Here is a 72089-nt window from a genome sequence, read left to right as displayed (position 1 = left end):
TAAACATCTCCCTGTCCTCAATTATGATGAGGAGTGGAGAGATGTGGTGTCTGCGGGTATCAGGTGTATATCCAAGAAAGCACCTACGGGGGGGAAAAAAACTCAGCCCCAGCCTGTTTACTGATACCATTCCCCGGGCATGTTCCTGGCCAAAAACGACTGGCAATTATAAATGTGGAAGTAAGAAATGGATTTGCTGCCGATACATGTGTCACTAAGGAGGTCACATCTACAGGGAATAACAACAGATATACTCTAAAACAATATATCAACTGTAATACGGAGTTTGTTGTGTATGTTATTACATGCAGAATCTGTAAAGTTCAATATGTTGGATGCACTGTAAATGAGCTGAAAATACGTATCAGAAAACATCTTAGTGATATTCCTCATTTTCAGACTCGCAATGTATCGGCTGCGACTTTCCACTTTGCCACTGTTCACAGAGGTGACGCATCTGCGTTTTGTGCACAGGGGATTGAAGTGGTTTCATTGCCCATAAGAGGAGGGGACCGCAGACAGAAATCCCTTAGCATTTCTATCATTATTTATCCACATTGGTTTCTTTTTGTTCCTTAACCTTTTATTCCCATACGGTATGTACCTCTCACAATGAGGTTTTAGGATGCTTTTAAAGATATCCCATTTTGTGGCTGTATTTTTATTTGTGAGGACTTTGTCCCAGTTAGTTAGGTCTATGGCCTCTCTTAGTTGGCTAAATTTAGCTTTTTTGAAGTTTGGTATTTTTGTTCCTCCCTGTAGAAACGCTCTTTTGAATGATAATTGAAAGGTTATTACTTTATGGTCACTATTTCCCAGGTGTCCCCCAATCTGCACGTCTGTTGTTCTGTCAGGCCTATTGGTTAATACTAAGTCCAGTATGGCCGTCCCTTTAGTCGGGTCCTGAACCAGTTGGGAGAGGTAATTGTCTTTGGTTATTGCCAAGAACCTGTTTCCTTTACGAGATATACAAGTTTCAGTTTCCCAGTCTATATCTGGGTAGTTGAAGTCCCCATAATAACCACCTCATTATGATTTGCTGCCTCGTCTATCTCGTTTAGTAGTAGATTTTCTGTGGACTCCGGTATATTAGGTGGTTTATAGTAAACTCCTATTAGTAATTTATTGTTGTTTTTAGCTCCATGTATCTCTACCCACAGTGACTCCACATGTTCATGTCCCTCACTTATCCCCGGAGTGTGGGCTTTAGACAGAATTTTACATAAAGGCATACCCCCCCCTCTCGGTTTTGACAATACTTTCTAAACAGACTGTAACCTTGTACATTAACTGCCCAGTCATAGCTATCATCCAGCCATGTTTCCGTTATTCCCACTATGTCATAGTCCTCCTCACACATCACTAATTCCAGTTCACCAGTTTTAATAGTCAGTTAGTATACATACATTTGAGAGGTTTATCTTCCCCTCCTATAATGTAATTTCCCTCCCCCCCAGTCCCTAGTTGAAACACTCCAACCTTCTAGCCATCTTTATCCCCAACACAGCTGCCCCTTCCCCACTGAGGTGCAGCCTGTCCCTACGATAGAGCCTGTAGCCGATAGAGAAGTCGGGCCCAGTTCTCCAGGAACCCAAACCCCTCCTTTCTACACCAGTTCTTGAGCCACTTGTTAATCTCCCTAATCTCCCACTGCCTTTCTTGTGTGGCCCGTGGTACAGGCAGTATTTTGGAAAATACTATCTTTGAGGTCCTTGCTCTAAGCTTTTGACCTAAATCCCTGAAATAATTTTTAAGGACTCTCCACCTATCTCTAACTTTGTCATTGGTATTCATATGGACCATGACCGCTGGATCTTCTCCAGCCCCTCCCAGTAATCTGTCAACCCAATCTGGAATGTTTCGAACTCTAGCGCCAGGAAGACAGTACACTGTTCGGCGATCACGGTCTTTGTGACAGATTGCCCTATCTGTTCCCCTAATAATGGAGTCTCCCACTACCAGCACCTGTCTGGCCTGCCCTGCTCTCCTGGTTCCCTGCTTATTGGAGCTGATATTCCCCTGACTGGCAGAGGAAGTGTCCGGCTGCAGCAGTGCCATCCCTGGACTGACATCCCCCTCATCTGCCAAACTTGCAAACTTGTTGGGGTGTGTCAGACCAGGGCTAGCCTCCCTGGCCCTCTTCCCTCTACCCACTTTCTAACTGTTACCCAGCTAGCTACCTCACTTTTCTCAGCCTCCTCTCTGTCACCCTCCCCCTCATCTACCCCAAAGAATGCTTGCTCGGTAAGAAGCAAACTCTTTTGCAAATTGTCAAAGCCTCTCAGTGTTGCAACTTGCCCGTTTAGAGACTTGATTTGCAATTCCAAACGGGTAATTTGCTCACATCTTGAACAAAGATATACACCCTCGAACGGCTGTTCCAGGACTGCATACATAATGCAAGATGTGCACTGGACTTCGTTGTCAATTGTGCAACACATACTAAATGGGGATTACACCACAAAAGGAAATGATACAATATAATGTAGTAATAAGAAACTGGCTAATTGCAGACCCCCACTGAAGTCCCTGAATCTAAAGTCACTTAATCTTAAGTCACACACTTACACAAACACACACTTAATCAACCACACGTCGCGGTCAAACTCGCGCTATATATCTGCTTAAATAAATATAAATAAAGCTCACTACACCAGCCGGGTTTGTTTTCCCTCTGGATGCTCCTGCTCCTCCTCTCCTGTCACCTATGTAGAAAAACCACCCATTTCATTACACATTGCTTGTACATTAATGTCCTCCTCCCCCTCCTCCTCTCCCTCTAGTTTAGCCCCCACAGGGCTCATGTGGCCATGAGATCTAGGCGCCACGTCTCCAGTGCCCTGACCAGCCATTGTTAACACCATCTGTTCCAGGACATGAAGCAGTGGAATGACATGATTCATCCCGTTACTCCTGACGACTGAAAAATAACGTGACGTCCCTCAAAGGACCTGAGCAAACGGCAGGTGTTACGCATGATCTGCCACTGGCTGACATTGAAGTTACACAGGGGAGTACTCCTATCCGCTTGGATCATCAAGAAATCATTGATGGCCTTTCTCTGTTCGTATAGTCAGTCCAACATATGGAGGGTGGAATTACAAAGAGTGGAAACGTTGCATATCAGCCTATGTTGGGGGATACCGTTTCTGCCGCTGCAGCTCAAGTTTGGGTGTGCTTTTTGGTGTACGAGTGACTGAAGTGCATGCAAAGTTTCCTGGCAATTTTCACGATGTCTTGCAGATGGGTGGAAGACTTCAGGAACCGCTTGACAACCAGATTGAACACGTGTGCCATGCAGGGCGCATGGCTCAGACCTCCTTGACACAGAGCTGACACTATGTTATTCCCGTTGTCGATCACCATGGTTCCGATTTTCAGTTGGAGAGAAAGCCAGTATTCTATTTCTTGCTGATGGACATGGAGCAGTTCCTTCCCTGTGTGACTTCATTCGCCAAGCTAAACGAGGTCAATAACAGTGTGACACCGCCGTGCCCTGCACATATGGTATGCTCTAGAGGCACTGTGACTTGTCCCTGCAGTGGAGGCTGAGGACACGGTGGAGGATGAGGAGGCAGAGGCAGACATTGTTGTAGGACCAACGTCGTGATAACAAGCAGGGTGGAAGCGGCGTGACCTGGCCAAGTTGCTGGTGTGGCTGTGCAGGAACCACATTCATACGGTGGGCCGTAAAAGACATGTATTGTCCCTGACCGTAGTTACAGCTCCACACGATGGCGCTGCCATGCACTTTGGAAGACACCAACAGGCTCAAAGACTGGCCCGATCTTCTGTTCTACATATGCGTGCAGGGCTGATACTGCCTTTTTCGCAAAGAAATGACAGCTTGGGACTCTCCGCCACCGCTCGGCACAAGCAATCAGTTCTTTGAAAGGTGCAGAGTCCACCACTTGAAAAGGGAGGGACTGCAGCACCAGCAACTTGGCCAGGAGCACATTCAGCTTCTGCACCGTTGGATGAGTGCACGCATACTGCTGTCTCTTGGCAATCGCTTCGGTGATCGATTGCTGATGGAATGGACTCACTAGGAGTAGGAGGAGCAGGGGAATCTGGACCAGTAGAAGAAGGGAATTACAGACAGCTCCATTTGGCTGAGGTGGTGGAGCCTTGACTGACTGTAACCTGGTGTGTGCCACTGGGTGATGCAGCGGTTTCTGTGGCAGGCTAGAACACCACATCGGAGCTGAGGTTCTCCCAGGCCACTTGATGGTGATGCTGCATATGTTGACGCAGGGCTGTGGTTCCAACATTGGCACCCTGGCCACGCTTCACCTTCTGCCAACATATTCTAAATATGGCCATGTTAACCTCCTCTGGTGGCTTAACAAAAAACTGACACACCGCCAAGTAGGTTATTTTCACCCCAACAGTCATCACTGACTGACTGCTACCGCCACTGCCTCTGTGGACCCCTGCACCACTACTTCCTGGGCAGGTAGGCTGCTGCGAAGCAGGTGGTCTACCCAGGGCAGGTTTGGCTCCCGACTTCCCACTGCTGCCACCCTGCTAACTTTAGCCATGCTACCACATTGCTGGCTCAGCCGCTGCCTCACGGGCAGACTGCCATGCTCTTCTCCTGATAATCATGAAGACCCTTCTGCACCCGGCTCCCAAGTGCGATCAGCTTCATCATAGTCAAGTAGTGTATGCACGTCACTGATGTCCACCTCAACAGTCTCTGGATCATGACCGCTCGCAACACCACATCGCACGCCACTCTTCTCATCACTACTTGCCCACCTAGCGGAGGAAGCGGCGGTTGTCTCCGCCAGATCTTGGCCAGGCAGTAGCTGCTGACTGTCCTCTAGCAGCTCGTCCTCGCTGTATAGTGGAGCTGAGCCCACAGCATACAATACTTTTGTGGCTAAGGGAACAGCAAAGGACAGAGGCAGGTTGAGGAGAGGTGAGGGCACAGGACCTGCTCCGGATCATGCCAACTAAGGGTTATGTCTGACGAACCCACCGACTGTGGTTGGGGGTGTCTGATGTCACTTGGGATGAAGTGCATGACCGAGTTAAAAAATCAAGAACCCGCTGGGTTGCTGGTCAAGGCACGACCGCTAAATGACACAGGGAGCTCAGGCTTCTCACTGCGACTCCTGCTGCCACGCCCCCCTTACTGTGCTGCGACATCTGCCTGCGCCAGAAAAATTTAGGCCTCTGCCACTCCTCTTTGCATCGTCTGGCACATCTCTGTCTGACATACTTTTAGCTGAACTAAATAAATTAAAAGCAAATTGAAACAACCCTAAAAGCGACGAATACATTTTTCTTTTTGAACTGAAATAGGCCACTAAACGCATTCACCACCAATAAGTGCAACAGTGAAGTGCGTAAATATTTTTCTTTTTGTACTGAAATAGGCCACTAAACGCTTTCAACAGATATAATTCCAACAGTGAAATGCATATATTTTTCTTTTTTGTACTGAAATAGGTCACTATGCGCTTTCACCACAAATAACTGCAACAGTGAAATACGTATATATTTTTCTTTTTGTACTGAAATAGGCCACTAAACTCCTTCAACATATATAACTGCAGAAGTGAACTGCGAATATATTTTTCTTTTTGTACTCAAATAGGCCACTAAATGCTTTCAGCACAAATAACTGCAACAGTGAACTGAGAATATATTTTTATTTTTGTACTGAAATTGGCCACTAAACGCTTTCAACAGATATAACTGCAGAAGTGAACTCAGGAATATATTTAAATTTTTCGACTGAAATAGGCCACTAAACCTTTCACCGCAAATAACTGCAACAGTTAGGTGTGTATATATTTTTCTTTCTGTACTGAAATAGGCCACTAAACTCTTTTGCCACAAATAACTGCAACAGTGAAATTCATATATATTTTTATTTTTGTACTAAAATAGGGCCACTAAACGCTTTCGCCACAAATAACTGCAACAGTAAAGTGTGCATATATATTTGTTTGTACTGAAATAGGCCACTAAATGATTTCACCACAAATAACCTGCAACAGTGAAGTACGTATATATTTTTCTTTATTTCACCACAAATAACTGCAACAGTGAAGTGCGTATATATTTTTATTTTTGTACTGAATAGGCCACTAAATGCTTTCAAAACAAACAACTGCAACAGTGAAATGCATATATATTTTTCTTTTTGTACTGAAATCGCCACTAAACAATTTCACCATAAAACTGCAACAGTGAAGTGTGTATATATTTTTCTATTTTGTACTGAAACAGGCCACTAAACGCTTTCAACACATATAACTGCAGAAGTGTACTGAGAATGTATTTTTCTTTTTGTACTCAAATAGGCCACTAAACGCTCTTCCACCACAAATAATGCAACAGTGAAGTGCGTATTTATTTATTTTTCTGTACTGAAATAGACCACTAAACGCTTTCACCACAAATAACTGCAACAAGTTTAAATGCGTATATATTTTATTTTTTGTACTGGAATTAGGCTCTGAACGCTTTCCACCACAATAATTGCAACAGTGAAGTGTGTGTATATATTTTTCTTCTTTGTACTGTAATAGGCCACTAAAATGCTTTTCAAAACATATAACTGCAGAAGTGAACTGAGAATTAGTGTTGATCGAGCACCAAAGTGCTCGGGTGCTCTGGCCGAACACATCGGGATGCTACCGAGCACACGAGTATAATGGAAGTCAATGGGAGAACCCGAGCATTAAACCAGGCACCCCCTGCTCTGAAGAGGGGAGGGTTCCTGCTTCATAGGAAAAGGTCAGAAATTGAAGGAAACAACACCAAAATGGTTCAGGAACAGCATGGGGAGGATGTCTCGATGCATCTAGGACTCTTAAGTCGCTGCTTGGAACCATGTTGACCGAGTAGTACGCCACTTTTACAGACTGACAATAGTACGCACAAAACCAGAAGAAAAAAAAATTTGAGGAAAAATTGTTAAGAAACATTCTTTCCTGTAAATTTACTTGTATATAAAGTGCAAGTGCTGCCAAAAATTAAAAGGAAGAGTTACTCCGATACAACCTGTACATCACACAATGGAGAGCCTCATTCACATTGTGGTACTATAGTTCAGGTAGTGGGACTCCTACACTCATAAATCCTATGCACTGAGTGAAAGGGCTGCCAAAAATTACAAGGAACCGGCACTCTGATCATCTAAAGCATTTGGGGCGAGGGCCTGCTGCCGCATTGGTGACCCTAGATAACCTCTAGGTGATTGCACATCCTGTGACAGTGACGATCCATTCGGATGTCCTTGCCCTATCAACTTTCCATGTTCTTTTCTGTGCCAACCATGGTGATTACGGGTAACAGGGAATCAGGGTTCGATGCAGGAGAGGGAGCCTGAGAAAACCGCCTATCAGACCCAAGTAAGGTCAGTGGCTGAAAATCTGATTGGCTGTTGTTGCCTTGCCCCTTTTTTTTCCTAATTGTGAACCACCCAAAAGCGGGTGGGTCAAGTTATTTAAAGCACAAGCGTCCAAGAAAGGCAGCAGGCGCGCAGCAATTACCCACTCCTCCCAACTCTGGGAAGTAGTGACGATAAATAACAAGAGGCCCTGTTATTGGAATAAGAACACTTTCCGTTAAAGAGGATCTATTGGAGGGCAAGTCTGGGTGCCAGCTGCCGACTTGCTCCCGGCCTCCACAACATTCACCCAGTGTGCCATCATGGTGAGGATTGTGTTGACCCAGACTCTTAGCTACTGAGACTGGACTTCTAGGTGAGGGCCTCTGCCGCTTTGTTAACTCTAGATAACTTCAGTTAGACACCCAGTAGTTGTCAGGCACTGAGGGAATCACTGAGGACGTTGACATGGTCTGCTACGTACTCCTTCACCCTCTTCCAAACTTTTCCCTCCTTGTGATACTAGGCTGCGCATCAGGGGGACAGTGCTGGCGAGGTGTCATGAAACTGTCCCAGGCCTTGGATAGTGTTGCACTGCCTCTGTTGGAACTGCTGTGTGTTCCCCTTGTCTTTCCTCCTCGATTGCCCAAGGAAGTACAAACTCTGCCACCAGCGTTGTCAGATGGAAATTTTTGGAGCAATTTTTCAACAAGGACCTTCTGGTATTGCACCATTTTGTTCATCCTCTCCACCTGAGGAATGAGAGATGAGAAGTTCTCTTTGTAGCGGGGGTCGAGAAGGGTGCGTATATGCGTATAACGTGCGGGTCGTGGGAAAAGCAGCCTAACATGAAGTCAGCCATGTGTGCGAGAGTACCAACAGGCAAGACTTTGCTGTCGTCATCAGGAGGATGACTGTCCATCTTCTCATCCTCTTCCTCCTCTTCTGCCCACCTACGCTGAACAGCTGGAATACTACCCTCTGTAGCGGAGGCAACCGTCTCCTGCTCCTTCTCCTCGTCTTCATCGTCCAATTCGCGCTGAGAAGACGGAAGGAGGGTGGTCTGGCTATCACCCTGTGTAATGTCTTCTTTCCCCATTTCCACCTCTTCCACATGCAAAGCGTCGTCCTTAATTGTGAGCAGCGAGCATTTGAGTAGACACAGAAGTGGGATGGTTACGCTGATAATAGCGTTATCACCGCTCACTATCTGTGTTAATTCCTCAAAGTTTCTTAAAACCTCCCAGAGTTCAGACATCCATGCCCACTCCTCGCTTCTAATTAGCAGAAGCTGACTGGAAATGCGACGACCATGTAGCAGCTGGTATTCCACTACTGCCCTCTGCTGCTCACAAAGCCTGGCCAACATGTGGAACGTGGAGTTCCAGTGCGTGCTCACATCACACAACAATTTCGAATATTCTAAAAAACTAATATATATCACAAAATTCTATAGTGCTATATATTCGTTTTTGACCCATGCCTGTATTGATCGCGTAATATTACGCGATCAATACAGGCATGGGTCAAAAACGAATATATAGCACTATAGAATTAAGTGCTATATATTAGTTTTTTAGAATATTCGTAATATTTTTCCATCTGAAGTCATGATTCTTCCCTGCTTAAGTTACACTTTGCCCTATCGATGAGGCAAGAGACTTGGAGGGTGGGCAAAGGCAGAGACTGGAGAGGAGTAAAGTGAAAAGAAAGCAGAGCAGCCTGGGCACTTACACACTGAACGCCGCCCCTGCTGATGCAAGTCTAAAGACAAAGACAAAGGTACCATTACAATCCTGTATAGGTGTGCTACAAAGCCATGTAAGCAATGTATATGGCCATATGGAGGTGACAGACTCCCTTTAAGATGAGAAAAAAATTACAACTATTAGACAAAAAAGATTATAGCACTATGTTAGCTAAATTGCTCTATATTAGTTTTTTTTTCCGAATATTCACTATATATTCTTGTTTTAGAATATTACGAATATTTTAAAAAACAAATATATAGCACTATATCGAATATATTCGTTGTTTAGAATTTTCATTTTCAATATTCATAATTTTTTTTCCATCTGAAGTCATGATTCCTCCCTGCTTAAGTTTCTTAAGCAGGGAGGAATCTTGATTTCAGATGGTAAAAAATTACGAATATATTTATCGCCGATAAAAATTTGCATTACGAAAATTTACAATCAACACTACTCCTAAAGTCAAAGATATTGCAGCCTTCTCATTGGCCCACAAGCTAGAAGAATGGAGGGATCATGTGTACTGATTAAAAAAATATCTCGAATATTCGAAATTACTAATATATATCACTATATTCTAAATATTCGCGAATTCTCAAAGTGCCGATATTCGCGATAAAAATTTGCAATTAGAATATTCGTGATCAACACTACTGTGGAACACCTACCCCTTGGCAAGGGAGATTTCCGCTAGGGGGTGCTCCGTGGAACAGTTGCGAGCCTGTGTGGTGTGGCCTGTTTTCTCCCTTTTGCCACCCCACTGCCTCTTCAAGCCTGTTTCGTTGCTGCAGATCCCTCCCCCTTTGTACTGCTGTCATCACTCGGCTTTACACCTTCCCAGGTTTGGTCAGTGATCTCATCGTCCACCAACTCCTCTTCCACTTCCTCACTTTGATCATCCTCTTGATTTGTTGACCTAACCACAACCTCAGTGATTGACAACTGTGTCTCATCCTCTTGTCACCGCCAGTTCTGTGAGAAGGTCTGGCAGACGTCTTTCTCTACCTCTTGCATGACTTTCTTTGTTTTGGTTTCACTTTGTCATTTCCTTTCCTTCTCCCAGGTGTCACCTATTTAGACTAATCGTCTCCCTTTATATTCCCTCCCATACTGCCTCACTTTGCGGTTTATACTACTTCCTGGATGAAATGTTCACTGCTGGAGGCTGCTGCTGCTGTTTGCTCAGATAAGTCTTTTAATGTATTGTGTTTCCTTGCTGGCTTGATTCTAGGTGACCCTGACTCCGTCCGTATTAAGTGCAGGGAGCCGGTGGTCGTGTCCCCTCACTATTATAGGGTTTTCAGGTGTCACACAGTCATAGGTACGTGGGCATGCAATCGTCTACCATTGAAACCCTTGCATGGGCATAGCAGTCAGGGAGAGCTCTTAGGGTTTTATAGGGCTCACCTCTATGCTCCTTAGTTTGGGATCAAGCCAGTCAGACGTTTATTCATAAGTTCCAGCTATCTGCAACATCATCCGTGACATTATAAACCGCCGTAACCGTCTTAAGCATGGATCCGGTTTCAACCTTGATTGACCGCATGCAAGGTCTTTCGCTGGAGGTAGCAGATCTCCGTAAAACTGTGTCTCAGTTTCAAGTGACCGGTTCTGCTGGCGTTCATGGAGTTTGTTCCGAACCTAAGATCTCGCTTCTGGATACGTTCTCTGGGGGTAGTGAGAATTTTGTCCACTTTAGAGAGGCTTGCAAACTCCATTTTCACCTACTTCCTCATTCCTCTGGTGATGAGGAGCAGAGGGTGGGGATCATCATCTCGCTGCTCAGGGATAACGCTCAGTCTTGGGCCTTTTCGCTGCCGGTGGGGGCACTGCCCCTCCGATCAGTTGATGAATTTTTTGTAGCCCTGGGGCAGATATATGATGACCCGGATCGCATTGCTCTGGCTAAATCTAAACGGCATCTTTTATGCCAGGATAAACAGTCTGCAGAGATATATTGTTCCGAATTTCGGAGATGGGCAACTGATACTGGTTGGAATGATGCTGCGCTCCGAAGTCAATTTTGCCATGGTCTTTTGGAAAGATTGAAAGATGCATTTGCTTTTCATGAGAGACCAGCCTCGTTAGAATCTGCCATGTCTCTAGCTTTTCGTATTGACAGGCGTCTTAAAGAGAGAGAGGAGACTACTCCTTCCTGTCATATTCAGCCCAAGGACAGTGGGGCTGTCTCATTCAGTGCGCAGGGGTCTCAGTCTCTCTCAATCCCCTCTGAGGAGGAGGCCATGCAGCTGGGTTTGCTTGCCTCTGATAGTAGAGGATTCAGCTCTCAGAGGAGGGTTTGTTTCTGTTGTGGGGGTATAAATCATTTGGCTAATGTTTGCCCCTCTAAGAGATTCATGGAGTTTTCTGAGGGTAATAAAAGAAAAACAAAAAGAAAGAAACCCTCTAAAAACTTTCCATTTGCTACTATTGGCAAGGTTGATGTGGAAATTGAAGGTTTGCCGTTTGCTTGTTGTTCCCATTTTCTCCTACCTGCCAGGGTGGCGCCAGACAGCAAGAACATTGTTTGTGAGATTTTTGTAGATAGTGGAGCAGCTGTCAATCTCATTGATTATCAATTTGCAATAACGCATGGTTTCCAGGTATGCACTTTGGAAAAGGATATACCTGTTTTTCCTATCGATTCCGCTCCACTTTCTCAAAGATCGTTAAAGGGCATAGTTCACAAAATCAGTTTGACTGTGGGTGACGCTCATGTTGAGAATATGTCATGTTTCGTCCTAAGCGGATTACCTACTCCTCTAGTGTTGGGGCTACCCTGGCTCACTAAACATAACCCCACCATTGATTGGCAAGCAAGGCAAATAAATGGTTGGAGTGAGTTTTGCAGAAAGAATTGCCTCATGGCGTCTCTTTCAGAGGTTTCTACCAAGACTATACCATCTTTTCTCTCTGAATTTTGGATGTGTTTTCCAAGAGTAGAGTCCAGAAGTAGCGTCCTCACCGGGAGTACGACTGCTCTATTAATCTTATCCCAGGCGCCAAGCTGCCAAAATCACGGTTATACAATCTCTCCCAACCTGAAAGAGTCACTATGCGTACTTATATCTCTGAGAGCCTGAGAAAGAGATACATCCGACCCTCGAAGTCACCTGTTGCCGCTGTTTTTTTTTTGTTAAGACCTTGTCTGGATTTCAGGGAGCTGAACCGTATCACAATTCGTGACCCATATCCGCTTCCTCTGATCCCGGACCTGTTTAACCAGATTGTTGGGGCTAAAGTTTTTTCTAAGTTGGATTTAACCCTCCTCTTATGTTAGCTTTCTGTTACTATCCATGATGTTAACGGGTCGGTTTTGACCCGTGTCTTAAATCAGCCATAAAATACCCTCTGAACAATTATTTATCATCCAATTTGTTTCGTACCTCTTGGTTACCTTGTTAGGCTTCTTTATCCTTGAAAAGATTGGTTTTAATATTTTTGGTGTGACCCCTTAGACCTTTCTTTTGATAGCATACCTCTCATTTTCAAATTAAAAAAATGGTAAAATAAACCTCAATAGAATATTATAAGTAAATAAAAGGTTGTTATGTCACCAGAATGGAATGTTGCTGAGGAGTATTTGAACACATCTCTTAATTTTTTTTAAAATATTTTTTATTTTATTTTAATAACATTAACTATAATAACATTGATGGTGTTAGGGTCAATTTTGACCCATATATATTTACTTCAAGAAAATAGCTTTTTTTTTTTTTAACATAAAACGTTCATAAACAATGAAAAGCAAGTAATAATACAAAATGTAGACTTGCAAGGTCAAACAAACAACATACAATCAAGCAAGGCAAACCAATAGAAATCAAGTACTAGTTTCAAAGCATCTTTGTGCAAGAACTTGCATGTGTTTGTGTGGGTGTTTTTAGATGCATGTGTGGCAAAAGCTGACACTTTTAGCATGTTCTTTGCAGATATATTTTTTACAGTGGAAGCATAATGTGTGTGTCTTTCTGTCCTTATTGCTGGGGCAGACCTGACACCTCTTTCTTTCAGAATCAGATGGCATCACTGGAGTTGTAGCTGTGGCTGTGCTGGTTGATGTTGAGGCAAGGCTAGATGATGATGAGGATGCTGGCACTGATTCTCTTTGTGTTGTTGATGGTGTGGATGGAGTCTCTGATGAACTCTGTATCTGTCTGATCACGGCTGCAGCGATTGGATCTTGAGACACCCGTTTCCTTTGCTCAATGTGTGCCTTGACACGGGAACTTCCTAGCTCCTCAAGAAATATTCTCTGCTTGTTATTTTTTTTTGTGTTCCAACCTGGGTGGATGTGGGTCCATAACACAAATGCATTGTATGCAGACACATCTAGGATGTTAGAAAACACAGCTATCGGCCATCTCCTGGTCATTCGCTGACAAGTATAGGTAGCACTCAGCTTGTCCAGGTTGTCCACTCCTCCTTTGTTTTTATTGTAATCCAAGATAATTGTGGGCTTTTTGTCACTTCTTGATGACACAGCTGCATCTTTGTGAAAAGTGGACATAAGTATCACATTTTTATTTATTTTTGGACAATATGAAACAACAGTGGTGGTGTCTGTAAAAGCAAATTTTGAAGAAAGTGGAGCTTTGTCCTTCACCTGCAAAATTTCAGTGTGCAGCTCAGGTTTATTTTTTTTTATTGTGCCTACCATGGTGAGTTTCCTCCTGAGAAGTTCTTGTCCAAGGTCATAGCTGGTAAAAAAATTGTCACACGTGATATTGTGACCCTGCAGTCCAGTAGTCAAATCAAGGACTACACGTTGTCCTTGTTTTTCTCAGGGATGCCACTTTTGTGTTTGCCGGTGTAAATCTGTAGGTTCCATGCATAGCTTGTTTTTGCATCACAGGCTGCCCAGATTTTTATGCCGTATTTGGCTGGCTTACTGGGCATATACTGCCGGAAGGTGCAATTTCCACGGAAAGGGATCAAACGTTCATCTACTGTTACCTGAGGCCCAGGGTTAAACATTAGTGGAAGGAGCTGAACCCATTTCTCCCAGACATCCCTTATGGGAGCAAGCTTGTCAGATTTTGCTCTAGCATCTCTGTTGTCAAATCTGAAAACTCTTGATATCCTTCGAAAGGTGTGAAGTGACATTGTTGCTGGGAAGATATATCTGCCTCTTGACTTGTCCCAGAGACTATCAGTGGCCTCATTATAGGATCTGTACACTCCAGCAAGAAGAAGAACACCAATATAAGCATCTAGGCATTCCTCATTTATGTCATTCCACATGTTGCTATGGACTTTTTTTCCTTCAAGGTTTGTCATTGCAATGATCACTTTTTTTTAGTGACAATGGCATGAACATTTCAAAACATGTTTTGATGTCACTTACTCTCGTCACAGCAAACCTTGTGATCCCAGGGGTCATTTTGATTACATCTGCAGCAGCTGCCCTGCCATGTAAGTCAGGAGGTTCTGAACTCCAACAGATCTTACCACTTTTGGATTTGAATGTTTCAGCAGGAACAGCAGCAGGTTCAGCACTGGTGGCCTCCTCATCAGACTCATCAGATGTGTCTGTGTATTCTGGTTGATACTCTACTTCATCTTCTGCCTCAGAAACCTGCTCATCCATATCGCTATGCTGCTCTGTCTCCTCTGCCATATTTTTATCCAAGATATAATCCAGTATTTGGCTTCCTGTAAATCTTCTCACTCTTGCATGCTGCATATTGGAGATGATTACTCTGCAAGTCAGCAACTCTGAAATGTATTGGTCCTATGTTTCTTTACTTTATTTAGAGAAGCAGACAAGCAGGCAAAGAGATCGGCCCCTCCCTAACTACAGCTCACAGGGCTGAGAGGTGATTGGCTGTCAGTGTTACTAAGCAGAGAGAGTGTTTAGGATTTCAGTTTTGGCACTTATTAGTGTCCTATAATCCTATATTATAACTGGGTCAGAATTGACCCTAACACCATAAACGTCTTAATTTTCACCACAGTATTTTATAATTTAGTGAAAAGGATTCTTTTTCTATTACATTGTTTAAATAGAGGTTCCTGACAAAGTAAAAAAATCTTGATGCAATAAACAAATTTATGTGATAATTATAGACATTCAAAACCTGAAAACGGGTCGGTTCTGACCCTAACACAAGAGGAGGGTTAAGAGAGGCATACAACCTAGTCAGGGTCAGGGAAGGGGACGAATGGAAGACGGCCTTCAATACCCCTGAGGGTCATTTCAAGAATTTGGTTATGCCCTTTGGTTTGATGAATGCTCCGGCCGTCTTCCAACATTTTGTGAACAGCATTTTTTATCATTTAATGGGGAAATTTGTTCTGGTGTATCTAGATGACATTTAGATTTTTTCTCCTGATTTCAAGACTCATCGGGACCACCTACGTCAGGTCTTGCTGATTCTGTGGGAGAATAAATTGTACGCTAAACTGGAAAAATGTGTGTTTGCGGTTCCGGAGATTCAATTTCTTGGTTTTCTTCTCTCCGCTTCTGGTTTTCGCATTGGACCCTGAGAAGGTCCGCACTGTGCTTGATTGGGAGCTTCATGAGAATCAGAAGGCACTGATGCGGTTTTGGGTTTTGCCAATTATTACAGAAAGTTCATTTTGAATTATTCCTCTGTTGTTAAGCCACTCATTGATATGACTAAAAAAGGGGTAGATTTTTCTTTGTGGTCGGTAGATGCGCTTAAAGCCTTTTCTAGTATCAAAGAGAGTTTTGCTTTCGCTCCAATTTTGGTACAACCTGATGTCTCTCTACTTTTTATTGTTGAGGTGGACACTTCTGAGGTGGGTGTGGGTGCGGTCTTATCTCAGGGTCCCTCTCCTGCCAAATGGTGACCGTGTGCCTTTTTCTCATTTTGGCTGAAAGGGTCCCATTTTGGCTGAAGGGGTGGTCGTCTCTGCTCTTTATCCTGATTTGGAGGCAGAGGTTCAGGCAGCCGAGGCAGAGGCTCCTGATCTTTGTCCTCCTGGGAGGTTGTTTGTGCCTCTCGCTTTACGACATAAGGTTTTTAAGGAGCACCATCATACTGTCCTTGCTGGGCACCCGGGGAGTAGATCCACAGTGGATCTCATTGCTCGGAGATTCTGGTGGCCGGCTCTTCATAAGACGGTTGAGGGTTTTGTGGCAGCCTGGGAGACCTGTGCTCGTGCCAAGGTCCCTCATTCACGGCCATCGGGTTCTCTCCTTCCATTACCCATTCCTTCACATCCTTGGACGCATCTGTCCATGGACTTCATTATGGACCTGCCTCGTTCCTCGGGGAAGACTGTGATTCTGGTGATAGTGGACCGTTTTAGCAAAATAGCGCATTTCATTCCCTTTCCTGGGTTACCCAATGCTAAGAAGTTGGCGCAAGCGTTTGTTGATCACATTGTTCAATTGCATGGCATTCCTTCAGACATCATTTCTGATAGGGGCACACAATTTGTTTCCAGATTCTGGAAGGCTTTCTGTTCTCGCTTGCGGATTCGGTTGTCGTTCTCTTCTGCTTTTCACCCACAGTTGAATGGTCAGACCGAACGCGTCAATCAGAATCTGGAGACATATCTGCGTTGTTTTGTGGTGGAGAATCAGGAGGATTGGTATTCTTTTTTGTCCCTTGCTGAGTTTGCTTTAAATAATCGTCACCAGGAGTCCTCTGATAAGTTACCATTTTTTGGTGCATATGGGTTTGATCTGCAGTTTGGGACATTCTCTGGAGAGGGGTCTTCTGGTTTACCTAATGAGGAGAGATTTTCCTCGTCTTTGTCATTTATTTGGCAAAAGATTAAGGGTAATCTGAAGAGGATGAGTGAGAGATATAAGCGTGTGGCGGATAAGAGACGTGTGCCTGGTCAGGACCTAAATGTGGGGGATCTGGTGTGGTTGTCTACAAAGAATATCAAACTGAAGGTTCCCTCCTGGAAGTTGGGTCCTAAGTTTATTGGGCCTTACAATATCTTGTCCGTCATCAATCCCATTGCCTTCCGTCTTCATCTTCCTCAGGCTTGGAAGATCCATAATGTTTTTCACAGGTCCCTTTTAAAACCTTATGTCCAACCCACTGTACCCTCCTCTTTGCCTCCTTCTCTGATTTTTGTTGATGTTAATCTTGAATTTCAGGTCTCTAGGATTGTGAATTCTCGCATTATCCACGGTTCTCTCCAGTACCTCGTTCATTGGGAGGGTTATGGTCCTGAGGAGAGGATGTGGGTCCCAGTGGCAGACATTAAGGCCACTCGTCTCATCAGGGCTTTCCATAGGTCTCATCCTGAGAAGGTGGGCTCTGAGTTTCCGGAGTCCACCCGTAGAGGGAGGGGTACTGTCACCGCCAGTTCTGTGAGAAGGTCTGGCAGAGGTCCTTCTCTACCTCTTGCATGACTTTCTTTGTTTTGGTTTCACTTTATCATCTCCTTTCCTTCTCCCAGGTGTCACCTATTTAGACTAATCATCTCCCTTTATATTCCCTCCCATACTGCCTCACTTTGCGGTTTATACTACTTCCTGGATGAAGTGTTCACTGCTGGAGGCTGCTGCTGCTGTTTGCTCAGATGTATTGTGTTTCCTTGCTGGCTTGATTCTAGGTGACCCTGACTCTGTCCGTTTTAAGTGCAGGGAGCCGGTGGTCGTGTCCCCTCACTATTATAGGGTTTTCAGGTGTCACACAGTCATAGGTACGTGGGCATGCAATCGTCTACCATTGAGACCCTTGCATGGGCATAGCAGTCAGGGAGAGCTCTTAGGGTTTTATAGGGCTCACCTATATGCTCCTTAGTTTGGGATCAAGCCAGTCGGACGTTTATTCATAAGTTCCAGCTATCTGCAACATCATCCGTGACACCTCTTCATCAACCTTTTGAGACAGTAATTGCGGTTGACTCATTGGCAACTGTGTCTCATCATCATCCACCTCATTAAACACTAATTGTTCTTGTGACTTTGGATGCTCAAGAGGTTGGGAATCAGGGCACAAGATCTCATGTTCCTCTTCAAGCGTGCTTGGTGAGAGGGCCAAATCAAGTAATGGCGATGAAAAGAGCTCCTCGGAATATCTGAATGGGGGATCACTTGTTTGGCCAGACTCTCCTTATTGGGAGGAAGGAGGATCAGGGTGAGGATTCTGTTGACCAGACTCTTGGCTACTGAGACTGGACTTTGTGGAAGACAGGGTGGTGCTTAACCGAATAGAAGCATTATCTGCTGCAATCCAACCTGGTCGCACTGGTCTGACTTTAAGAGTTTTGTCCTGCGATGCCCTGCAAACTGGGACATGAAGCTAGTTAGCGTGAATGATTGTTTTTCATGTGCTCTGGCAGCAGCCACATTTTCAACGCACCCAGGGCAACAGCCTCTGCGTGAACCATCAGCATCACGGCCACTTCCCTGTCCCTTAATGCTCGCCTTCTTCTTATTAAATGTTATATGCACGCTTGACACTCAAGATGTGGCACGGATGTCACAGTTCACAGAAAGCACAGTATATGGAAAAAGTAAGTAAAAGTATGGAAAAAGAAAAATAGATTTCACTTATATTTTTTCTATCTATGGCACTGACACACAGAAGGTATCTTACAGCAGTGATGGCCAGTTCGCAGTGTTCACCGACGAACACATGCGATCTGCCATCTTTATTCCCAAGCCTGGCGATGCAGAGGTAAGTCCTTACCTGTGCCTGCGCCGCGAGCCGCTCTGAAACACATGCGGTCACTGGGAGCAGGCAGTTCCGAGAACAGCCTTCATCGGGCTGTTCTCGGAACTGCCTGCTCCCGGTGACCGCATGTGTTTCAGAGCGGCTCGCGGCACAGGTAAGGACTTACCTCTGCATCGCCAGGCTTGGGAATAAAGATGGCAGATAGCATGTGTTTATCGGCGGACACTGCGAACTGGCCATCACTGTTGTACAGATGTCACAAGTCACTGCAGACACCCTCTATAGAAAAAAGTATGAAAAAGTATGGAAAAAATATACTAGTTTTCACTTATAATTTTTCTATCTCTTGTCCTGACACACAGAAGGTATTGCACAGATATCACAAGTCACTGCAGACACCCTCTATAGGAAAAGTATGGGAAAAAAAATAATTGATGGCTATATTATATTGCTGCCACCACACACAATAGTCCTTAAAAGGACTTTTGGGTCTTTGAAACGTTTTTCAACTAAATAGATTGCGATCACACTCCCTACACTATCTGTCCCTTCCTAAGCTCAGCTCTCCCTGACTAATAACGAGCTGAACACGCGCCATCGGGTGCTATATAGCACCCGATCACGTGTTCCGGCCAGCCAATCACTGTAATGCCAGGAACCAACAAGATTACAGCATTACAGTGATGGCAGTACTTACCTGCACGTTTATTGGCTGCATAGCAGCCAAGAAACGTGCGGGGAGGCGACTCGAACATGGTGCTCAAGCACATGCGTTACTCAGCCACGTACCGCCATGTGCCGAGCATAGCGATGCTCGAGCCGAACAGCAGTTCGGCTGACCTTGCTTGCTCAACACTACTGAGAATATATTTTTATTTCTGTACTGAAATAGGCCACTAAACGCTTTCACCACAAATAACTGCAACAGTGAAGTGCGTATATATTTTTCTTTTTCTACTAAAATAGGCCACTAAAGACTTTTCAAGATAGCACTTGCACCCCATTAACAAGAACAAATTGCTGGAATGACAGAGCCATATAATCCCCAAATAATCTTTCCCTGCATTTGTAAATCGCTTTCCTTACACTGTTCCTAGCACCTTCTGAAATCTCTCCCTGCACTAAGATGCTGTGAAATGATTCTTCACTATCCTTTCCCTGCACTTATAAATCGTTTTGGCAGTTTCTTTTTTCACAATGAGGTTTTTCCTATTGCTGTCCCTAGCACCTTCTCACGTCTGTCCTTGCACTCAGAACGCTGGAAAATGTCAGAATCCAAGGTGGCTGCCGTATTTATAGGGCTGGGACATCACAGGGCTGGCTGGCTGCTGATTGGCTGCATGCAAGCATGTCAATCTGGGTGATCCCGCCTTCCCAGAGTTCCTTGCCCCTTGTCCTAATGCGTGTAGCCACCATTTTAGCCTCCATTTCAGGAAAAATTGAGATTTGTTACCACGAAGCATGAGGAAATTCGCATTTGTTGTGAATCGAATTTTTCTTGAAATTCGGATCGAATTCCACTTCTTTAGCTTTGATTTGCTTATCTATCATGAAAACACAGGACATGCCAAAGGAGTTCTGACACAGTTACATGGGGTAAACACTGCCCGCTAGACTTCTACTCATTACAACTAGATATAGTGGCCAGGGGTGCCTCTTCTTGTGTATGAGCTGTAGCAGCCTGTGCACTTCTGACTGGGAATGTTGCTGACATAGTTCTGGATCATGCACTGACAATACGGTATATGTGCCTCATGCAGTCCAGGAACTATTGTCACAGGCAAAGATTGAACATTTATCAATGATAAGACTAACAAAATAGGAAGTGACACTTCTTACTCCACCAAACATAACAATCAAAAGATATACAATCCTGAATCCAGCTACCTTACTTCCAGAGTCTGATCAGGTAGAGCAGGATAGTAATATAAGTGATGACCATGATTGTTTTGAACTGATGAAGACTGAAATAAAAGAACTTGATAATGTAACTGAAATACTGATACTTAATGCTGATCTTGAGCTTTTTGTAGATGGGTCCAGGTACTACCTTGATGGAAATCCATACAGGGGATATGCTGTGACTTTCTTGGAGGAAGTTGTAAGACAAGGATCACTCCCACCTGGATGCTCTGCACAGGAAGCTGAGTTGAAAGCACTCACTAAGGCATGTATAATGGCTGAGGGTAAGACGGTGAACATTTACACTGACTCACGATATGCTTTTGGCATAGCACACCACTATGGTCCCATTTGGAGAAGCAGGGACATTGTGGGATCCTCGGGTAAGCCTATCAAGAATGCAGAATCTGTAGTTCAGTTGTTCAGAGCATTAGAATTACCTAAGATGGTGGCCATTGTCAAGGTACAGGCCCATACCAAAGAGCAAACAAAGGAGGCTGAAGGGAACCGTAGGGCAGATGCTGTTGCTAAGCAGGCTGCTCTGTTGCCCCCTCCCATAACAGGACATACTGTGGACAAAGTTCCACAGAAAAGGGAGGTGGATTTAACCCTCCTCGAGAAGTTGCAGGAATAAGTTCCTAAATCAGAAGAGGAAAAGTGTGTAAGAAGAAAGGCCGAGAAGAATCAGGAAGGTTTGTATGCCATAGATGCTAAACTGTGCCTTCCCAAGGTACTATACCCCATGATGTGTGCCCTATCACGTGGCCTTACCACCCAGTCCAAGGAAGTGATGGTAAGTTTGGTAAATCAAGGATGGGTGGCCCCGGGGTTCAACAATGCCACTGCAGAGTATGTCCAGGGTTGCATGGTCTGTGCTTGCCATAACATAGGAAAGTGCACCCTAGGTGCACTCCAAAGCCAAAATACCCTTTTCAGAGACTGTAGATTGACTTCATTCAACTTCCTAAGGTAGGCACATATGAGTATGTTCTGATATGTGTGGACCTCTTTTCAGGTTGGCCGGAAGCCTGACCTACAGCCAAAGCCAATGCAAAAACAGTAGCTAAGAAATTTTTAGCTGAGGTGGTGTGTAGATTTGGAGTTCCTGAAGTGATTGAATGTGACAGAGGAACTAATTTCACTTCAGAGGTGATACAGGAAATACTTTATGCTCTATGTACAGAGCAGGCATTCCACACACCTCTTAGGCTGCAAAGCAGAGGAAAGGTAGAACGCCTGAATGGAACTTTGAAGCTAAAAATTAAAAAAGCCATGGCCGAGACTGGTAAGCCATGAACAGAATGTTTACCAATAACTTTGTATACACTCAGAGTAACACCTTATAGGAAAACACTACAGAGTCCCTATGAAATACTTTTTGGCACTGCTCCAAATACAGGTTTGTATTTCCCCCAGCAGCTCCAGACCACTCATTCAGACTTGACACAGTATGTAGGAGCATTGCACAAGAGATTACAACAGATTCATAATTGTAAAAAGAAAAAAGGTCTTACGTTGCCTGGACTTTTCGTGCTGCAGATCCTAGTGTAGTGATGTGGGTCAAGTTCACTTTAAATCCAAATTGTAGGAAAATAGGATCGCGCTGCAGGGACGCCCCTGACGAAGCTCAAGCAGAGAAGTGTAACTTTGTGAGTAAAATAAACCTTTTTACGGGACATAGATGTGAATGTGCTTCACTATTCTGCGACCCCTTGGTTTTTATAGGTTTGGATGAGGGGAGGAATTTAATAATGAGTACTTACATTTTGTCCCATGCTTGGATCTGATGGTGTAAAACCGCATGGTGTGAAAGAGGACCTCAGGATATCTGCAGCGCAATCCTATTTTCGTACAATTTAGATCCATAATTGTGTTCTCAGTTCTATTCCAGATCCCTCTTGACTTAATATCTTTGCCATACGATAAATAAAATAACTGGAGGGGGCTCATTCACTAAACCCTGGAGTCTGGGTCACTGTGAAAAGACACATAAGAAAGGCGCTAGAACCTCAATTGGATGGTCTGTTCCAAGAACAGCTGACTACACGAACTTCTGTGAAGCTGGAAGGGAAACCAACTTGGATCCCCGCCTTCCACTGCAAGAATTTGAATAATGGAGATGAGCGAATCATAGGCTGACGAAGTGGGATTCGTTATGAATTTCAGGAAAAATTCGATCTGCACCAAATGTGAATTTCCCCGCGCTTCGTAGTAATGAATCACATTTTTCCTAAAATGGCTGCTGCACCTGTGAGGACATGGGGCAAGGAACTCTGGGATGGCGGGATCACCCAGATTGACATGCCTGCATGCAGCCAATCAGCAGCAAGCCAGCCCTGTGATGTCACAGCCCTATAAATACGGCAGCCATCTTGGATTCTGCCATTTTCCAGCCTACATAGTGCAGGGAGAGACGTGTCTGCAGGCGCTAGGGACAGTGTTAGAAAAAAACGTCATTGTGCTAACAAAAATACGATTTACAAGTGCAGGGAAAGATTATTTAAGATGTAGGTAAATGATAGGGAGGAATCATTCCACAGCATTTCTGTTGAATAGGGTTCAGTCGGGGAGGTGGGTAATAGGAACAATCCGATTACCCTTTACTGCACTGACTGGGGATCCAAATTGCCATTATACAGCTCTGTAATTCCAGCAAACTGTTCTTATTAGGGTGCAAGTGCTGTTTGATACAGCCATTAATAGGGTTTATTACAAGGAAATATTTATATGTCTTATTTGCCCTTCTGCATTGCACTTATCTGTAGTAAAGGCTTTTGTGGGGTGTTTTAGCAGAAAAAGAAAAATATATTTGCTGCTCAGCGGTGCAGTTATTTCTTTTAAAGCAGTGGTGCCCAACCTTTTTTCGTCTGAGGGCCGCACTAGACTTGGTATAAATTTTGCGTGCCGGAACCAGGTAGCTTTGCCAGAAAGAAATGCAAACGCTATGAGGGGGCACGTGTGAGCATTACTACTGTGAAGAGGGCACATATCTGGCATAACTACTGTGAGGGGGCACATATCTGGGCATAACTACTGTGAGGAAGGCACATATCAGGGTATAACTACTGTGAGGAGGGCACATATCAGGGTATAACTACTGAGAGGAGGGTACATATCAGGGCATAACTACTGTGAGGGGGCACGAGTGAGTATTACTACTGTGAAGAGGGCACATATCTGGCATAACTGCTGTGAGGGGGCACATATCTGGGCATAACTACTGTGAGGGAGCACATATCAGGGCATAACTACTGTGAGGAGGGCACATATCAGGCATAACTACTGTGAAGAGGGCACATATCTGGGCATAACTACTGTGAGGGGGCACATATCTGGCATAACTACTGTGAGGGGACATGTGTGAGCATTACTCTGTGAGAGGGCAAATATCTTGACATTATTACTGTGAGGGGGCACATATCTGGCATAACTAATGTGCGGGGGGCATATGTGAGCAGTACGTCTGTAAGAGGGCACATATCTTGGCATTATTACTGTGAGGGGGGGCATGTGATGTATACATGTTGTAATGTATGTAGTGCAGTATGTGATGATCACACATTGCACTACATACATTACACACAAGTTACATCACATACTGCGCTGTCACCTTCTTCTGCAGGTCTACCTTGATGTCTGTCTTTAGGCTTCAGGTCAGATCCTCCACCGCCATGCTTGCGCCATGTGCCCGACACCACCAGGAGCTGGCCCCTCCTCCTTTCATCTCCCGCCGCTCTCCTACAGCAGGCGCTTCTATCGCTCCAGTGCCCGCCCAATCTTAACAATCAGGGCGTAGCTATAAATGACTGGGGGCCCCATAGCAAAAAAAATTATGGGCCCCCCCGGCCGAACTCCCACCACCCCACATACCTATCGGACCTCCCACCCCTTCCAGAGCTCCCACCCAAACACTCCTCCAGGACCCCCCCCCCCAACATTCCCCTAAGTGTCGTCAACAGATCCCCCCCTAAGTGTCGACAACAGATCCTCCCCTAAGTGTCGTCCACAGATCCCCCCCTTCAGTGTCGTCCACAGATCCCCCTTCAGTGTCGTCCACAGACCCCCCCCTTCAGTGTCGTACACAGATCTACCCCTTCAGTGTCGTCCACTAGATCCCCCCTTCAGTGTCGTCCACAGATCCCCCCTTCATTGTCGTCCACGAGATCCCCGCCTTCATGGTCGACCCCAGATACCCCCCTTCAGTGTCATCCACAGATCCCCCCTTCAGTGTCCTTCACAGATCCCCCCCTTCATCCTCCACAGATCCCCCCCCTTCAGTGTCCTCCCCAGATCCCCCCCTTCAGTGTCCTTCACAGATCCCCCTTCAGTGTCCTCCACAGATCACCCCCTTCAGTGTCCTCCACAGTTCCCACCTTCAGTGTCCTCCACAGATCCCCCCCCCTTCAGTGTCCTCCACAGATCCCCCCTTCAGTGTCCTCCACAGATATCCCCCCACCCAGAGCCACTTCCTAGCTAATTTATTCACTGCAATTGCCTCTGTGAAATTGAAGAGAAGCGCTGTAATCTTCGCACATGCGCACTGGCAGAGGCCAGGAAGACGGTGCATGCGCACTCGATGCCTCTGCCAGTGCGCCTGTGCGAGATTACCGCGCTTCTCTTACAATTTCACAGAGGGCAAGTGCAGTGAATAAATTAGCTAGGAGGCGGGGCTGGGCGGGGAGATTGCAGGGCACAGGGCAGCATCGCTTTGCTGCCCGTGCCGTTCGCAGCGCGCCCTGCGCTGATAAAGTCCGGTCACGGCGCGTGGCCGCATGACACCGTAGGTTGGGCATCACTGTTTTAAAGCCTTTTGTTATGTGTTTAGCGCAAAAAAAAAATATATATATTCAGCGGTGTAGTTAGTTCTTGTAAGCCTTTTGTCATGTGCATTAGCTCCAATAAATGTTGATCGCGCTGCCTATGAGTGTAGGGATTCCAATCCCAGATACTTATTCCAATGCGCAGGGTTGTTCTCACCTTGTAGCCAAACAATCGATTACCAGAGGCTGGTGCACTCACGTACCCCTGCACCCTAGAGGGAAGTTATAACCAAATAGTGAAGTTTCCACCAGGTAGTTCCGCAATTAGCAGGTTTTAATTCTACTTACAAAAAGGACATAAAATTTCAGCCTTAAAATCAATATATTCCTCATCAAAAGTCCACCCCAGGGCAGGCCAGAATGGTCATTGTTTTTTACCAGATTAAATTTTGTGGCCACCTATCGCCCTTGTTGTCAAAAACGTCCAAAGCGGATGCTTTGTCACGTAGCTTTTCCTGGGGGGGATTCAGAGGATCCCGCTCCGATTTTGACTGATGAGGTGGTTGTATCCGCTCTTTATCCCGAACTGGAGCGGAAGTGTTGGGGGCTCAGGGTGAGGCACCTGATTCCTGACCTTCATGGAAATTGTTTGTTCTTTCTGAACTTCGACACAAGGTGTTTAAGGAACATCATGATACTATCCTTGTGTGACACCCTGGGAGTAGATCCACAGTGGATCTTATTTCCCAGAGATTCTGGTGGCCAGGTTTGCGTAAATTTGAGGGCTATTGTAGCAGCTTGTGAGACCTGTGCATGTGCTAAGGTGCTCACACTCGGCCTTCAGGATCTCTTCTTCCTTTTGTCCATCCCGTCTCGTCTTGACCCATTTGTCCATGGACTCATCAATGATTTACCGAGTTCCTCTGGGCAAACTGTGATTTTGGTGGTGGTGGACTGCTTCAGTAAGATGGCTCAGTTTGTACCATTTTTGAGTCTGCCCAATGCTAAAACTCTCGCTCAGGTGTTTGTTGATAATATTGTGAAATTACACGGCATCCCCTCTGATGTTGTGTCTGATAGGGGGACGCAATTTGTTTCCAGGTTTGGAAGGCGTTTTGTACTCGTCTGGGTATTCAGTTGTCTTTCTCTTCGGCTTTCCATCCTCAGTCGAATGGATAAACTGAGCGCACTTACCAGAACCTGGAGACTTATTTGAGGTGTTTTGTTGCAGAGAATAAGGAAGAGTTGTCTTCGTTTTTGTCCTTGGCTGAGTTTGCCTTGAATAACCGTAGACAGGAGTCCACTGATAAGTCACCATTTTTTGGCGCATATGGTTTTCACCCTCAGTTTGGTACGTTTTCTGGGACTGAATCTTCTGGTATACCTGAAGAGGAGAGATTCTCTTCTTCATTATCTTCTTTCTGGCGGAAGATTCAAACTAATTTTAAAAAAATGGGTGAAAGATATAAATGGATAGCTGACAAGAGACGTTTGACTGGTCCGGACCTGTGTGTGGGTGATTTGGTGTGGTTGTCCACTAAGAACATTAAGTTGAAAGTACCTCTTGGAAGTTGGGCCCAAGATTTATTGGTCCTTACAGAATCTCGGCCATTGTTAATCGGCCTGAAAGATCCATAATGTGTTTCACAGGTCTTTGTTGAAGAAGTATGTTGAACCTTCTGAACCATCTCCTTTGCCACCTCCTCCTGTCTTTGTAATCTGGAGTTTCAGATCTCCAGAATACTCAACTCGCGTGTTCTTCGTGGCTCCCTTCAGTACCTTGTGCATTGGAGGGGATACGGCCCTGAGGAAAGAATGTGGGTTCCGGCGACTGATGTCACCGGATAAGGTTGGTCCTGGGTGCCCGGAGGTCACCCGTAGAAGAGGGGGTACTGTCACGCCCTGCCCTGTGAGAGGCCTGAGAAGATCTGACAGACTTACTACACGTGAGTCTATCTGACAGATTGTTCTGTTACTCTTTGTTGTGGTTTTGGACAGGATCCCACCTCCCCACAGGTTCTGCTCATTAGCTATTTAGTGGTGCTATTTACACCTGCCTCTCACTATAGCCCTTGCGGTTTATATTTGCTTCTGAAGTTCTCAGCTGGTGTGGTGGATCTCCTGCTCCCCTTTCGTCTTAAGCTAAGTCCTACTCCTTCCCTTTTGTTGTGTGTTCTGGATAGGCCTCAGGAAGACGCTGGTTGCTGCACCTTGCACTAGGAACCGGTTGATTGCTTCAGTTTCAGCTAGGCTTAGGTTTCAGCGCATGAGCACTTCCACCCTAAGGATTTGCTCATGTTGTCAGCAGTCAGGGAAAGGCTCAAGGATTGTCAGGTGGTGACCTTTCCCTGTTCCCTAGCTTTGGGGCCTAGTCTGGTGTTTTGTGGCTTTTGTTGTATTTGGTTTGCTTCCCTTCCCTCACCTACCGTGACAGTTATCCTGATGCTGCCACCACCTCCACACTCTGTCATTGTGCCTCTCTGTGGCCTCCTGATGCTACTGCCACCTCCAGACTCTGTCATTGTGCCACTCTGTGGCCTCTTCATGCTGCTGCCACCACCAGACTCTGTCATTGGGCCAATCTGTGGTCTCCTTATGCTGTTTCTACCTCACCACTATGTCATAGGGCCACTCTGTGGACTTCTCATGCTGTTCCCACCCTCCACACTTCATGACTGGGCCACTATTTAGCCTTTTTGGCTTGGCTGACATCATCATTTATTTAACCCTTCTTCTGATCTGTCAGAAGGAAGGAAAAATGAGACGCACAGCAGATCCTCTCTGTGTAGCAGCTGTAAGGCCTGTATGGTCCCATCAGAATTGGCTTAAGATTTGGTAGCCAAAAGCAGGAGTGGGAACAAAACATAGAAGACATGCAAATATGCCGTTCACTTGTCATCTCTGTTCTGGATCAACTCCAGTTTTTTTTGGCATTAGCAATACTGATGGATTACTGACCAAATGCTAACTGAGTGAAGGTGGATGCTCCACAGACAGGATTAGTTTTTTATGGGTTTTTGTTCTGACAGATCAGAGGAAGGGCAAAATAATCAGCGACATTGACACAAACTTACTGCTGACACCCTCTCCACTCTGTCGGGGGGCTCTACTTGTATAAGCGTTTAATAGAACAGGATCTGTAGACATCTATGTGGAATCAGTAGTGCGCTTATTTTTGGCGCTAACATTGACCTGTAAGTTCATACTTGAGTTATTTGGTCAGTTTTGGCCCCGTTACTGCCCAAATAAGTGAAGTGTGCAGTGATTCTAAGAGCGACGCCTGTCATCTGCATGTCATATGGACTCACAATTGGTTCCAGAAGGACCACTGTATGTTGAAACCATTGTAAGTTAAGTAATCTATTCCAAAGCCCCAAAATGTCATCCAAGATAAGAGAAAATGAAGATTTAAGAAAAATAAGCAGATAACTAAGACAGATAAATCAAGTCCTTACATATAATAGTCAGGAATAGCTGCTAACTATAACTAATAGAGATATTTTACCAGAGAAGTGGCCTTGATTGGTTGAATCTTAGTCTGAGGCATTGTATGTTTAGTCTAGTTTCAACTTACGATGGGTCAGAAAAGACCATTGTATGTTTAAAATATTGTATCCTTAGGCCATTGTATCTTGAGGGATTACTGTATTATTTCACTACCAAACCAGACTCCCTCTGTGTGTTACTGCAAGACACAGTGTTCTACATCACTATAAAGGCTCTCTGCAGCCAGGAAATAGCCGCTTTTTTAACGTAATTCGCCGTGAATTTATTCGGATCAAACCAAATAAAATAAATAATCCGGCAAATCGACGATTTGAAAAATTCACTCCTCTCTATTGATTAAGCCATGACATGATTTGCAAAAGTATATGTTTCTATGCATTGGAATTCACTACACTTTTGGGGCATATGATAAAGATAGTAGTGAGTGGGAAAATAAGTTTCCATAAAATAGTTGCCCAGATGAGAAATTTATCTTATTGTTGGATTTGCAGTCATTCACTAATTTCTGCCAATTCCATGCCATATATTGCTAATCCCCTTTCAGAAAAAAAGTTATTAGATTTACCTTGCTGGGATTTACCTCAGCTGAGACTAGATTCGCCCATAGGGAGACAGCTCTAGCATTATCTGTAACTGGATGGATAAAATATCCATGGTGGCAGGTGAACATAACAACAAGAGTGGGCACCTGGTATAATTATGACAAGCGAGAGGATGGGTAGAGGAAAAGACAGGTTGCTCTAATAGAAGTGGGAAAAGTACCTAGTCAGGAGGTTAAGATAACTTTTTCTGGACAGGAAAGTGATTATGAAACCAACTGTAGATATTATGTCACGAGTTGGAGGTCCCAGGAGAGACCACCGCGTCGTCATGCAATAAACAAACGGAAATCAGGTACAGACACAAGAGTTTATTGCACAAACAAAACAGGGAAAGCAACACAGATAAAACATGAGCTCTATGTACCGTCAGCACAGTGGGAGAAAACCCCCACTGCGCCACTGTCTAGTAATACTCCAGAGGGGCGTAACTAAGCAAATCCTGGTTTTCACTAGAGCCCTAGATGGTAGGGTTAGACTTAGCCGCAGAAAGTTGCCAGGGTCCACTCTGGAGCGTGACCTAGACAGTGACAGCAGGAGCGAATGGACAACAGGTACCAGAAGGTACCGACGGCACATAGGCAAACATAACAGACAGGTAAATACAAAACAGGGCAAATAATAACACAAGCAGGAGTTCATGCAAGGGAGCAGGAGTGGCAATGAGCAGAGAAGGACTTGCTCCACCAGTAGTAAACTGCATGGCCTTGTCATGCCACTATGCTGCAAAGGCTTGCTGAACACAGACATATGAATACAAAACAGGGCAACTAATAATACAAGCAGGAGTTCACGCAAGGGAGCAGGAGTGGCAATGAGCAGAGAAGGACTTGCTCCACCAGTAGTAAACTGCATGGCCTTGTCATGCCACTCTGCTGCAAAGGCTTGCTGATCACAGACATCAGAATAAACACAAAGTAACTAAAACATAACTGGCAGAACAGAAAGACAGAAAAGAGGACAAGAAAAAGGACGCAAATGAACAAGTAGGGAAACTCACAGAGCACAGACAGACAGACACAGATCCCATGGGTCAGCAGCATGGGAGAGAGTACAAACCAGGAGCAAAGCAGGACAAGACAACACACACCAGGAGAGCTGACCAGAACTGAGGAAAGCTCAGCCTTATATACAGGTTCCATGGGTGCAGCAGAGAGACCACACCCATGGAGCAGACAGAGAATTAACTCCTAATAGGAATACAGGGGAGTTAACCCATACAGAACCACAAATAACACAGGAACAGAACTTCAGCGAGGAGCGCCGAATGAGCAAGAACGGAAGGTCACAGTCAAAGGTAACGACTGTGACACTCCCACCCCTCAAAGCCCCCCCCCCCCTCTCCTCCCAAACAGAAAGGGGAAGAAGTGGGGGCAACAAACCAAACAGAACCAGGCAAGGGGACAGAAATCAAATGGGTGACGAGGTACAAGGGCAGGAACACATACGACGACCGCAACCAGCCCAACCCCTGAAAACCAGCCTACACGGAGGGTCCGCAGCCAGTACGCCAGGGGAAGATAGCCAGCCAACACGGCATACACGTCAAGTGAACCGCACCATGCAGTTACCTCCCCCTCCACTCTCCCTCCGGAGAATGACATGTCTGCCAAGAACTGATTGGCCAGACCTGCAGAAACCCCCTTCCGGAGGAACGGGACCAGGAACAGGAACCAGACAGGAAACGAAAATCAGAATCAAAGGGGTACAGAGGTACACAAGCAGAACACATAAGACAACCGCAGCCAGCACGCAGCCCCTAGCAACCAGCCTACACGGTAAACGCAGCCAGTACGCCAAGAGGAATGCAGCCAGCCTACACGGCCACAAAAGTCATGGTGAACTGCAGTGTGCTAACACCTCCTCCTCCACTCTCCCTCCGGAGAATGACATGTCTGCCAAGAACTAATTGGTCAGACATGCTGACACCCCCTTCCGGAGGCCCAGGAGCAGATACCTGCGCCGATAACGGAAAACACGGTCGTAAGCAGAACTGCAAGCAAAAAGGTTACACCGGACGTCACCCCTGGCAACCAGCATACACGGAAAACACCGCAGCCAGTACACCAAGGCAACCAAATCCGATACCTAAAGGCAGCATAGAGAGGGAAATACAGAAAGCACACACATTACAGATAAGCAGAAAACAGAACAAAAAAAAACTGTGAAAGTTCACTTGTTGATTCTGTCACGAGTTGGAGGTCCCAGGAGAGACCACCGCGTCGTCATGCAATAAACAAACGGAAATCAGGTACAGACACAAGAGTTTATTGCACAAACAAAACAGGGAAAGCAACACAGATAAAACATGAGCTCTATGTACCGTCAGCACAGTGGGAGAAAACCCCCACTGCGCCACTGTCTAGTAATACTCCAGAGGGGCGTAACTAAGCAAATCCTGGTTTTCACTAGAGCCCTAGATGGTAGGGTTAGACTTAGCCGCAGAAAGTTGCCAGGGTCCACTCTGGAGCGTAACCTAGACAGTGACAGCAGGAGCGAATGGACAACAGGTACCAGAAGGTACCGACGGCACATAGGCAAACATAACAGACAGGTAAATACAAAACAGGGCAAATAATAACACAAGCAGGAGTTCATGCAAGGGAGCAGGAGTGGCAATGAGCAGAGAAGGACTTGCTCCACCAGTAGTAAACTGCATGGCCTTGTCATGCCACTATGCTGCAAAGGCTTGCTGAACACAGACATATGAATACAAAACAGGGCAACTAATAATACAAGCAGGAGTTCACGCAAGGGAGCAGGAGTGGCAATGAGCAGAGAAGGACTTGCTCCACCAGTAGTAAACTGCATGGCCTTGTCATGCCACTCTGCTGCAAAGGCTTGCTGAACACAGACATCAGAATAAACACAAAGTAACTAAAACATAACTGGCAGAACAGAAAGACAGAAAAGAGGACAAGAAAAAGGACGCAAATGAACAAGTAGGGAAACTCACAGAGCACAGACAGACAGACACAGATCCCATGGGTCAGCAGCATGGGAGAGAGTACAAACCAGGAGCAAAGCAGGACAAGACAACACACACCAGGAGAGCTGACCAGAACTGAGGAAAGCTCAGCCTTATATACAGGTTCCATGGGTGCAGCAGAGAGACCACACCCATGGAGCAGACAGAGAATTAACTCCTAATAGGAATACAGGGGAGTTAACCCATACAGAACCACAAATAACACAGGAACAGAACTTCAGCGAGGAGCGCCGAATGAGCAAGAACGGAAGGTCACAGTCAAAGGTAACGACTGTGACATATTATTTAGCAAGGAAAATACATGATTCAAATTGGAATTATACAGTACAGTTTCCTTCTGGGAATAGGGCCCAGTGTGGAAGATTAGGTGCTTTTTATCAACCTAAGGAGCCAGGAATAGATTCAGAGGAAGAAATAGAAAGCATTAAGGGAGATGGGGCAGCAAACATTAGTATAGATCTCAAGAAACAGCATATTAATCATAAGTTCTGTGGCCCACTTTTACATTACAAGCTTGTCACTAACGATGATAATCATCAACCCTGGTGTTTGTATCAGGATACTACAATGTTAATTTCAATTGTTGATGCACTAATTAGGAGGAACCAATTTCTATTAGCTGATGATGTTATATAGTATGTGGTAACAAGTGGCTTCCAAAGGGAGCTGGAGGAGCTTGTACTCTAGATAGACTTGAACTGACCACTTGGACATGGAAACCTGAGGACATCCCTTATCAGCATTTGCCCAGACATATGCTGGCAAGAAGGAGTGCGCCTGTTATACCTCACATGCCTGAGAAACCTCATTTTAAGCACCCGACTAAACTGATTCATGCTGAACCCCGAACGATAGAAAAGGTAGGAATGTACATCCCACTAATGAGTACCTATTTTCTGTCTTCTGGAATACTCAAAAATGCTAGACAAATTGATGATCTTCGTGAATTATTTGATAACATCACAGACTATTTGTTTGATGGTGTAGAAGTAAATTCAGTATATTTTAAGCAGCTGATCATTGTCACAAATCAGCATGCAGTGGTGTTAGATCAGGGATGTCAAACTCGTGGCCCTCCAGCTGTTGCAAAACTACAACTCCATCATGCCTGGGCATACTACAGCTATCAGGGAATGCTGGGAGTTGTAGTTTTGCAACAGCTGGAGGGCCATGAGTTTGACATCCATGTGTTAGATTATCTTACAGCAGCCCAAGGAGGGTTATGTCAGATAGTGGGTTCTCCATGCTGTCATTACATGGATCCACACAGGTATATTTAGGGTATCGCAAGATCTACAGCAAGCCAAACAATTAAAAGAGGGGTTCCGGAATATACATCTGTCACCTCCTGAGTAGAGATGGCCTTGCGGTTCGTCCAGCGGTCGTTTCGTGGCGAACTTTGCTTGTTCGCGATTCGCTGAATGGGCGAAACATATGGCGATGTCCGCCGGCGCCATATTCTTTTACATTGTGAAGAACTTTGACCCATGACACATCCATCAGGTGGTACAGGACAGCCAATTGAGACGTTTCAGCACATGGACACACCCCCTACCTTATAAATAAACCTGTGAAACACAGAGAGAGAATGCACCAAACGGATATGCCACTGGCTATACTGGCTAGTCATAAATGCAGATATTAAAAGCTGAGACTTTCGCCAATATATTTCTGTCAGGAAAATATCGAAGCCCATCATGCACCACGTCACGGTCACTCAGCATGGCAGAGGGTCCTACCACTACGCTAACTATGGTGTGAACGAGGTCTGAAGGTGATGTAATCCAGCTCACAGCCAAGCTTCCACACAACCGCCCAGCAGGACAACTAGTGCAATGTGAACAAAGCCAGACTGTGAGCCACACCCATATCAGACCATGTGATGGAGGCTAACAGGTGCAAAAGAGTGTTAGAATGCCAGGTAAAGGCACATACACTACATATCAAACAAGACAAAAACACAGAGATATAGTGGCAATTCTGGAGGAGCTGCTCAACCACTAACACTGTAGCGTGTTTTTCATTGGGGGAGCAGCCCCACCGCATGTGGACCGCAGCAAACGACTATCCCAAGCAAAATATGCATACAATGGAGGATGTCGGCGCGCTCCACATGCACCACAAAAGCACCCTACACAAAAATGTAGGAAATAATCATATGAAACACAGAGAGAGAATGCACCAAACGGATATGCCACTGGCTATACTGGCAAGTCATAAATGCAGATATTAAAAGCTGAGACTTTCGCCAATATATTCCTGATCTGGCCGCCATTTTACATTCAGTCTTTTGCCAGTGTAGGGAGAGGTTGCTGTGTGGAGCAGGGACAGGCTGTTAGGGACACCACATGCTAGCTAATAGGGCCACAAAAGTCCTTTTAAGGACTAGTATAGGTGTGCTATCGAAAGGTGTGATATACTGACGGGTGCGATATACTTATAATATACTTTCTAACATAGAAAGTATATTATAGTGCAATTGTATTGTGCAGCAGTTGTGTGCGGTTCTGCTGCGATTCTGCAGCCACACAGATTACCAAACGCTATTGGAACAAATAATTTCTACTGGTGTGATTTACCAATAATATGGAATCCTTCAAAAGAAACCTAAAAACCCACCTCTTCAGACAAGCCTACAACCAGTGACCCTGCTCCCTCCATACCGCCATGACCAACTTCACTCTCACCTACTGTGTCCTTCTCCCACACCATGTAGATTTTAAGCCCTCACGGGCAGGGCCCTCTCTCCTTCTGTACCAGTTTGTAACTCGTCTTGTTTATGCTTAGTGCAATTATCTGTATTATGTATGTACACCCCTTTTCATATGTACAGCGCTATGGAATAAATTGCGCTTTAATAATAAATAATAATAATAATAATAATAATAATAATATACTTTCTATATAGTGCATTTGGGTAGTGCAGCATTTGTTTGTGGTTTTGCTGCATTACCCCAGCTACACAGAGTGCCAAACACTATAGGAACAAATAATTTCTACTGGTGTGATATACCAGTTGCCCCCCCCCCCCAAAAAAAAAACTGATTGAAGCAGGGGTGTCATATACCAATTATATACTTCCTGTATAGTGCATTTGGATAGTGCAGCATTTGTTTGCAGTTTAGTGGCGTTACCTCAGCTACAGATAATGACAAACGACATTGGAACACATCATTTCTACTGGTGTAATATACCAGTTGCCCCCCTCAAAAAAAATGTGAAAAATAAAGTGACCTACAGTAAAAATTTTATCCATTGACCGCATAATGTACCTTGAGCCACATAATCACAATTGTTTTTATGTCAGGTGAATGCCTAATTTTTTTTAAGGGCCCGTACTCCTGTGGCCTAAATTGAAATTTTTCTAGGCTCCAGCAGGGCACATTTCAGAGAATTTCCCTTTAAGACGCATAAAAATGTCCCCTGATTAAGATACATATATTTTGTTGGAATTTTTGTCATTGATCCCCCTCTAGTATGTCACTGTCTATGTTGTGAGACTATTTGTGCACTTCTACTAAGTATTTGGTGGCTGCAAATATGAGCTGAAGGTTTTTCAGGTTCGCCTGCCATTAAAGTGAATGGGGCCCGCTGCGTTCGCGAACCGTCTTGGCCGATGTTCTTCCATCACTACTCCTGAGCTTGCATTGCCTGATTGGCTATCATGGCTCAATCCCCTTAATTGGTTTCGTGAGATAGGCGGATGGATTTCAAGGTTATTCCATATGTTACTGCAAGGATATTTCCTTATTTTATTGATTTTTGTTTTTGTTAAACTTTTCTTACTGATTCTTCGAAAAATACTAAAGTCCAAATGTTTTGCAGGAAATCCTAAGGCAACTACTGTGATTAAAACCAAAGACACTGCCGCACAAGTTATGATCATGATGACTCCACCCTCATCGTCCTCCGCTGCAACAACTACAGTTGTGACCTCAGTTTCAGACTTGTCTACACCAAAATACAGTTGTACCTACTGCGGACAGAAGGCTGTGGAGAATTTGATTAATTGCATTTATTGCTGGACTCCATTGTAAAACCAAAGGACTAATGATCAACTGGTTGACCTGATTTCTCATAGTGTTCTTCCCCAAGATCGATTCCACTAGTTATATAGGTATAAATAGGCAAGATAGATAGTGGAGATGGTTTAAAAAGTAGGATCTTCTGGATGGATGCTGGTCATCACACAATTTGCAAGAATTAGTATTATTTCACTTTGTGTAAGTAAGAAGGTTCTCTAAAACTGTCTTCCTCCAGTAGGGAGGTAAGGAGATCTATACAGCCCGTAGAATAATGATAAAAAGAGGGGAGTAATGTGAGCGTAATGAGGTCATTGTCAACATTATACTCATATAATGAGTATAACATAAATTATTATATTATACATATATTCATATAGATGAACCTTATTTCTATAATATGTATATCCTCTGTGAAGTTTATCATTTATTCCACTTTTTCAAACCAACTTGGCCTTAGAACACATTCTGAAGGCCACCTGTAATTGTGCTGTAACATGAATATTTGTGAGGAAAAGGGAGTATTTCATCCAAATTGGAACAAGAAGTTTGAGAAATATGTAGTGTGAGCAGATATATAACAATGTTCTTAGGGATTCTAGGAAATATTTTCTATATAACTGATCCAGATGGTTGGTATACGTGTCCAAATTGGATCCAGTTTTAGAGAACTGATTTTTTACCTAGATTCTTGTCCAAATGAACTTTTACCCAGTTTTAAAACTACAAGATATTGCCAATATGTTATCACATGCAATTATGTAATGCGCCACGTTTGATTTTTAAGTATTGTAACCGCCGTGAAACACCCAGTTACTTCCATTATCATAAAGGTATAATAATAAAGTATTTTGGGGTGGTCTCTCAGATCTCCTAAGATACAGCAACTATGTCTGTGTCTCAGTGTCGGACGATTTAATTATTTAATTACTTTGTACCTGAAAATTGAACTACTCTGACACAGGTAAGATTCCATTTATGAATTTTTTTAATTCAGCGAATTGGACCCAAAACGAATTTCAGCAAAGTTTTAAAAAATTAGATTCGTCAGCTTAGCCGAAATTTGACAAGAAATTTGATTTGTTACGAATTAATTTGTAACAAATCACTATGCTAAAACCCTATTCAGACTGTCAATCAATGGGACAATTTTTAATGTCCACTCAGACAGAAGTGCATCCATCTAATAGCCATAAAAACAGAGGAAGTCCGCTCCTCTCTTGCGTGGAAAAGACCTGCTGGATGACCTGCGCTGAGAGGGATGAGCATCGGACTGCTTTGTATGAGCAAGTGGATGAGGTGAGTATTTTGTTTCTGTTCTTTGTAAGACAACTCTAGCCACCATTTTAGGAAAAATGATTTATTATCAGGAAGCACAAGGAAATTCGGCTTTATGACCAATCAAATTTTTCCTAAACTTCGGATCGAATTCCACTTTAGATGCTTCAATTCATTCAACACTATTCATGTATTAGAAAACCCACATTATAGCAAAAAGCCACCATGTTGTTATTCCCCGCAAAAAGGTACACTGCTATAGTAACACCCATGGTTATCACTATGAATTGTCCTTAGAGACGTTAGCATGTGATGGACGAACATCGACTGGGACAGTTTGCGAACGCTTTCGCGTGAACGCGATCAAATGTTCGTGAACCGCAAGTTCGCGGCGAGCCCCATTCCCTTTAATGCCAGGCGAACCTGAAAAAACTTGCAGCCACCAAATACTAATAATAAGTAGAAGTGTACAAATAGTCCCACAACATGGACTGTGAAATACTAGAGGGGGATCAATGACAAAAATTCCAACAAAAAATATGTATCTTAATCAGGGGACATTTTTACGCATCTTAAAGGGAAATTCTGTGAAATGTGCACTGCTGGAGCCTAGACATTTTTTATTTTAGGCCACAGGAGTACGGGTCTTAAAAATCAGGCATTCACCTGACAAAAGAAATTGTGATAATGTTGCTCGAGGTACATTATGCAGTAACTTTTTTCACTTTTTTGGGGGGCAACTGGTATATCACACCAGTAGAAATTATTTGTTCTAATGGCGTTTATCACTATCTGTAGCGAGGTAACGCAGCAAAACCGCAAACAAATGCTGCGATACCTAAATGCACTATATTGAAAGTATATTATTGGTATATAACACCCCTGCTTTAATTAATTTTTTTGGGGGGCAACTGGTATATCACACCAGTAGAAATTATTTGTTCCAATAGGGTTTAGCACTCTGTGTGGCTGCAGTATCGCAGCAGAACCGCAAACAACTGCTGCACAATACAAATGCACTATAATATACTTTCTATGTTAAAAAGTATATAAGTATATCACACCCCTCAGTAAGTCACACCTATCGATAGAACACCTATACCAGTCCTTAAAGGGATTTCTGTGGCCCTATTAGCTAGTGTTTGGTGTCCCTAACAGCCTGTCCCTGCTACACACAGACACTTACACTGGCAAAAGACTGAATGTAAAATGTCGGGCAGATCAGGTCTATTTATAAGGTAGGGGGTATGCCCATGTGCTGAAACATCTCAATTGGCTGTCCTGTACCACCGGATGGATGTGTCATCGGTCAAAGTTCTTCACAATGTAATTGAATATGGCATTGGCGGACATCGCCATATGTTCGCATGTTCGGCAAACCGCAAAGGAGCAAAGTTCGCTGTGAAAAGACCGCCGGGAAACCGCAAGGCCATCTCTAGTTAGCATACATTTGGAACAACTAAATTTATAGAGGGGTCCACAATTTAGGATTTTCATCTACTAATTGAAACCCCAATGAAGCACGTCCACACATTACAACACAGGTTTTTAATGAAACATCAATGAGATGTGTACATTTTGTTAGTTCCCCAGTGGTGGTATCATTTCAGCGTGCTTGTTTGACAGATGTTTAAAAGGGTTTTTTGAGACTTTAGTTCTGATGACCTATCCTCAGGATAGGTCATCAGTATTCCATTGGTGTTGGTCTGACACCCGGGACCCCCGCTACCCACGCTGATCAGCTGTTTGAGAAGTCACCCTTCCCTGCTTACCAAGCACAGCTCTGTACATTGTATAGTGGTTGTACTTGGTATCACGCTCAGATCTATTCAACTCAATGGAGCTGAGCTCCTCCTAGGCCAAGTGACAGATGACCGTGTCATCACTGGCCCAGTAAAAGCAGAGGAAAGCCGTGGCGCTCACAGGAGCACTGGTGCCTTCTCAAACATCAGGACCCCCCCAATCAGATTCCGATGGCCTATCCTGAGGAAATGTCATCAATATTAAAATCTTTACTATGTAAGACCAGCTTCATCCACTGCCTACAAAGGGTAGTGATGAGACAATATACACTTTCATTACAGGTAGTAAAGCAAGAATCTGTTGTCGGGGGTGTGGCCTGAGCATGGTCGTGTGAGCAGCTAATGTTCTGAGCTCCCGGACCCTGGGCCCGATTACCTGCATTTATCATCCATGCTGTGATCTGCATCTTATCAGAAGGGTATGGTGAGACGATCTGGATGTCGAGGGACCCGCTTTGTCCCGGCGGAACCGCAGATATCGCGATATTTTTCCCCACAACAGTCTCTAGCTTCACCCTCCGGCGCTTCCAAGATGGCGCCGATGGAGGGGACGGAACCGGCCGCGGCAGAGCAGGCGCAGTACTTACAAACACAAACCCCGGTTCACCTGCTCCCGGGATCTCTTGCCTCTTCCTGAGTGCACTTTGGTGTGGAAATGATGGTGCCCAGTGCGGAATCATTCTCCTTCACACAGGGCACGTGGGCCCCGCAGCATCCGGCCTCTTCACACTCTGCAGCGGTACCTGGGAGCGCGGGATTCATGATAAGATCGCCGCCTGTCTCTCCGGGTCACACAACGATGTGTGCACTGCCGCCCTCATCTCTATCTCCTCTCACAGGTATGTTGGGGAGCAACCTCCAGATGACATCTATCCCTGCTGCAGAGGGCCCCTAGTCGCCGCTTCCGCGGCCCAAACCTGATGAAGCCCCCACCTTGGCCCTAATGGAAGCCTTACCATCCATTGCTTCGAAGGCAGCATTAAACCCAGCAGGAGACACCACTAATGGGCAGCAGTCGCCGCAGGATATGCCAGCTACCCCTGCTATCTTTCGCACTCAAACGGCCACAGAAGCCTCTGATTCCTCGTCCTCTACCTCCTCTTCTCCTAGCAAGAGCTCTAAAAGACCTAAATTGAGAGACATCTGGTCGCTGCTTAGCTCTCTTCCTACTAAATCGGACTTAGAGTCGATGCTATTGAAGCTTGAAGCTAAACAGGACAAAGCCATTGCATCCGTTAAAGCCGATGTTAGCGCAATTTCCACTAAATTGACCTCCCAGGAACAGGTTTCTAATTCTCTGGACTTACGCCTGACGCAGGTTGAGGCGAGCTTGTCATCTCAGCAAGCCCTAAACAGACACTTGTTACTCCAACTTGATGACCAGGAGAATAGAGGGCGCCGTAATAATATTAAACTGCGAGGGATCCCAGAAGACATCCAACCTTTAGAATTGCGTAAATCAGTGTTGGCCATTTTTAACACCATCCTCGACAGACCGGAAGAGTCCGAGATTGAATTAGACAGGGTCCATCGAGTCCTGGGACCCTGACGAACAGGAGCCTCCAACCCACGGGATGTGCTTTGTCGCCTTCATTTTTTCAGAGAGAAAGAGGAACTGCTACAGAGAGCCTGGAGGCTAGGTCCGGTACCTTTTGCAAATTTTCAAATCCACATCTTACCGGACGTCTTCAGGAGAACCTTGATGATGAGGTGTGCTTTGAAACCGATCCTTCAAGTTATCACTGAGGCGGGGACCTCGTATTGATGGGGTCATCCCTTCCACCTGATTGTTCGCAAGAACGGATCCACGTTTGCCCTTCACACGCCGGACCAGGCCGAGGACATGTTCCGTTTTCTGGACATTCCGGTTCTACCCATGCTGAACTGGTTGGACATTCCGATTCTAACTTCCTTGGCTGTTGCCTCTTCTAGCATCCAGGGTTATGGTGACGGTCGGGCTATGTCTCGTGAGATGCACGTGGGGGGGCAAGAGCGTACTCTCCGGTCAGCTTCGGATTAGTTGGCTTGTGAGAGGTCTTGAAGGCCTCCCTTAACATGGCAAATATTAGGCTCTCCTGGGGCCCTGATGTGGGTTTACTGTGCTCCAGCTCTCTCACCCCTGTTGTGAGGGTTTAACGTCATTGTTTAATTATTGTCATGTTGCATTTGTTGACCACGCAGATTTCTACGACCCGGGTCCAGGGTCGGGGATGCATTTTTTGATTGCTCTCCCTTTCTCCAACTAGGTCAGCGAATCTTGGTCGACTCCTTTTGGGTTTCCCAAGACTCGCATAGTGGGGGTTTTTCCCACCTTTTTCTGTGGAGGTTGACTCCGCAGGTTTTGTTTCACCCTCTCTGGAGTACCCGGATTGGGTTAGACTGTAAAGTCTTGCTGTGTTTTTGTTTACCTGTTTGTTGGTCTGTCTTGTTTTTGCCTTCCCTCTTGTTTCTCCCGCTTGTTATTGTTATTGTCTTACTCTCTCTTTTTTCTTTGCAGATTGAATCCATGACTACTATCCAGTTTGCATCTATCAACGTTAATGGGCTGAACACCCCTGAGAAGCGTTCCTCCATTCTCCGGCTCCTATGGAGTAAGAAGGTTCAGGTAGCTTTTATCCAAGAGACCCACTTCCGTAGGGATGCTATGCCTTCGCTTAAATCTCCTAGATTCCCTGATACCTATCACAGCTGCTTTTCAGGGTCCAAGTCAAGGGGAGTGAGCATACTCATAGCCAGATCAGTTCCATGGGAATTTCTGGATGCACGTACAGACGACAATGGTCGTTTTCTGTTTCTTAAGGGACGGCTAGCTGGACAGTTGTACACCCTTGCAAATGTTTACCTACCCAATACCAAACAACTCAAGGCCCTAACTGGGATTCTGTCTCGTTTGTATGACTTTTGCGGAGGGCACCCTGTTGGTTGGGGGAGATCTCAATGTGGCTTTGGAGCCTGTGGTTGATGTCTTGCACACTCCTACCTCCGGGGTATCAAAAAGCTTCTTCACACACATCAGTTAGTAGACATATGGCGGGTACTGAACCCTGAGGTCAAAGACTTCACGTTTTACTCAGCAGCGAGGGACACTTACTCTAGACTAGACTATTCTTTACTGAGACATTCAGCGGTGTCCCTCCTGAATTCGTCAGCAATAGACCCGATGACCTTTTCAGACCATGCGATGCTTCATGTTTCTTTGAAGTCCCCTCTCCACATTCCGAAGTCTTTGCAGTGGCGATTGAATGAGTCCCTACTGCAGGATTTTGTAGTAGCTCAAGAGGTTCACACAGCGATCTCTCAGTACTTTGAAACTAATCAAAGTGATGATATATCGCCTATCACGGTGTGGGCAGCCCACAAATGTGTAATCCGTGGGGAGCTCATCAAGCATGGAGCGAGACGGAAAAAAGAAAAGGCAGCTGAAATATCTCAGCTTCTAGCGGAAATTATTAACCTCGGCCCATAAAAAATCCCATGCGACTGCTGCGCGCGCTTCCCTCCTCCTGGCCAGAAGTAAGCTTAAAGGGATTCTGTCACCAGGTTTCACCCCTGTCAGCTAAACATATGCTGATGTTCAGGGCCTCATCAGGATTCCTAATGTGGGCTTCTAAATGTGATCCGTAGCCTTATTTTGCTAAAAAACAGGTTTTACTAACCTGTCACTCAAAGAAATAAGGTGCCCAAGGGGATGTCAAGGGATGCAAGGTGCCGGCCGCACCCACCGCCGTTCGTGCCCAGCGCCGCCTTTCCAGACTTCTGCACCGCCTCCTAATCCTCTGTGCCGCCTCTCGCTCTCCCTCCACCCCCCTCCTCCTGCTGTAAGATATCGCGCGTGCGCACAGGGCAAATGTGGACCTCAAATTTTTCGCTAAAATTCTGGCCACACGTCTGGTCCCACTGCTATCTGAACTCATACACAATGACCAGGGTTTCATTCCGTCGCGGGAAGCGAAAGATAACACTACGCTAGGACCCGAGGCACCCCACTTTGTCTTTTATCTACTGACGCTGAAAAAGCCTTTGACAGGGTGGGGTGGCCTTGGTTGTTCGCAGGGCTGCGCTATGTAGGAATTACAGGTCCTATGGCGACATGGATCCGAGCTTTATATGAGTCTCCGTCCGCAGCCAAGAAGGTAAATGGTGTGCTTTCTTCATATTTCGCGATCCGGAATGGGACCCGCCAGGGATGCCCCTTTCCCCACTTATATTCGTGCTTACTTTGGAGCCACTCTTGAGGTCAATACGACAGAACCCGAATATTTCGGGACTTTCTGTGGAGGGCAGGGAATTTAAGATTGCGGCATATGCGGATGATTTATTGTTCACGCTTACTAACCCCAGGATCTCCTTTCCGAACCTGATGTCGGAATTCCACACATTTCACGACCTTTCTAACTTAAAAATCAATCTTCAGAAATCAGAGGCCTTGAATATATCACTACCGGATACTCTCCTATCCGATATGGTCACATCCTTTCCATTCAAGTGGGTTTCCGGGGCAGTGAAATACCTGGGCACCTATATCCCCTCAGATCTGAAAGAGGTATTCCAGAGAAATTATACCCCTCTCAGAGATCGGATCAGAGAAGATCTTAAGCGGTGGTCGAAAGGCCTTCACACATGGTTTGGAAGGTGTGCTATTTTCAAAATGAACGTCCTTCCACGTGTATTATACCTCTTTCAGACCCTTCCCATTAGACTCCCAGCTAGCTTCTTTGATAGGATCCACAGTGATCTATTCAGATTTATCTGGGTGAGGGGCAGTTCGAGATTGGCTAGATCCCTCTTACACGTTCCAAAGGACAAAGGACGGTTGGGCGTACCAGACTTACGTAAATATTACTCTGCCTCCCTGCTTCAAAGGATTGTAGACTGGTGTCGGCACGCACAGTACAAACAGTGGGTATCTATCGAACAACTGTACTCGAGCTCTCCTCTAGCCTCCCTGCCCTGGGTAGATCAGAAACTCACGTCAGCTCTCTCTAATCATCCCACAATAGGGCCCACCATTGCAGAATTTCATAAGGTCAAAGAATGTCCCTTGATCTCACCCTCTCCGATGCTCCCAATTCTAGGAAATCCCGGCTTTCCGGCGAGTTGTCGGGGTGGTCCGTTTCTGCAATAGGGCGTTAATGGTAGGTCTCGCTCCCCTTTTTTTAGAACCTCGGGCAGATGGCTTACGTATGACGAGTTACAGAATTTGATGGATCCTTGTCCCCTGGGATCTTGGAGATCTAGACAACTGGCACATTTCCTCTCTTCAATTCCGGCTTCCGCAGGGTATGACAGGTCACTTACCGTATTTGAGAAAGCATGTGTTGGCTCGGGCGCATATAGACATTCCCTATCTGAGGGCTATCAGACATCGGTGGCTCCTAGACAGGACTATCTTCCCCCTTATGCAACGAAGTGGTCGTATGATTTGGGAGTTGAGATCCCCCCTGATCATTGGCCCAAACTGTTCAGCCTGCTCTACAAGTCATCCATTGCGAGTAGATTCCAGGAAGCGGGGTATAAGATTATGTCCAGATGGTATTATGTCCCAGTCAGATTACAGAAAATGTTTCCATCCGCGTCCCCAGCTTGCTGGCGCTGTGACTCAGCCCTGGGCTCGATGCTACACATTTTCTGGGATTGCCCCAGACTCAGTCTATTCTGGCAGTCGATCCATAAAGCACTGTCCTTAATTTTTCAGTTTTCAATCCCGAACGCTCCTGGTTTTTTCCTATTATTTATATCGGATCTACCAATGAGCGTGCTTCGCAAGTCTTGTCTGTGCTCTTTGGTGATTGCGGCTAGGTCTTGTATCCCTGCGAGGTGGAAATCCTCTTCGTCTCCGACAATTGGCTGCTGGATTCAAAAGGTAGAGGAGATCCGGAGAATGAAGGAACTTACTTCGCAGCTGCGATCTAAACATAAAGCTTTTCTGGATGCTTGGGCCCCTTGGTTTGCCTTTCAGGACTCTCAGGATTTTCAGAGACTATTGTCGTGAGAAATTAGATGACTCACTCTGCACCCTTTTATGCTTCCCCTCCCCCTCCCTCCTGTGGTACCTGTTCGTCAGTGTTTTATCTGTGTCTAAGTGTAAAAGTTGAGATCTGTTTTATGTGTTTGTTTGTTCTCAATTGTCATTAATAATATATGGAAGATAAGTCCTTCTTGATCATTTTCATTTATGGCACAAGGAATGTCTTTTTTTCAGTGCTTTCTTGCAGTATGCATGCGCATACTGCAACTACTCCTCTATTTTGTAAGCTCAAGGTATGATCTTGACCTCTCATTTTAATGTTATGTTTTTGTAATATGCTAAGTACTTGGGCTACTTTCCTGATGCACTTTATGTTTTTCGTTTATATTTAAATAAAGAATAAAAAAAAATAAAAAAAAGAATCTGTTATCCCTTCCAGTCTTGAGGGTAGCTTGTTTGGCCACTAGGTGTCAGCACCGGACTGTATTACACCTGGGGGCATGCTAACGAGCGCGCACATAAATAATGATAACACAAGTGAACTCCGCAGTGCTGGAGGGATTTATTTCTCAATACATTTAAAAAATGATTGCTGAAGAGATATTGATGCAAAATTTCGTAGATCACATTGGGCAGCACGGTGGATCAGTGGTTAGCACTGGTGCATTGTAGCGCTGGGGTCCTAGGTTTGAATACAACCAAGGACAACATCTGCATGGAGTCTGTATGTTCTCCCCATGTTTGTGTGGGTTTCCTCTCAAACCAAAAGACAGTCTGATAGGGAACTTAGATTGTGAGCTCCATTGGGGACAGCCCGATGCTAATCTCTGTAAAGTGCTGCAGAATATGTCAGCGCTATATAAGTGTGTAAAATAAATATAAATAAATAAACTTCATTAAAATAGAAAAAAAAAGCAAAGGTCTCATGTGTCATATCCAATATGCTATCCGTGTGACAACCATGTTGCATCCATTTCATTTTTTTATTTTTTTATTGTGGACTTGGGGGAGATTTATCTAAACTGGTGTAAAAGAAAACTGGCTTAGTCGCCCATAGCAACCAATCAGATTCCAACTTTTATTTTCCAAAGGAGCTCTTAAAAATGGAATATGATTGGTTGCTATGGGCAACTAAGACAGTTTCCTTTACACCAGTTTGATAATTCTCCCACGTTGACTTCAACGGGTCCGTGGTCCAAATTTTGCGGCCAAGTATAGGACATGTACCCTTTTGCGGAATGGACATACATCATCTCTGTGTTTTCTGCACCTTTTTGTCCGTTTCTCAAAGACAGAACATGTCTAGTGTTGAGTGAGGCGAAGCATTTGAAGCGGAATTCGGTCTGATGTTTAGGAAAACTTTGATTTACAGCGAATACAAATTTCCTAACGCTTTGTGGTAACAAATCAGTTTTTCCTAAAATGACGGCTGCACGTGTTATAAAGTAAAAGTAAGAATCCCTGGAACGATGGACCACTCATAATGCCGTGCAGCCAGCCCCTCAGATGTCAATGCCCTATAAAAGCCTCATCCCGCACGGTCTCTGCCATCCTCCTGTGAGCTGCGCTTAGGGAGAGATGTAGCAAACATTCATGCGCTAGGGACAGCGTTGCGAAAAATGATTAATGGAAGAATGTTGGAGAGGGAGAGTGCAGGGAGACTGCAGGGACAGTGCAGAGAGATTTATTCTGCATGTGTTTTATTTATTTATTCATATATTTACTTATTCCTACTTCAGCCATATACTAAGATATGTAATTCAATACCAATAATATGGAAGCCTTTATTATTTCACTGCCAGCGTGCCAACCGATATGATTCAGGACTTTATGATGACCATCGTCATCTTTTGCTGGCTTTACTTCTTCCACATCCATCAAAGTCTCAATGTCCAAAAAAAAGTCATTAAGGGGGGCGGAGCTAGCACCGCAGCCGGACGGTTATGTGAAGTGCTGCTCTCCTGCTGAATTAACCCTAAATCTTGTCTATACAGCTCTACTGGACATCAAAATGGTCAAAATAGGCAGCCAAAAGTCCTCTGACCAAACGAGCCACGTCCGATCCTCCAGCCAACCCGGAGACATGGACCGTTTTATTAAAAAAGCGGCAGCGATCGCGATGAGCAAAGATTCTAAGATGGCGCCCGGCACTCCAAGAGGAGGCACCGCAAGGCAATTGAGAGAGATATCCGACTCAGAGGGGGTAAGAGATGAATCCCCGATACTGACAGGCTCCCTATCTCCCGATCCTACCTCAAAGAGGCTCTGGCAGATGCCCTAGGTCCCCTCAGCCAAGATCTCTCTTCTATTAAAGAAGATATCCGCCATATTGGCAGACGTGTGGAGACCTTAGAGGAAAATCAAGCGATTATCATATCGCACCAAACGGAGTCGGATAATAGTTTGACCGAGTGCCAGAACCACCTTAACTCCCTGTATTCAGCTATTGAAGATCAGGAAAACAGAAATAGAAGAAACAACTTACGTTTCCATGAGATACCGGAGACCGTCTCTCCAATAGACATTCCGCAGGCGGTCATACAGATATGCCTCCAGGTCCTGGGACCAGATTCCGTCCATGAGGTGATAATAGAGAGGGCCCACAGTGCCCTTCGCCCGAAACCACAGCCTTCAGAGCCCCCCCGCGATGTTATATGTAAATTTTTACATTTCCCGGTTAAAGAAGCCATTATGTCCGGGGCTAGGCGTGCTGAACCCTTGAGATGGGAAAACAACAACATCTGCGTTTTCCAAGATCTGACCCAATCAACCCTGAAGAAACGCAGGTCCCTGAAGCCACTGACGGAATGGCTCCGACAGCATAACATCACTTACCGCTGGTCCTTTCCGTTTGGGCTGTCGTTCCCATATGAAGGACGTCGCTTCAACATCACCTCCTTCGCTGACCTGGACAAAATATATGCCCAACTAAAAATCTCCCCTCTGGAAATAGAGAACTGGGAGACAGTCCAAAATCTATCTTCCCTGCCACCTTTACCCACGGTATCCCCATGGGAAACACTGCGCACCCCAAAAATGCAGAAGAATAAGAGAGGATACCCGGCGGCGACTCCTAAGAGACTGTCGTTGCCAGATAAATGGGATCTCTTACTACTCCAGGTCCCTGACCTTTTCACACCAGTAGTACTAGCCTTAGAGGGTTTTTTCTACCTACCTCTATGAAATTTTGTCTATTCCCCCCACTGTCCTCATTGTTGCTGTTAATTGAGCAAAATTGCCCAAACATCAATACTTCATTGGAGCTTACATGCAAGCTCTTGTTTTGTTCCCTGTTATGTTTATTCTTTTTGTACTCTAGCAGGTATATTATTCTAATGACTACCCTGAATTACTTTTACAGTTACAACCGCAGTTGTGAGAGGTCTCTTGTGCAACCCTACGCGCTCCTATTTGTAACTCAACTCCTTCAAGCAGCAGCTAAGTATACCCTAATTCCTACTCTAACCCCCCCCTCCTCCCCCCACGCCTTTTATGGAACAATGGCAGATATCCACTTGATTTCATATAATGTTAAAGGGTTAAGATCGCCCTCAAAAAGATGTAAAATCTTCTCCCTATTAAGGAAGGAGAAAGGCTCTGTGATTTTCTTGCAAGAAACTCACTTTAAGCATAACCACTATCCTAACCTCTCATATGCCAAATTCCCCAATTGGTACCACTGTGGTGCTGGGGGTGCTGCTTCAAGGGGAGTGAGCATAGGGTTCCACAAGGACTTCCCTTTCACCTTCCTTTCCCTAGACCCTGAGGGCAGGTATCTTATCCTCAAGGGTAAGATTGGCCAGCAGACCTACACCTTGGTCAATTTGTACGCCCCCAATTCTGGTCAGATTGATTGGTTCCTTTCCCTCCTGAAACTTGTAGAGATTCATATGGAAGGCTCTCTAATACTAGCGGGAGAATTTAACCTAACCCTCAACCCCTTTTTAGACTCCTCCTCAAAAAAATCCTTAGTCTCCTCTAAGGGTCTTAAATCCCTCCAGACTAAACTGTTCGACCTAGGTATTGTAGATGCATGGAGGTGTTTACACCCAAATGAGATGGATTTTTCTTTCTATTCCTCGGACAACAATTCATACACTAGAATCGATTATGTGTTTATTCCCAAAAACCAATTACAATTATGTAAATCGACCAAAATAGGAAATATTACTTTATCTGACCATGCCCCAATAACCTGTGATTTATTTTCACCCTCGGACCATCCCAGAGCCCCTAATTGGCGCCTTAATGAATCCTTACTGAGGGGATTCACGTGCCTAATTCACGTGCCTAAACCACACACAAGGCCCAGATTGCCTCCTTCCTGGAAGAATATTTTTTTCTTAATAAACTATCTGGGATGCCCACAAACCATACATCAGGGGTAAACTTATCAGCCTCTGCTCTTTCCTTAAGAGAGAATCTGATAGGAAACTAAACCTCCTCCTTTCCCGGATCCATTGCCTTGAAAAGGCTCACAAACAATCCCTTCTAGCCCTGCACCTGTCGGAACTCCTCTCCCTTAGATCAGAACTCAAAAACATCCTAAACGAACGATCAGCTAAGTTCTTTTTATCATCTCAGCAGAAGTTTTATGCGCATGGCAATAAGGCCTCAAAATACATGATCACAAGGATAAAACAGAGGAGGGAGTCCCGATACGTCCAGAGCATCAAAACCCCCCTGGGTACCCCTTTATATAAATCAGAAGAGATTGCGGAACAATTCCAGATTTTTTACAAATCCCTGTATAACCTCCCCCCTCAGGAGCTAACTTACACTGCTGAGGAAAAAATACCTCATATTTAATTTTTCTTAGACTCTCTTACCCTTCCAACCTTATCAACTACCCAAATAGACCTCCTTTCTAGACCATTTTCAGCCCCTGAACTTGAGGCAGCTATCAAATTAACCCCTAAAGGGAAATGTCCAGGCCTGGATGGCCTTCCAATAACCTACTACTCCTCCTTTAAACATATCCTTGCCCCCTATTTACTTCCAATATACAATTCGTCCTTAGGCGGTTCCCCAATTCCTGTAGATATGACCAGGGCTACCATTACCATCATTCCAAAAGCAGGAAAGGACCCTACCACCTGTTCAAACTACCGCCCCATCTCCCTCCTCAACGTAGATTTAAAACTACTAGCCAAAATGCTTGCCCTCCGTCTGAATAACCTTCTTCCCTCCTTAATCCACTCTGATCAGGTAGGCTTTGTCAAGGGCCGGGAAGGTAAGGACAATACCACCAAAGTGTTAGACGCCTTATATTATGCCTCCCTTAAGGCTACCCCTTTGATCCTGATTGGCACGGACGCTGAGAAAGCGTTTGACAGGGTTGACTGGTCTTTTATCCGTGCTACTGTCACGAGGGTGTCAAGAGCCACGCCTGACTCCGTTGTACCCGGGGTCAGGAGGTCGCAGCGGTTGGCTGCGCGTTCAATGTAATATAGGGCTGTTTCCTTGCGGTAGTTTTCTGGGTTTGCTTTGCAAACCCTTTTGGCTCACTCAGGGATCCGTAGCTCCTTCTCCTCAGCTGTTCCTTGTCCAGCACTCTCAAACCTCCTTATATTCCCCTCTCACACTTCTCTGGTTGCCAGATATAGAGCTTCCTGCCTGGACATCTATTCTGACCCTCTGGAGTTGTGTTGCTGTGTTCTCTGGTTGTTGATCCAGAACGCGACCCTCCGGATCCCTGTTGGACCTTTGTGTCTGTCCTCTCCCTGGTGTTTCCCCTTAGTTCAGTGGTGCGGACTAGCGATCCCACCGGCCCGTTCACTATCTAGGGCTCATTTCAGGGAAAGCCAGGGTTTAGGCACGTGATCGCCGCACGGGTGAGGAACCCGTCTAGGGACGTCAGGGCAGTCAGGTGCCAACTGCAAGGTGAGTCAGGGGTCACCACCTTACCCTCTCCCTTGGGCAAGGCTTTCCCTTTTTCCCTCCCTGTGTGTGACGCCGGTCATTACAGCTACTTTGCAAAAATTTTGAATCCCAGAACCCTTTATCAATTCAGTTTTCTCAATGTACATGCATTCCTCGGCGTCCGTGTCAGTCAATGGGATCCTCTCCTCCAGCTTCCCAATTAGAAATGGGACTAGACAGGGCTGTCCTCTTTTCCCCCTCCTCTTTGTCCTCATAATGGAGACACTACTACAAGCTCTGAGGCAAGAGGAAAATATTAGAGGCTAAAGAGTTAATGGGACAGAATTTAAATTGGCTGCTTTTGCAGATGATCTCTTAATAATCTCCACCAACCCTTCTAAATCCATGCCCGCGATACTTTCACTACTGAACCTATTTGGGTCTATATCAAACTTTTAAGGTAAATCCCACCAAATCCCAAGTCCTACACATGGGCCTCTCAGCGCGTCCCTTAACAACCTCAGATCTGCCTCCCCATTCAACTGGGATACCCAACAATTAACTTACTTAGGAGTTAAACTTACCCCTCATCTAGCAGACCTCTACGTGTTGAACTGTAAACCTCTATTGAAATCCATTATTGCCCAACTTGATTCACTCAACTTCCCATTCCTATCTTGGTTTGGTAGAAAAAATCTCCTTATGTCCCTAATAATGCCAAGACTAACTTACTTAATGCAAACACTCCCAATTGATATACCCAAAACTTTTTTCACCCTCTTAAATAAACATATTAGAAGGTTTATTTGGCATGGAAAGGCTCCCCGTATCTCTTTCGCCATGCTTTCCAAACCAAAGAGAGCTGAGGGAATAGGTTTGCCAGATCCTGAGATCTACATGAAATCCATTCTTCTATCCAGGTCTATTTATTGGATTAGATCTCCTCCCACCAAATCCTGGCTCACCCTGGAAAATTCCTTCCTGAACTCATCTCTAAGACCTCTCCTGTTGTCTGGCGAGCCCCTCCCCCTGGGAATGAGCTCTGTTCCCAACTCTATGATTAAAGCCACTATAAAAGCTTGGAAATGGTTTTTAACTATAGAAGAATCTCCTTCACTTCCCTCCCCACTATTACTGGTGAAAGATGTAGTAGCCCTGGCTCCTAAAGAACTCAGAGAATGCTTTCCCTACTCTTTAAGGCTCTCTGACATCCCTATAAGAGACTTAATAGACTCAGAAGGAACCTTATTTACGGATCAGAAAATATTTGAGATATTTAAAATAAAAACTTTTAATCCCATTCCTCTGAAATTTCTAAAGGAGGAGATTCTTAATTTCCACAAAAATACTTCACAGATGGGAGAACTCTCCTGGTTCGATAAACTATTAAGTAGTTCCCAATATCCACCCAAAATTATCTCCACTATTTATAAGAACTTAAAATCCCCAACCTCCAACTCCAAACCAGCTATAGTAGGCCTATGGGAGAGAGACTTACAACGCTCCTTGTCAAGCTCAGAAGTTTCTAGCATGTTGGTCGCCCCACACAGGATCTCCAGGTGTGCTTATACCCAAGAGAACAGTTATAAAATCTTTCTCGGTAGTATAAGACCCCAGATAAGACGTGCCTCTATAATAAAGATTCATCAGACCTGTGCTGGAGATGTAAAAAAGAAAAAGGCTCCTACTTTCATATCTGGTGGTCTTGTGGGACGATCACCCTGTGGTGGATAGAAATAGTTAAAATGATCAATACTATATGCCAAACTACCATTACCTGTTCCCCAGAACTTGTTCTGCTCACTCTAGGGATCCACAAAACCAACAAATATCAAGCATCTCTTTTCTCTCTCATGCTCGGAGCTGCTAGGCTATTGGTCCTGAAACTTTGGCTCACTCCAGACACCCCCAGTTTAGAGAGTTGGTATGCCAAAATTGATCAGATATACAGGCTTGAAGAAATTTCCAATTGGGAATTAAGGACGAGGTCCACTTTCCTTAATATCTGGAACCCCTGGAAAAAGTTCAGGCTATTTTCTTGAAACCCATTAAATTTGTACCTCACCCGCTTACTACTTGCTGATCTAATTATATGAGTGGTCGATTCCTTCCACCCTTCGTCTCTCCCTTCCTCCCTCCCCCACCCCTTGTCTAATACTTTATCCTTATATCTTTACTTCACTGTATACTGTTCTACCGCCATACATTAGACCTGCGAATCTTGCAACTTCTTATAGTGACTAAAGATGACTCTTTCTTTCTTACTTTAATTATGTAATTGTAATTTACATGTCATATTCACATATACCTGCAATGTTGAATGTTTTTTGTTTGTTTCAAAAACAAAAATAAAAATTGTCAATCAAAAAAAAAAAAAAAAGTCATTAAGATGCAGAGAGAGGAGGAGATGGATGTTCCTAATAACATATTCTCCTCGATATTAGATCATGTGGAAAAGGAGGAAAAGCAGATGGCCAAAGAAGGGCTCCCACCTGTAGGACAGGAGAGTGCTGGTGTTGGAGAAGTGGGTACAGCCCCTTTTTAAAGGTGTCGCATGGCCATTAAAAATGAAAAAGGACTATACAGTGTGGTCTTTATTATTAAATGAAAGGTTGCTGTGGGGTAATTGGCAATGCGATTCTTCACCACATGCACGCCCACCTGCAGCACAACCGCTCCGTGTGGCCGTACCCTAAGGCAGAGTGGCCTGGGTATCCCTGATTTATAGACATTCATGACAAATTAATTAGGAACAAATCAAATTTTTTTGCTATCTTTGGTGAAGTTAACAAATCATTTTTTTAAAAAACTTCTCTCATCTCTAAACCAGTCCTTTTCTGCCCAAAAAACGTTGACCACAGATTTTGACTTAAAAAAGAAAAGAAAATGCAACAAGGGCATCATCCACGTTTTGTGGATCTGCGTTTTGAGGACCACAAAATGCATATGGTCATGTGCATGAGGCCCAAAACAGTATAATGAATCACATTCAATGAATCACAATCAAAATGTGATTTTTTTCCCCAGAAATATTTGACAGATAAGAGGTTAAAGAGCTTTTTATGTTCTTGCAGTTATGTGAAAGGGAGCGTGTCACCAAGAAATTAAATTCGTTTTCTGGGATTTTTTAACTGATGACTGTCCACTGCATAAGTCACTCAGTATCTGATTGGTGGGGCTCCGACACCCGGGACCCCCTCCGATCAGCTGTTTTCAGTGCCGTGGCCATCTCTCAGCTAATCAAGCACAGGCCTATGCATTGTATCACGGCTCAGCCCCATTCATTTCAGTAGGGCTAAGGTGTGCCTAGGTCTGGTGAGCGTGATGTCACTGGCGTAGGCTATGTTAGTAAAGGCCGCGGCACTACTGCCAGGTCCTTGGAAAACCCCTTTCATGTTACCCAAGACACAATGCCTTGTGGGGTAGCTCAGCTGAATGTAATGAGACCTTTGACTTTTATTAAATCTGTGCACCCTTGCTCCTTCTACCTCCTCTGCCAGTCCCTCACTCTACTTACAAGAGGGAGAAGGAGGGGCAGGATCAAGGATGCACACAGTGACTTAGGCCCACCCTCAGTGCACCAGGCTGCTCATTTCCATATGAATTAAAAGTACTTTTTCTCCAGAATGAAGCAGTGAATCTCTAAGTGAAAGGTATCATTACATTCAGCTGGGCTAGCCATACAAGGCCCTGAGCTCGGTGTATTAGTGAATTGCCTGGTGACAATCTCCCTTTAAGCTAAAATAAAATATATGCTGGTAAAATAGAACAGGTAGGTTTCCGGTATTTTCCCAGGAGAAGACACAGCCGGAGTCAAAATCACTTCATCTAAGACTAAAATTCCTCTTTATCTTTACTGCAGATGTACTGAAATTCAACTGAGATTCCATCAAAGTCATAGAGGTGGTCACTTAGGTCACAGATGGTCCTCGTTCCACACGCCCTGGTGTCTATTGATATCGATGTGGATCCTGCAGAAGCTTAATGGAAGAAGAAGAACTTTCAAGAAATGCACCGTAACAGAAAAAATTTAATTGATCTAAAAATGAAAAAAAATGTAGCTGATTAAAGTATAATTTTCATTAAAAAGGGGATTCTGATTAGTAGAATTCAACCCATATCCACAGGATAAGGGATAACTGTTAGATAGGTGGGGGTCCCCCACGCTCACAAGAACAGGGGGCCCCATATCTCCTTCAGCCCCCTGAAATGAACAGAGTACAGCGCTCCAATATCTCCGTAACTCCGACAGAAATGAATGGAGTGGCCATGCGCAAGTGCAAACAACCACTCCGTTCATTTTGGGGGACTACAAGGCATATGGAGCCAGCAATAGGACTCTCACCGATCTAATAGTTATTCCCTATCCCCTTCAGTAGACGTGGCCTGCATATATTGGATGTTATGTCCATTTATTTGCATGGCAGTCATGTTAGGTTCGAGCTACATGGAAATCTTGGAGACAACACCCATTGAATGACCAAGACTGAGGTGTAGAGGTGCAGCCGTTGAACTGAATGGGATCCCAGCACAAGTTGCTGCAACCCCAGAATAGTTTTCGGTCGCTTGTGAGTCAATTCAGTTCAATGTCTTCACAGCTACAAAGTGATCTTTGGTGGTGCGACCATTGTCAGGACCACGATCGCCATGTAGCCGCAGCAAAATCCTACTTAACAAACTATACAACGTTTCCCAGAAAAGCAACTGATCACAGTGGGTTTGGAAAAGCGTGTTTTGGTACCTGATAATTTTGATTTCTGGAGAACACACACATCCTCGTCCCCTCGGCATTGTATGGTATTTGCATTTGAAAACCAATTCGATAAACCAGAAGGTGCAGGGATCCGACAGACCACACCATTGGGTTTAGAGCTTTTTGCTGAAACTAAAATCAGAGACTAGAAAGAAATAGATACACAGTTACTTAAAGGGGTTGTGTTATCTTGGACATTGGGGGCATATACTGTATCTAGGATATGCCCCCAATGTCTGCTAGGTGCAGGCCCCACCTCTGGGACCCACTCTTATCCTACAATAAAGCCGTCAAAGTGATAGAGGGTGCACCACACTTGCACTGTGCACTTATTATTAATTTCTAGAGATCTTCCAAAAATAGCCAAGCGCACTCCCATACAAATGAATGGAGGCCGGGTGCGGTGTGCCCTTCGTCACTTTAAGAGATGAGCGATTCGAAGCTGACGAAGTGGAATTCGTGTAAACAAAACACATTTTTTCCTAAAATGGCTACTGCACGTGTGAGGACATGGAGAAATGAACTCTGGGAAGGCGGCATCACCCATAATGCTATGCATGCAGCCAATCAGCAGCCAGCCAGCCCTGTGATGTTACGGCCCTATAAATAGCAGCAGCCATCTTAGATTTTGCAATTTTCCAGTGTACTTAGTGCAGGGAGAGACGTCAGCAGGCGCTAGGGACAGTGCTAGGAAAGACTTCATTGTGCTACTAAAACGATTTACAAGTGCAGGGAAAGATTATTCAAGGTGTAGGGAAAGGATAGGGAGGAATCATTCCACAGCATTTATGTTGAACAGGGTTCAGTCGGGGAGGTTACAGCCTGGTTAATAGGAACAATCCTATTACACCTTGCTGCACTGACTGCGGATCCAAGTTGCCATTATACAGCTCTATAATTCCAGCAAACCGTTCTTATTAGGCTGCAAGTGCTGTGTGATACAGGCATCAACAGGGTTTATTACAAGGAAATATTTCTACGTCTTATTTGCCCTTGTGCGGTGCAGTTATATGTTCGAAAGCATTTTTTGCCTTATATTAGTGGGGAAAAAATAACTTATTAGCCATTGTGTGATGAAGTGTGAAAATTACAGCACTTTTTGTGGCTAAAGTAAAACATATTTGTCGTTCAGCGGTGCAGTTATATGTTCTAAATCCTTTTGTGGTGTGTATTACTGGCACAAAAAAGTATTTTCCATTTTGTGGTGAAGTGAGAAAATTACAGCCCTTTTTGGCGTGTATTAGTGGAAAAAAAGGGGCTTATTAGCCGTTGTGTGCTGAAGTGAGAAAATTACAGACTTTTTTGGGGTGTTTTAATTTCCTTTTCATTTATTTATCTGATCTAACAGTGTGTCAGACAGAGAAGTGCCAGGCCCTGCACAGGGGAGTAGCAGAGGCCTAAATGTTTCTGGTACAGGCACAGGTCACAGCAGAGTAAGATGCCGTGGCAGCAGGAGAGGCCTGAGCTCTCGGTGTCATCTAGCGATCATGTCTTGACCAGCAACCCAGCAGTTCTCGGTCATCTCTGTTTTGGATCCACTCCTGTTTTTTTGACATTAGCAATACTGATGGATTACTGACCAAATGCTGACCGAGTGAAGGCAGATGCTCCACAGACAGGATCTGTTTTTTGGGGGTTATTTTTCTGACGGATCAGAGGATGGGCAAAATAATCAGTGACGTCAACACAGACTTACTGCTGACACCCTCTCCACTCTGTCGGGGGGCTCTAATTGTATAAGCGTTTAATAGAACAGGTTCTGTAGACATCTACAGTACAGACCAAAAGTTTGGACACACCTCATTCAAAGAGTTTGCTTTATTTTCATGACTATGAAGGCATCAAAACTATGAATTAACACATGTGGAATTATATACATAACAAACAAGTGTGAAACAACTGAAAATATGTCATATTCTAGGTTCTTCAAAGTAGCCACCTTTTGCTTTGATTACTGCTTTGCATACTCTTGGCATTCTCTTGATGAGCTTTAAGAGGTAGTCCCCTGATCTTCCAACAGTCTTGAAGGAGTTCCCAGAGATGCTTAGTACTTGTTGGCCCTTTTGCCTTCACTCTGCGGTCCAGCTCACCCCAAACCATCTCGACTGGGTTCAGGTCCGGTGACTGTGGAGGCCAGGTCATCTGGCGCAGCACCCCATCACTCTCCTTCATGGTCAAATAGCCCTTACTTTCAAAGTTTTCCCAATTTTTCGGCTGACTGACTGACCTTCATTTCTTAAAGTAATGATGGCCACTCGTTTTTCTTTACTTAGCTGCTTTTTTCTTGCCATAATACAAATTCTAACAGTCTATTCAGTAGAACTATCAGCTGTGTATCCACCTGACTTCTCCTCAACGCAACTGATGGTCCCAACCCCATTTATAAGGCAAGAAATCCCACTTATTAAACCTGACAGGGCACACCTGTGAAGTGAAAACCATTTCAGGGGACTACCTCTTGAAGCTCATCAAGAGAATGCCAAGAGTGTGCAAAGCAGTAATCAAAGCAAAAGGTGGCTACTTTGAAGAACCTAGAATATGACATATTTTCAGTTGTTTCACACTTGTTTGTTATGTATATAATTCCAAATGTGTTAATTCATAGTTTTGATGCCTTCATAGTCATGAAAATAAAGAAAACTCTTTGAATGAGAAGGTGTGTCCAAACTTTTGGTCTGTACTGTATGTGGAATCAGCTGACGAGGGTGTAAAAGGAGTGCGCTTCATCTTGGAGCTAACATTGACCTGTAAGGCTGAGTTCACACTTGAGTTATTTGGTCAGTTTTGGCCCCGTGACTAAGTGAAGTGTGCAGTGATTCTAAGAGTGACACCTGTCATCTGCATGTCATATGGACTCAGTTTTATTTTACTACCACATCAGACTCCCTATGCGTGTTACTGTAAGGCACAGTGTTCTACACCACTATAAAGGCTCTCTGCAGCCAGGAAATAGCAGTTTTTAACGCGATTCGCCGTGGATCGAATCAAATTTTTCCCCAAAAATTTGGTGAACTGGCGAATCAAATTTTTGAAAAATTTGCTCATCTCTAGTTACTTTGCAGGCTCCATTCTAAGGATTTCAGAGGTGGAACCTGCACCTATCAGACATTGCCGGCATATCCTAGAATTATGCACCCAATGTCCAAGATGAGACAACCCCTTTAAGTTAAAAAGAGATACAGGTCCAAAAAGGTCACTCCTTCTTGAACACACAGCGTTCAAAGGTAAATTAATTATAGCTCTCAAGCGATTTCCCAATAAATTAGCATCTTGCCCTTAATTAAATGCTGTCCTATGCACTGCCATTACTGCGTCTTAGGGTAGACCATTCCATCTAGTTACCCCCCTGTGAACCGTTTCCAGCTCTCCTATATCCTTTTCATAATGTGGGGCCTAAAACTTATGATGTCTTATTACTTATTTATTAAGGGATAATATGACATTAGGATCATGGATTTCTATACACCATAAAATCATATGTGCTTTTGCAGCTGCTCCCTGACATTGAGTACTACTGCTATCGTAATACATCCATGTGTGATGGAGAGAAAGAATGTAGGTGACACCAGATGTCAATTCTGAACTCGACATTATCACTTTCAGGGGCAAACAGGCTGATGGTTACACAGGTTATGAAGCATTCTTGGAGGTTACTCTCAGAAAATTGCTAACTAGCGTTCAAAGGAACACTCTTTCGAGATTATATGGCAGTGTAAAGTGTCATTTCCATTATTTTTTAAGTACCATTGGAGTGAATGGTCCCACATATGGGCCTAAAAAAAAAAAACATAACGGACATGGAAAAAAAATACATTCGTGTGCAAAAGCCCTTGAAGGAACATGTCCTGCAAATGAAATTGGAATGTTGTGGCATTTTTGGTGGTGTGCACACAGTATAACCATTGGACCCGTGAACGATCCTAAGAGATCAAATCCAAATTCTTAGTATTCCTCGGGAATTACATTTAATGGAAAATCAAAAATGTAATCATTTGCTTTTGCTCATAGTTAACATCCAAAAGTATTAACACTGAATGAAGCATCTGAAAGGTTAGACAGAAAAAGGGGACTCTGCACCGCAATCACCCCCACCCCACCATAATCACAGGGTGCTAAGCAATTGCCATGCATACAGTATGCCGTCACCTAGTGACCCCAAGCCTGCCATATGTCATGTGTAGTGAGTCATACCCAGGGGTGCACAACCAATGAGTCCCGCTGAGGCGATCGCCTCAGGCAGCAGCAGGTAGGGCAAGAGGGGGACAGTGGAAGGACCATGGGCAATGAGACCTTTCATTGTGGCAAAGGGGTTAGGTTAAGAAATTGGCATGGGGGGGGCGCCTTTTCAGTTTTCGCCTCATGCAGCAGAAAGGCTAGGTGAGGCCCTGGGCATACCTCCCAATTTTTTGGACCGTCAATGAAGGACACTTATGGTTCATTGTGTGAAAGATCCATTTTCCCTACATATTCGTACAATTCAATAGTTTTCTTTTACACAATAGTGCAGAAAAGATCTGCATATAGAAATTCCTAAAAACTAATTTGCATCCAATAATGAAATAATATACAAGGCGGGCTCTAATATACGGATAGGAACTAGACAAACACCTTCTGGATCAATATTGTAAAACTAAGAATGTAAATCTATCCCTCAGATCAAAAAGAGGGACATTTAAGGAGCAAAGAGGGACAGAGAGACTTAGGTCAAAAATAGAGACTGTCCCTCCAAAAGAGGGAGACTTGGGAGGTCTGGTGTGGACCCAGCTGGGGGGTCCAGCATTGCATAGACTGCTGAGAGTGGCGAGTACAGCGCTGGCTTTTGTATGTTCAGGGTGTTGAGGTTATATTGTCCATTTTTTCCTTTCGTTTTGGAACGTTTTTAAGGCAATCACATGTGCCCCGACATTGCTAGGGATGAGCGAAGCGAGCTTTGGATCCTAGATTTTAAAACTTGGATCCGAACTCATACCTCGGAACCAAAGCTAAGTTTGGATCCAAGATCTAGATCCGAGACTTCGATAATAATTCGCATTTTGCCTCGTCGGAGGCCATACATTTTAATGTTGTACGGAGATGGATCTACATACAGCATTAAACCGAAGTTTTAAGCGAAGCAACTTCGGATCTAGGATCGCTCATCCCTACTGATAAGTAATGTTCATTATTAGGGCTCATGCACACGACCATATGTATTTTGCGGTCCGCAAAAAATGGATCCGCAAAAAATACGGATGACGTCCATGTGCATTCCATATTTTGCGGAACGGAACAGCTGGCCCCTGATAGAACAGTCCTATCCTTATCCGTAATGCAGACAATAATAGGACATGTTCTATTTTTTTCCGGAACTGAAATAGGACATACGGAAACGGAATGCACACGGAGTACCTTCCTTTTTTTTGCGGACCCATTGAAATGAATGGTTCCGCATACGGTCCGCAAAACAAAAAACGGAACGGACACGGAAAGAAAATACGTTCATGTGCATGAGCCCTTATTAGACATGTGGTGTTATACCAGTTTAGGACTGTAGAAGGCGATGTACGAAGAGGTCCAGGGAGGAATGCAGAATAAACAAGGTTGCGTGATAGTTAAGAAAATTAAGGCTATGGGAAAAGGGTGACTGTAAGTGAAATGTGGGTGGGCGGAGTGCATAACGACAGAAGGCTACAGTAGTGTTTACCCTATAATATAATTAACCCCTTCAGGACACGGCGGGTTTTGGCATTTTTGATTTTACCTTCCAAAACGACAATCTTGGCATTGGGATCTTTTAACATGCAAGCTAAATAACGTGATATTTTATAGCCACAGGAAAACTAATTAGTTTAATGTATTTATTTATTTTTTTATTAATGTTAATAAGTGGGGGAGTTTTTTTTATATTTGTGTTTGTTTGTTTTCTATTTTGTTTCTTTAAATCCATTCAGGACATGAGATTGCATGTATGTAGGGAACATGTGTCGCTGCCACTGCCATTTTTTCTGTCTGACAGAAACAAATGGGATTCGCAAACTTAGTTGGCGTGTCCTTATTCCGCACACCCCCCCCCCCCCCCCCCCGCGAGACTGTGCCATGTTACCTGTGGTATCAATAGCTATTAATATGGAACCTGAATTGTGCTGCGGTTGTCATCATGGAGGCCTGGAGCCATTTCATTCCCCCAAATACAGGTGTGTGTAGAAAAAGGCGAAAATAAAGTATAACATAGTGAATGTGCTTACACGCAGGAATAGTAGGAGTACAGTTGTCAGTGTCACAACATGAAGTGACCCTCTTGACTTGTCCATAATTTATGCTCATGCTGGCCTTCAAATCACAGTCAGGTGAGGCCATGCAGTCTCTGATCAAAAGATTAATAGGAAATCCACCTAAAAAGAAACACTTTTTTTAAATCCTTGTTTAAAAAATAAATAAATAAATAAATAATAATAATTAAATAATACTAATTAAATGATAATAATTAAATATTATTATTATTATTATTAATGTTATTATTACTATAGTATGTATTTGTATATGACATAATATTATTATGGTGTGGAAAATAATAATTATATCCTCCAGAGAACTTGGCTACAATTTTTTTCTTGTTTAATTCCATTTCTTTTTTGGTTATTGCAAGTCTGCCTTACCAATTGTAACAGTGGGGTAGAGGGGGATGAGATGATGCCGCCAGTGGCCTTACAGCCAGAGACAGGTCTCACCTTCTGATATGTATAGATGTTCAGTAAAATAAAGCTGGAAAGCCTCTATAATCTTTATAGCACACATTCACATAACTTACCAATAATGATTTCCATGTTTATGGATCCACAAAAGGAGCCAAAAGGACAAGTCACTTTGTCGCCCGAGCATGTAGAGGAGAATACAGACACACACTGCGTGCACGAGAGAGCGTAACCTAAAGAGACGTCACACAATCAGCACATCCATGAATTATTGCTTTAATACTGTACATTAGAATTTCATTCCAAAACTGTTTTGGGGTCACATATAAAATGAATGGATGGATGTAAAGCTAGATATGACATAGAAAGATCAATAGATAGATAGATAGATAGATAGATAGATAGATAGATAGATAGATAGACAGATAGATAGATCGATCGATCCTGTGTTCTAGAATATCTACACCGAGAATTTACCCTCATGTGTTTCCCTTGCTGAAGTTATCCGCTAATTGAGTCCCTCCTGCTCCTAACAGGATGGGTGCGATCCCCCATGGGGTCTTCTTTTATCATATTGGGGTCATACACTGAGAGGTGTTGGAGGGAATTGTTAGATTGCACCTTGCGATCAGACATATACTGTAAATGTGCCCACCTCCCTCCGTGGGACTGCAGCATGGATAGGAAGGACACACAAGCTAACTCCCGATGCCCCCCTTCCCAGTCCAGCATTGTACTTCTGCAAAATTGTGTTCTTGTCTCAACTCATGCCATTCACACTTGTTTTAATATACACTCACCTAAAGAATTATTAGGAACATCTGTTCTATTTCTCATTAATGCAATTATCTAGTCAACCAATCACATGGCAGTTGCTTCAATGCATTTAGGGGGGTGGTCCTGGTCAAGACAATCTCCTGAACTCCAAACTGAGCGTGGTATGGTTGTTGGTGCCAGACGGGCCGGTCTGAGTATTTCACAATCTGCTCAATTACTGGGATTTTCATGCACAACCATTTCTAGGGTTTACAAAGAATGGTGTGAAAAGGGAAAAACATCCAGTATGCGGCAGTCCTGTGGGCAAAAATGCCTTGTGGATGCTAGAGGTCAGAGGAGAATGGGCCGACTGATTCAAGCTGATAGAAGAGCAACGTTGACTGAAATAACCACTCGTTACAACCGAGGTATGCAGCAAAGCATTTGTGAAGCCACAACACGCACAACCTTGATGCGGATGGGCTACAACAGCAGAAGACCCCACCGGGTACCACTCATCTCCACTACAAATAGGAAAAAGAGGCTACAATTTGCACAAGCTCACCAAAATTGGACTGTTGAAGACTGTAAAAATGTTGCCTGGTCTGATGAGTCTCGATTTCTGTTGAGACATTCAAATGGTAGAGTCCGAATTTGGCGTAAACAGAATGAGAACATGTATCCATCCTCTGATGGCTACTTCCAGCAGGATAATGCACCATGTCACAAAGCTCGAATCATTTCAAATTGGTTTCTTGAACATGACAATGAGTTCACTGTACCAAAATGGCCCCCACAGTCACCAGATCTCAACCCAATAGAGCATCTTTGGGATGTGGTGGAACGGGAGCTTCGTGCCCTGGATGTGCATCCCTCAAATCTCCATCAACTGCAAGATGCTATCCTATCAATATGGGCCAACATTTCTAAAGAATGCTATCAGCACCTTGTTGAATCAATGCCACGTAGAATTGAGGCAGTTCTGAAGGCAAAAGGGGGTCCAACACCGTATTAGTATGGTGTTCCTAAAAATTCTTTAGGTGAGTGTATGTGATGGACGCACTGTATTTCATGCCGTGGGACAGGGTTTCATGTCAGGGATACTTTAAAGGTTGGATGTTTGTGGACATTTGCCCCTGTTTCCCCTATGCAAAGTCATCAACTAATTACTTTATTTCACTTTAAAGGGCTAATGTGCACTGACTTATATAGCTTAATACTGTGTAACTGCATGTTGTATGTTTGTTGTGATATATATATATATATATATATATATATATATATATCCTCTTCATTTTCACTGTGACTTTTGGGACTTTCTAGCGAATAATGAGAAGCTGGTAATTTTCCACAGCTACCATAAGGTTTAAAGAAGAGCCTGTTTTCGAAGGAAAAAGCCAGACTTGTTTACCATCAAAACTAGTGATGAACAAAGTGAACTTCGGATCATAAATCCAAAGTTGCTTTGCTCAAAACGCCGGATTAATGCTGTATGGAGATCCATCTCCGTATAGAATTAAAATGTACGGCCTCCGATGAGGCGAAGGGAGTTGTTTGCGAAGTCTTGCGAGACTTCATTAAATAACTTCAGTATTTGATTTTTAAAGTGGAAAACCACTTTAAAACTTGGATCCGAACTCGGCTTTGGTTCCGATTGCGAATAACTCACTTCGCCTCAACAGAGGTTGTACATTTCATTAATCTCCGTACAGCATTAATCTGAAGTTTTGAGTGAAGTGACTTCGGATCTAGGATCTGAAGCTCACTTTGCTCATCACTAGTCAAAACCACACAGATCGACCTTTTGAATACCAGGTGTGGCAATTATATCTGACGGCTTGTTTATGTCTGAAAAAACTGCTGTGTCATTGCCATTGAGTATCATTGAAGCTCTACTGCAAGTCTATAAGAAAAGGGAAGTTGTAATATTGTATTTCTTTGTGCTGAGTTTCTCCACTCCACCCCTTCCAATAGAAGGTTCTAGTTCAGCCAGAAAGTGTATATAAGGAGAGCAGTCAGAGCACCTAGTGTTCTGTAGTTAGGGAACAGTGCTTAGAAGAGGAGACTCTGCCAGAATACTGAATGACCAGAAGAAAATGCTAAAATGGAGATACTCTGCCACAGACCCTGGGCCTCCTAGTTCAGGTCTTCCTCAGCAACAAACCCTTCTTCTGCAAGGGAGGAGACTGGAGAAGCCAGCTCAATGCCTCGCCTGTATTGTTTTGTACCTGAATCCCTCCAGTAAAGAAGCACACTGGTTCACTGCCGACCCTGACTCTCTGGACTTATTTCCCATTGGGGTGCACCACTCCTTACCATCCCTTTCAGAGAGCAGCAACACATGGTGACACCTCAACGTTGTTCAGGGGACCCAGTGTAGTGTTGGGGCCAACTCAAATCTGGTCATACTGGATTTTATTTAGGGGTATAAGAGTACAGAGGGTTGAATACAAATGCACGCCAGACTATTCAGATTTTTATTTATTAACATTTTTGAAAACCATGTATCATTTTTCCTTTGACACACATACTTGCTACTTTGTGTTTGTATATCACATAAAATCCCAATAAAATACATTTACATTGGTGGGTGTTACGTGAGAAAATGTGGATAAGTTCAAGGGATATGAATAATTTTTCAAGGCGTAGTATTTCTCTACTCTATAAGGTTAAAGGGGTTTTCTGAGATTTTTTAACTGATGATTTACATAGATATATAGATAGTTCAAGAAAAATGGCGGCACTGGTGAAAATTAATACAGAGAATAGGGTGCACGTCCCAAGGGGAATAGGCTTCTTACCCCGATGTATAAATCCGGAAAAACGAGCGGCACTCCAATAGATGAAAAATAAGTAAACCTTTATTCACCCAAGTGGTGCAACGTTTCGGCTCTGCTCTTGAGCCTTTTTCAAGCATCGGCTCGGGGCTCAAGAGCAGAGCCGAAACGTTGCACCACTTGGGTGAATAAAGGTTCACTTATTTTTCATCTATTGGAGTGCCGCTCGTTTTTCCGGATTTAGATATATAGATAGATAGATGAAAAAATTCCATGGCACTCCCAGAAAAAGTAAATTAAAAGTAGTGTTCTGTAAGCACCAAAAGCAACGTTTCTGTCCTCCTACTGGGACTTTTTTTGGGAGTGCCGTGGAATTTTTTCATTTATATGCTTGGAAGTTAGACCGTCTTCACAGTCGCTGGTACACCACAACAATTTATCTGCTATGCCGCTCACAACATTTTGGACTGAAGATAGATAGATAGATAGATAGATAGATAGATAGATAGATAGATAGATAGATAGATATATAATAGATAGATAGATAGATAGATAGATAGATAATAGATAGATAGATAGATAGATAATAGATAGATAGATAGATAGATAGATATGAGATAGATAGATAATAGATAGATAGATAGATAGATAGATAGATAGATAGATAGATAGATAGATAGATAGATAGAGAGATAGATAATAGATAGATAGATAGATAGATAGATAGATAATAGATAGATAGATAGATAGATAGATAGATAGATAGATAGATAGATAGATAGATATGAGATAGATAGATAATAGATAGATAGATAGATAGATAGATAGATAATAGATAGATAGAGATATAATAGATAGATAGATAGATAGATAGATAGATAGATAATAGATAGATAGATAGATAGATAGATAGATAATAGATAGATAATAGATAGATAGATAGATAGATAGATAGATAGATAGATAATAGATAGATAGATAGATAGATAGATAATAGATAGATAGATAGATAGATAGATATGAGATAGATAGATAATAGATAGATAGATAGATAGATAGATAGATAGATAATAGATAGATAATAGATAGATAGATAGATAGATAGATAGATAGATAGATAGATAGATAGATATGAGATAGATAGATATTAGATAGATAGATAGATAGATAGATAGATAGATAATAGATAGATAGATAGATAGATAGATAGATAGATAGATAGATAGATAGATAGCAAAAATAATACATAATATGAACAGCACCACAGGTCCAAAGTACAAAAGGGTGCCAGTGGATAAAATATTCCACGGCACTCCAAAGAAGTAAAATGAATGTAACTTTTAATTCACCAACGCAACGTTTCGGTCCACACACTGGAACCTTCCTCAAGCAGTGACGCTTGAGGAAGGTTCCAGTGTGTGGACCGAAACGTTGCGTTGGTGAATTAAAAGTTACATTCATTTTACTTCTTTGGAGTGCCGTGGAATATTTTTGTTTTCTAGATAGATAGATAGATAGATAGATAGATACAGTAGACATATAGATAAATAGATAGATGCAGATAAATGATAATCTTGGTTTTACTCTATGTACTTTCTATAATTCTCAAGAGGAGAAGATTTATTTTGTTACTTTTTTTCCCGGAAGACTTACTTGTAGTTGTAAGAGTAGAGATGAGGATCAGGATTTTAAGAAGAGAAGTCATGGTTCAGCCCTTGTAAAGGTCCAGTGATAGGAAACCTGGTGAGGAGTAGATTTATACAGTGTGATTCTGGGAGGGACAAGAAGGAAACAAAACCATACAGCACCACAGATGACAAGAATCAAAACGTAACTTTGCAACCACCACAAGCTACTCTATTGTTAAAATTCCATTACACTTAAAGTGAACCTGTAACCATGAAATGCAGTGCAATCTGCAGACAGCAGGTTATAGAGCAGGAGGAGCTGAGCATATAGACCATGACATATAGATCTTGTGGAAAAGATTTCATTTGGAATTGGTTTGCAAGATACTGATGCTTATTATAAAGCTATTCAATTAAATTGTTGGCTAGATCTAGTAGCCCCATATAAGGTTCAGGAAGCCATTATCCTGATCAATTATCCTGATCAATAATTATAATAATAATAATCTGGAAAATGTTGCCACCGACCTTAGCATCAACCCCCTCACCGCTTCTCCCAGTAAGTCTGTTACCTAGAATTGTCAGCTCAGACACCCCAATGAACACACATGTGAAATAGGTTAAATTCTTTAACTTTGGGGTCTTATATAATGATGTTATCTCCGATGCTTATGACTTTAATGGATTATTCTGTGACTTTCATCCCATCTTTCACATTTCAAAAGAATATATAGTTTTTTACTAGAAACATTCTCTTCCGATAGGCTTCCTTCTGATGTTGGAAAGATCTTATCAGTTAATTCATATTCTCTGAGATCCATCTATTCTTTAGATCTCAATTTTGATGTATCATCCTCATCTAAACCAGTGTTTTGGCTTTCCTGGGAGAATGAGCTGGACACCTCCACTTCAGACAGACCAGATCTTTTCTCAGACATCCACATGGCTTCTCTACCTACATCAGATTTCAAGAAAACCACTATAAGCTCCTGACCTAGTGGTATAAGACTTTAGAGTGGCTTTACGCGTATAAATCACCATATTCCAATGAGTGCAAGTATTGGAAGAGTCATGTTGGATCTCCTTCACCTATCTGCTGGTTATGTCATCTCACGTCCACTTATTGGCTACAAATTACAAAGTTTTCGTATCATTATTAACATGGTGGGGCCCCCTTCTAAGAGTGATCTCATTAGCCTTCTCGTTTCTCCAGCTAAATTAATTCCCTTGCAATATCTGTCCTCCTACTTTTCAGAAGTGGATGTATAAGGTTATAAGTGAATTTTATCAGCTAGTCTAATACCTTCCTCATCATCTGGTCACTGTAGAAAGCTTGGTGTCTTGAGTCTGGTGGGAATCATGCACAGCTCCTCTTCCTTTCTGAAAGAGAACATGTCATCAGGTTCCTCAAGTGCCTTATGCAGTGTCCCACTACGTGATTGTGGGCACCGCAAACTTGTTTTATTGTGTTTTATTGTCATATAATATGCCTGTATGCTGTACTTCATCTCATGTCATATTCTCCCATGTCATTATGTCATTTCTACATGTAAGATCCTTTACATGGGCCTAGTTAGGGTGCACTACGCTAGTTTCTTCACTAGATGGGGCAGTGTTACAGTGTATATATAGCTTAGCTCAGGCCCAAGTTAGGCAGTTCAGTCTAGTTCAGACCAGTGTCAGTTCCAGTCTGGACTAGTTTAGTCAGTGTGCAGCCATGAAGTAGCTGCCTGCTACTCTGCTCTCTCCCTGTTGGCTCCACAGCCCAGGGTTAAAGCCACAAGATTCCACCCAGAGGTGAGAAGTCCACTTCTACATCACACTCTTCCGGGGTGACCAGTGTCCAGCTACTAAAGCAAGTATTCAAGGGGATTTTTATATTGCCTTAAAGTCAAAGGATAGCAGATGGCCATACTTAAAGGCTTCCCAGGCACCTTTGCAATCAGGTGTAGGACACAGCTTCCGGCATCCAAACCTTCTAGTTTAAACCCTGAGGACAGATAGGCCATCTGTCAGAAAACACTGGAAAATAGAAGTTCAAGGATTCAGAAAACCACCTTCATTCAGGTTAGAATCAGGCGAGAGTTTTTACCAGCCAAAGACTTTAAGTACTTCAAAGCCTAGTCTGAAGCAGTAGCTTTCTTATTTATATTTAGGACAAATAGCCTGTTTCTTCTGAGGACTTACATTACCCTACCCCTGTATGCATGAGACTGTATTTCATACTTGGATGTACCACAGACTGTTTTATAAATTGGATGGAACTGTTACTAGGAGCAACAATTCGTTGAGCGAAGTGCTCAACGAAGCCGCTGCCAGGAGTCCGCGGCGCATCAGACTGAGCCTAGTGCGCAGGCGCCGGATCTGGCAGAGGGACGGGAGGATTGTGGAGGCGGCGCTGAGGTGAGGAAGGCGGGGAAGGAGGTGCTGGGCACCAGACGGATGGGCACCCTGTATTAGCGGACGTCCCCTTGGGCACCTTAGGTAGGTGATTGACAGGTTATAAAAACCTGTTTTTTGGGCTAATAGAGCCACAAGCATGTTTAATAAGGCCAGTTTAGGATTCATGTTATTAGTACGGACATGGGCATATGTTTAGCTTATAGGGCTAAAATCTCATGACAGAATCCCTTTAAGACACAAGAGAATTGCGTTTCGTTGGCTGTTCCCTTTTGTTATGCTAATAGCCTGGAGGGAGAAAAGATATATCATAAGAACACCAAAAGATCTGCCTGATGTCCCTGCTGCCTTGGAAATCAAAGACATCGATATCCCAGACTGGTCCATTACCACTGATGTCCTCATCCCTTCAGAGATCCCACCTCCTACCACCTGGGAAACTGTTCTCTCCAGCAAAGTTTAGAAGATAAAGAAAAAGCAGGGGAAGATGGCACCGAGACGTCTTATCGCAGACGATGATTGAAGATGTACGGACTTGCTGTCCTAGGTTTTTCTTCCTCCTCTTAAAGGGTATCACTAGGAGAGCTAGATCTCCCCTTCTCCTGTTTCCCATATGGGATGGACGCCCGTGCTTCACATTCAGACTAGCCCACCTTGGGCTCTCACTGATGGCTCATTATACTCTTATAATTATCACTGTGTTTTAGAATACAGTTTTAGTATAGCTAATAATTAGTACCACCTGTGTAGTACATATCATGTATAGAGTTGAGCAGACACCTGGACGTTCGGGTTCGACGAGTTCGGCCGAACTTAAAAAAAAAGTTTGGGTTCGGGACCCGAACTTGACCCGAACTTGACCCCGAACCTCATTGAAGTCAATGGGGACCCGAACTTTTGGGCACTAAAATGGCTCTAAAATAGTCCTGGAAAGGGCTAGAGGGCTGCAAAAGGCATCAAAATGTGCTTAAGAACATGACAACTGTTCTGCAAACAAATGTGGATAGGGAAATGACTTAAAATAACATAAAATTAAAAATAACAATCTGGATCTAGGAGTAGGAGGTTGAGGAGGCGGTGGATGGGTGGATGTGGCGGTGTAGGTTAACGTGGCGGTGTAGGTGGAAGCGGCGGTGAAGGAGGAATAGGTAGCCAACACTGATTTGTGTTATTTTTTATTTTTAAATTGGAGTATCCCCCAAAATATTGGGACATATAACAAAATAAAACTAAGAATAGGTGCACTTGAGTACAAGAATGGATGGTTGAGGCTGGTATAAATGTCTATTCTGCACAAGGTACGGACAAGTCCTGTGGGATCCATGCCTGGTTCATTTTAATAAAGGTAAGCTTGTCCACATTGGCTGCGGCCTGTGATAATGCTCTCTGCCGTGCTAAACACACGTTCACACTATACACTGGCTGCAGGGCAGGTCAGCACCTCCAAGGCTGACAAAGCTTTTTCACATGTCGGCCATGCTAACCCTGCCTTCTCAGGTGCTGGTGGTGCCCCAGCTGCGTTGGCGACCTCTTTCTCCTCCTCTACCTTCGCCTTGTGCTTCCACTGTGCCCCCGCTGTCAGGTGGGAATGCCATCATCAGTGTGCGCTTGTAGTCGCGCATCTTCCGATCAGTAACAGATGTTTTCACTAAATTTAGTTCCCTGTCAGCAATGCAGAGCAGGGGTTCATTCACTGCAAAAGGGG

At 44.0% G+C, this 72089-nt stretch overlaps 1 protein-coding gene, 1 long non-coding RNA gene and 1 pseudogene across 3 annotated transcripts; all 3 read right to left on the bottom strand.

Moving 5' to 3' along the window:
- Nucleotides 1–12982: 12982 nt before the first annotated feature.
- Nucleotides 12983–14785, bottom strand: LOC121000743 (annotated as a pseudogene).
- Nucleotides 14786–33505: 18720 nt separating this feature from the next.
- On the bottom strand, nt 33506–53454 carry LOC120992285. Its single transcript, XR_005776955.1, has 3 exons — nt 53445–53454; nt 36953–36957; nt 33506–33666 (listed from the first exon to the last, which is right to left on the bottom strand). It is a non-coding gene; the product is annotated as an uncharacterized LOC120992285 (long non-coding RNA).
- Nucleotides 53455–54856: 1402 nt separating this feature from the next.
- On the bottom strand, nt 54857–68099 carry LOC120992272. 2 transcript variants are annotated; one of them, XM_040421142.1, is made up of 5 exons: nt 68010–68099; nt 62940–63056; nt 62377–62523; nt 56141–56284; nt 54857–55379 (listed from the first exon to the last, which is right to left on the bottom strand). In XM_040421142.1, exons 1-5 carry the CDS (start codon nt 68059–68061, stop codon nt 55234–55236), a joined length of 606 nt encoding a protein of 201 aa, XP_040277076.1. In that variant the 5' UTR covers nt 68062–68099; the 3' UTR covers nt 54857–55233. The 2 variants fall into 2 exon arrangements, with proteins under 2 accessions (XP_040277076.1, XP_040277084.1); XM_040421150.1 differs by having other exon boundaries at nt 54857–55370.
- Nucleotides 68100–72089: the final 3990 nt, after the last annotated feature.

The sequence above is a fragment of the Bufo bufo genome, chromosome 1 (assembly GCF_905171765.1).
Source record: "Bufo bufo chromosome 1, aBufBuf1.1, whole genome shotgun sequence".
Classification (NCBI taxonomy): Eukaryota; Metazoa; Chordata; class Amphibia; order Anura; family Bufonidae; genus Bufo; species Bufo bufo.
Note: the sequence above shows the minus strand (reverse complement) of the source record. Positions and strands in the feature narration are given on the sequence as shown.

Excerpts from the sequence above, each read along its gene's own strand:
- LOC120992272 (XM_040421142.1), bottom strand. The coding sequence starts at position 68,061 with ATGACTTCTCTTCTTAAAATCCTGATCCTCATCTCTACTCTTACAACT. Across the intron at positions 63,057-68,009 it reads CTCTACTCTTACAACTACAA|GTTACGCTCTCTCGTGCACG; the intron begins GTAAGTCTTCCG and ends ACGTCTCTTTAG. Across the intron at positions 62,524-62,939 it reads AAACATGGAAATCATTATTG|GTGGATTTCCTATTAATCTT; the intron begins GTAAGTTATGTG and ends GTTTCTTTTTAG.